Consider the following 60948-nt stretch of genomic DNA (forward strand, 5'->3'; position numbering starts at 1 on the left):
TCTTTTGAAATCACTGTACTAAAAATCCCCGTCTAGCATCTTTTAGGCCCTGCTTACGCATTAAGCGCTTGATCAACGTCTCAATTAATGTCTAGTCATTTAAAAATTAAGAAATGACGTCTAAACCTACTGAGGCGCCCGCCTAGATCGCCTAGTCACCCACCTAGCTCACCGAAACCCGGCTAGGTTGTGACTCACTTAGACATAAAGTAAACTTTTATTTTGCATTTTATTTTTTTAATAAATTGTAAGAGACTTGTTGAATATTTAAAAGAACATACATTATATACTTGTTCTCCATGTTTTCATTATATTTCAATATCTCATAATATATATGTTATTCCATTTTGTAGATAAAATTATATATATTTTAAGTATAAACAGATACTTATTTACACGAAATATAATAGATTTAATTAAATCCACCTAGTCTGTCTAGACGTCTGCGTAGACCACGCCTAACTGCCTAGGTGCTAGACCCCAGCCCGTCGTCTGCCTAGCGCCTAGCGTCTTTTAAATATAACAACTTTATATTACACACACATGTATATAGCTGACGTTAGAGCAACAATTATTGTTTTGAACCTACGACTTCATTTAAGAAAGTAAAAACTAACGTCACTAAATCGAGAGATTTGTTAGTGTATTCGAAACACGGGGTAGAACACCATGTGCCATTATAAATTAGAGAATATTTTTTTTATGTGTTTCTCCAATTATATATAATGGCATGTGGTATTTTCGCCTGCGTGTTTGGTGACACTGATAAATATCTCCAATAAACCAAATAATCGAGACAATTACAATTATGATTAAATACACGGAGTTTGGAAGACACAAAAGTGCCGTCTTAATTGAAAAATGTTGGTCCAACCTAGGTGGCCGGTGGTGAATATGAATATATGACAGCTCAAGTCAGCATCAATCCAGAGACAAAGAATTGAATTCTGGGTTCAAGAAAGGCTGTTAAGACGTTTAGTGATGGATACCCAGTGCTAACTTTGTGAAGATGGCAGGTTTTAATGCCAAATATAATGTTTGAATGGCTGGTCGGTTTAACAAGAATTATTATACACCAATTAGCCTTATAAGCTTATTGTGCTAGTCGGTTAATTTACTTCATGGTTTTTTTTTTTCTTGAACAAACAATATTATCTAGACTAAAGAGAATGAGATGAGCTTAGCCGCATAATAGATTAGTAATAATGTGATTCAGATTCACGATAATCAAATCTAAAACCTCTCACTTACAAGTAAAGAGAAATATCACTATATTATATTATTAAGTGGCAGTTACTTACATGGTTAGCCATTCACTAATAGCATTAGAAACTATTTAGAGCTCAGTACATAACACCACAAAACCCTTGCTACAAGCCTAAAACCGGCGCCAAACAAATCGATGTAAAAGGTCGCCATGAAACGGAGAGAGAGGGCTTGATTCCACTATTCATGAGTTCACCCTAATGAGACGATATCATTTACTATAAAATTTGCTCCTCGCATGACATACTTAAACATAGCTCAGCCGTTGAATTAGAAAACAATCAACTTTTCCTTTTGGTAATAATAATTGAATAGATTACAAATATCGAAAAGGGAATAGTTTTTTTTTTTTTTTTTTAACAAACAATATTATCTACACTAAAAGAAGGGGATGTGATTAGCATCACAATGAGTTAGCAATAATGTGGTTCAAATTCGCCTTTGGCGAGAATCGAATCTAAGACTTTCACTTATAAATGAAGAAGAATACCACTAAACTGTAGTACTTAGTGACCGAAAAGAAAATAGTTTGATCCTCTATTTGAAGTTCATTCCATATTAACCTCAATTGCTAACCTTTTTTTTTTTTGTTTTTTTTTGTTGAAAACTATTGCTAACTTTTCTTGTATTACCCTCAATTGTTAACTTTTCAACACTTCACCTACAATCATTTTGAATTAATAGCACATAATAAAGCTACTTTAATTTAATTTAAATTTTTAAAACTATTGCTAACTTTTTTTGTATTACCGTCAATTGTTAACTTTTCAACGCTACACCTACAATTTTTGAATTAATAGCACATAATAAAGCTACTTTAATTTTCTTCTTTGGGATTTACTTTAATGATGCAGGCATCCTTGGTATTTTCTTCTCTGGGATTACTTTAATTATGCAGGCATCCTTGGTTGCATTGTCTTAAAAATGCATGCAATCCCGGACGCGTAACAAAGTTGCTCACTTTGATGAGCAATTTTCCCTAAAAAAAAAATTGAGTGCATCACAGTCAGAGATCATGGCCCAGAAATTATAAAATAGTTACGAAAAACTACAAAAGTAAGTGCCCCCACAGCGACATCCCACATGTGCATGCATGTCAGCTAGAAAGAAATTTGATCATCCTTCAACCTCAACTCTCAGCGGCTGGGGGCCATACCTTTCCCAATAAACAACAAAAGTTTTCTGGAAACTATGTCATCACCTTCATATCTGCAGAAAGCAGCCAACTTAGGTGATAAGTGCGGTTCCTGATATGTTCAACACAATAAACAAACACAATTTTCTCATGGCACCCCAACCCATCGATTGTCAGTCCCTGTGGATTTCAGTTACATGCATTACATAACATGCCACTGTGTGCTACTGCTACCTAGTTAACATATATACCTATTTGTTTCTGTAAAGCAAGATTCGTATATGTATGAAATTAAAAAACATGTGGTTCTTATCCTACAATTCCTATTTCCTTTCTCTTAGTTATGAATTCCTCATTTCTAAGTATGTAAATATGCTATATATTGTGGTATGGTTACTTGTATGGAATGAGCAGTGGAAATTTATTCCGGTTCTTGATTTTCATCATTTTCTAAAATATATATGGGAGTCGTTTAAACTATGGACTCTGTCTATATTTAGAAACACATATAAAATAAAGTAAGGTGTGAATTCAGATTTTTTTTTTTTAAATTTGTAATTTAGGGATGGTTTGGTATTACTGTGCTTTGAAAAAAAAACAGCTTCTGCTGTGCTGTGAGAATAAGCAGCAGAGCGTTTAGTAAACTTTTTTGTAAAAGTTCTTTTGAAAAGAAAAAAAAGCAGTATTATAGTGTTTGATAAACTATTATGTAAAATAGATGTGAAAAAAGCTGGTTTTTCAAAGCTGGATTTTGCAGTTTTGTGTTTTTGGCTTTTTTTCACCCAAAACTGTGAAAAAAACCTGAAGCTGAATGTTTACTAAACATAAAAAAGCTCCCAGCTTCTTTTTATAGCTATTTTTTTTTCAGAATCACCTCAGTACTAAACTAAGGCTTAATATAACTGAAAAAATCATGAATCAGATCAACTAAAATTTGGGACGATTAAAGAATATTTGGGATGGTCAAAGCCTCAAACAGAAAGTAGTTAATCTTAAAATAAATATTTGAATATGCGCATGTTTAAAGAATATAACTGAAAAAAAATTCATGAATAAGATCAACTAAAGTTTCTCGCTCCATGACTTCTCATACTTAATATGTCACCAATGAAGGTGACGGAGCAGACGATCAAAGAATATTTGGGAGGCTCAAATCTTCAAATTGAAAATAGTTAATCTAAAATAAATATTTGAAATAGGCGCATGTTTAAGGAATATTTGGGGTGCTCAATGCAAAGCTTCAAACTCAAAGTAGTAGTGAATCTTAGAATAAATATTGGATATTATTAAATACCCAGAAATTATCATCATGGCATATTAATAAATATTGGGATAAAGAATATTTGGGATGTTGAAACCCTCAAACTTAAGACTGTATTTTTACTCAATATCCTTAGTTGATGGTAATGTTCATCATCCTATTTTATCACTTGATGAGTTTAAATTTTGAGATTTAGATCTACCAACTACATTGATTTAAGAAATTTAAACTCATACAATAGTGATAAATAAAATAGTGAGCAACACCATCATCTAAGGGTGGTAAGCAAAAATATTTCCCGAACTGAAAGCAGTAAATCTTATAATGAATGTTTGAATAGGTGCACGATTAAAGAATATTTGGAGTGCTGAAAGCAAAAGCCTCAACTCAAAGTAGTAGTGAAGAAGATATTGGGGATATTAATAAAAACCCAAAAATATTATCATCATGGCATATTAATAAGGTGGAATGCTAATGAGACTCTCTTAAAATAAGATTCTTCATAGATTTTCTGTCACGTCATATTTTAACATCAATTTCAGTACCAACATTATAAAATATTGTACAAAAAACATAAAATGATAGAAAGCCCAAATAAAATCTCACTTTCGAGAAAATTTCCGTTAATAAATATTGGGCTAAAGAATATTTGGGATGCTCAAAGCCTAATACTAAAAGTAGTAAATCTTATTTGAATAGGTCCATGATTGATGAACATTAAACATTTGGGTGGTGAAAGCAAAGCCTTAAATTCAAAGTAGCAGTGGATCTTAGAATAAATAATGGGATATTACTAAAATCCCAGAAACATTATCATGATGGCATCAGAGTCACATTCAATATTCTGATCAGAAATCCGGTAATCTCTCACTATATGAAGTGCAAACAAACAAATCTCTCTCTCTCTCTCTCTCTCTCTCTCTCTCTCTCTCTCTCTCACACACACACACACACACAATTAACAAATGGAATGTCTATTCATAATCTAACGTTTCCTTGCCTGATGAGATCCCCATCATGATATCATCAATAACCACAAAACCATGTCAATAATAATGATAATAATATTCTTTTTATCAACAAACATATTCTTTATCTCAAATCACACACACATGACTCCACAAAACATGTACATTATTTCATATACAAATAATATAGTTTGAAAAACTAATATATATATATATATATATATATATATATAAATGGAGCGCACCAAAATAATGAAGCTTTCAATATCCCAAAGTATCCTTCCTTAATTAGAATTATTTTAATTCTAAAAAAAAAAATCCAAACTAAAAGAAAATAAATATTATAAATAAATATTAAAAAATACGAGTAAAAGATCAATTGTCACACGTATGAACGTATTGCAAGAAACAAATAATAAATAAAGCATTGCACAAATTTTTTTTTTCGTCAAAGCATAAGCATTACACAAGATGGATTTTGTCTAATTGGCTAGAATAATGTGTATTCTTCTTCACTCAAGTTTAAATTATTTTTATAATTGAAATGGATTTAAAAAGTAAATTATCGCTTCTATTAAAAAATAAACTAAATAAACACATTTTCTGTTGCCATTTAGTACCACGGTCTAGTAACATTCATCTTTATATATAATTGAGAGATATTAAGTTCAATTCTTGTTAAAAATGAATTTAAACCATATTATTATTAGCCCAATTTGAAACTTAGACCACTCCATAAATAATATTGTGCGCCCAAAAAAAAAAAAAAAAACACATTTTCTGTTTTCATAAAGGAGAAAGTACACACTTAAATTTGGTTATTTTTTTGCCCGACACTTCCTCATTTAATTTGGCAGCAATATAAAGTAATTTCTCTCATTTTGGTCCCCCACTCCCATCCTTCTCCTTCTCCGTCCAGCTTTCTCAGTCGACAGTATATAAAGACCATCTCCCTTGCTAAGTTGGCATGTAGTGTTTAAAAAACTATATAATATAAAAGAGACGAAAACAAAACCCTTTACGAAGACTCTTTTTCTTCTCTCTCGACTCCTACGCGTTAAAACCCTCAGCTTTCTCTCAATTCTCATCGCCATTAACGTCTTCTCTCTGAATTTCAGTGTAAAATCTTTGTGGGTCTTGTCCAATTTTGCGTTTAGAGAGAGAGAGAGAGAGAGAGAGAGAGAGAGAGGCGGAGCTTGTTGGGCGACCTCCATAACAGGCTTGCCTCAGCACAAACCTTCATCGGTTCACGCCATTAAATCAAAATTTTCAGGCAAGTTTTCATTTTTTTTTTTTTGGTATTTTCCCATTGAAAGTTTTCGATTTTTTGTGCATCGTCTTTGTCCCCTTGTGTCTTTTTCTCTCTCTTTTCGAATTCTGTGTTGATAAAAATCTGTATCTGTTTGTTTCCACGTGCAATGTGTCTCTGCAGAAGTTTTATTTGAAAACCCAGATGGTGAAATGCCCTTCTCTGTCAAACGAATCCATCTCTTCTCCTCCTCTCACTTAGCAGCTCACCATCGACTCACTCTTTTCAATCGAATCCTGCACAGTTCTGCTACATCCAATTATGGGTCCCACTATCCTCCTCCATGGAGGCATCCCTTCGTCTTCTCCAGCAGCTCAGCAATCCTCAATTACCCTTTTGACAGCTCTGCAGGGTTTGCCTGTTTTGGAGCTCGCTTCAATTCTCATCAATTTGGTACTCTTTGTTGGGTTCCTCTGCATCCTCTTAGCTCGCCGAGTGTTTGGTTGTCTGAGTCGGATTAGAATCCTCAAGGATGATTCGGATTCGAATTTGAGCTCAATTCAGCGTAATAGTGCTGTGGATGGAGGAACTCAGGAGGTTAGAGTTGGCAGAGACTTTAAATTTTCGGTCTTTTGTTGCTTCTATGTGTTGTTTGTGCAAGTTTTGGTGTTGGGTTTTGATGGGGTTGGTCTGATAAGGGAGAGAAGTAATGGAAATGTTGTGGATTGGTCTGTGATGGTCTTGCCTGCTGCACAAGCTTTGGCTTGGTTCGTGCTGAGCTTTTCGGCTCTGCATTGTAAGTTCAAGGGATGTGAGAAATTCCCACTGCTTTTGAGGGTCTGGTGGTCTGTGTCATTTCTGATTTGCTTGTGCACTTTATATGTTGATGGGAGAGCTTTTGCAATCGAAGGATCGAAACACATGAGTTCTCATGTTGTGGCAAATCTCGCTGTGACACCGGCCCTAGCGTTTCTTTGTTTCGTTGCATGTAGGGGTGTTACTGGTATTCAAGTTTCTGGACAATCTGATCTTCAAGAGCCATTGCTTGAAGAAGAAGCAGGGTGTCTTAAGGTTAGCCCTTATCATGATGCTGGGCTTTTCAGCTTAGCCACACTGTCTTGGATGAACCCGCTTCTTTCAATTGGGGCAAAGAGACCGCTTGAGATCAAGGACATTCCCCTTCTTGCACCACAAGATCGAGCCAAAACTAATTATAAGATCTTGAATTCAAATTGGGAGAAAGTGAAGGCTGAAAACCGTTCAGGACAGCCTTCTTTAGCCTGGGCAATTCTCCGGTCCTTTTGGAAGGAGGCAGCTTGTAATGCTGTATTTGCTGGATTAAATACTCTTGTTTCATATGTGGGTCCGTTTATGATTAGCTATTTTGTTGATTATTTGGGGGGGATAGAGACTTTCCCTCATGAAGGGTATATCCTTGCCGGTACTTTCTTTGCAGCAAAGCTTGTTGAGACCTTAACAACCCGGCAGTGGTATCTTGGGGTAGACATTTTGGGTATGCATGTAAGATCAGCTCTAACGGCAATGGTATACCGAAAGGGACTCAGACTTTCCAGCTCGGCCAAGCAAAGTCACACTAGTGGAGAGATTGTTAACTACATGGCTGTTGATGTGCAAAGGATAGGGGACTACTCTTGGTATCTCCAGGACATGTGGATGCTTCCTATGCAAATTATTCTCGCCCTTGCAATTTTGTACAAGAATGTTGGAATCGCTTCTGTTGCGACATTGATTGCCACCATTATCTCCATTGTTCTTACTGTTCCGGTGGCAAAGATACAAGAAGAATATCAAGACAAGTTGATGACTGCCAAGGATGAAAGAATGAGGAAGACTTCAGAGTGCCTGCGAAACATGAGGATTCTCAAGTTGCAAGCTTGGGAGGACCGGTACCGATTGCAGTTAGAGGAGATGCGTGGTGTGGAGTTCAAGTGGCTACGCAAAGCTCTCTACTCTCAAGCTTTTATTACATTCATGTTCTGGAGCTCACCTATATTTGTTTCAGCCGTAACTTTTGGCACCTCTATATTCTTGGGTCACCAGCTGACTGCGGGTGGTGTTCTTTCTGCTCTAGCGACTTTCAGGATACTCCAAGAACCACTCAGGAATTTCCCTGACCTTGTATCAATGATGGCACAGACAAAAGTTTCCCTTGATCGAATTTCTGGATTCCTGCAGGAGGAAGAGTTGCAGGAGGACGCAACAATTGTCCTGCCACGAGGCATCTCAACCACGTCAATAGAAATTGAAGATGGTGTCTTTTGCTGGGACCCTTCCTCTCCCAGGCCAACATTATCAGGAATAAAGATGAAAGTGGAAAGAGGGATGCGTGTGGCTGTTTGTGGAATGGTTGGTGCTGGCAAGTCAAGCTTTCTCTCTTGCATCCTTGGTGAGATCCCAAAAATCTCCGGTGAAGTAAGTTGGTATTTTAGAACTTCGTTCTGTTTTATATCTCACGTTTCCTTTCCTTTCAAGGTTGTTTTTTTTCCTATGATGATTATTAAGTGATAATATTCCCAATACTTGTTTTTTGCCATATCATTTCAGGTAAGGCTATGTGGTACTGCTGCTTATGTTCCTCAGTCAGCATGGATACAGTCTGGAAATATTGAAGAAAATATTCTTTTTGGTAGCCCAATGGATAAACCAAAGTACAAGAAGGTTATCCATGCTTGTTCACTGAAAAAGGATTTGGAGCTTTTCTCACATGGAGACCAGACCATAATCGGTGATAGGGGTATAAATCTGAGTGGTGGCCAGAAGCAACGTGTGCAGCTCGCAAGGGCACTGTATCAAGATGCTGACATTTATTTACTTGATGACCCCTTTAGTGCAGTTGATGCACACACTGGGTCAGAGTTGTTTAAGGTTAGTATTGCTGATAGTATCACTGATATCACAATTCAATTGAAGTGATACATATATTTTATTTTTGGTTGATGGCTAAGTATATTTTATGGGGGTGATGCAGGAATACATATTGACAGCATTAGAAGATAAAACTGTGGTCTTTGTGACCCATCAAGTTGAATTTCTGCCCGCTGCTGATTTGATACTGGTACAGTCTTTAAAAAAAACCTTTAATATATTATTTCTGAGATGAAAGGTCCATATTGGCATCTATAGTCTGTAGCTTATGTGTATAAGCCGAGTCACACATTAGCAGTTGCACCGTGACTGTTGGTCTTGGAGAATCTTTACTTATGTTGTTTCTTTCGTTTATTTCAACACTTCGTATTTTCTTTTACCTTCTCTTTTCCGCACTTTCTACTTCCCTTTCCATTTATTCCAATTTAGTTTGCTATATTTGACTTTGTATGTTCTATTTTGTGTGCTTTTGAGAAGAAGTCTGTAACCTTCATTTTCTGTATCTGTAGGTTCTTAAAGGAGGGCGCATCATACAGGCAGGAAAATATGATGATCTTTTACAGGCAGGAACTGATTTCAAATCACTAGTCTCAGCTCACCATGAAGCAATTGAAGCTATGGATATTCCCAGTAACTCATCGGGAGATTCAGATCAAAGCTTGTGTCTGGATACTGGGCTCCGAAAAAATTGTGATAAACCTAGCAGTAGTGTTGACTGTTTGGCAAAGGAAGTGCAAGAAGGTGTGTCAGCTTCAGAGCAGAAAGCAATTAAAGAGAAAAAGAAAGCAAAGCGCTCAAGAAAAAAGCAGCTTGTCCAAGAAGAGGAAAGGGTAAGAGGAAGGGTCAGCATGAAAGTCTACTTTTCGTATATGGCTGCAGCGTATAAAGGATTGCTGATTCCACCCATAATCATTGCACAAACAGTATTTCAGTTTCTTCAAATTGCTAGTAGTTGGTGGATGGCTTGGGCAAATCCCCAAACAGAAGTAGACCAACCGAAAGTGAGTTCGATGGTCCTTCTTTGTGTTTACATGGCCCTTGCATTCGGAAGCTCTTGGTTTATATTTGTTAGGGCTGTTTTGGTAGCTACGTTTGGTCTAGCGGCTGCTCAGAAATTGTTTGTGAAAATGCTTAGAAGTGTGTTCCGGGCACCAATGTGTTTCTTTGACTCTACTCCTGCTGGACGGATCTTGAATCGTGTAAGTCTCTCATTTCCGGAATTCAAGTGATTTTTTGTTTGTGAAAAATACCTAATTCACTACCTTCCGTTTGCATATATAATTATTGAATTGTTTGTTTTCTATAGGTATCAATTGATCAAAGTGTGGTGGATCTTGATATTCCTTTTAGACTTGGTGGGTTCGCTTCAACGACAATACAACTTATTGGTATTGTTGGTGTGATGACAACAGTTACCTGGCAAGTTTTGCTGCTTGTTATTCCTATGGCCATTGCTTGTTTGTGGATGCAGGTACTTAAATTTTTTGCTCTGAATTTGTTGTTTTAATAATTTAGAAAACTGAAGATAAAAATATAAAGGATGTTGCTCACTGTTAATTTCGCATACGATTACATATATATTTTTGTTTCAAATTCTGTAATATTTATATAACTATACATTAGCTGAGTACTATTTTCCATCTTTAAGTTGCTACTGGAAAAGCGTTTAAATCGTGGTGATCAATTTCATCACTTTGAGAAACCTTATTGTTTGTCTTTTTGTCACGTTGTGTATATACATCTTTGAGCTAATTACTTTATGATATTAAACCTACTTTATTGTACCTGAATGTGAGCATTCTTTGATACAGAAATACTACATGGCTTCATCAAGGGAACTGGTCCGAATTGTTAGCATCCAGAAGTCTCCAATTATCCATCTTTTTGGCGAGTCAATTGCTGGAGCTGCCACTATAAGAGGATTTGGACAAGAAAAAAGGTTCATGAAGAGGAACCTTTATCTTCTTGATTGTTTTGCTCGCCCTTTCTTCTGCAGTATTGCAGCTATTGAATGGCTCTGTCTGCGCATGGAATTACTCTCAACTTTTGTATTCGCTTTCTGCATGATTCTACTTGTGAGCTTTCCACATGGGAGTATTGATCCAAGTAAGTTCGTGTCCTATACTATTATCTGTATGTTGTCATGAAATCTGAGTCCTGTTAAAACATGACTTGAATATGAAATAGCATTGCCATTCTTAAGGCAAGTCGTATATTTGCTTGGTCTGAATGATTGCTTCCATTTTGAAGCGTACAAAATATTTGAAAATTCTTTGACTTGGTTTATGTGGGAGTGGGAGTATCTATGACATGGTATCTCTTACATGTTAACCTGATTGAATCTCTGAGCTCATAATTTTCAACCATCATATGTTATACGATTTATTTTGGTTTCGCATTTAGCAGTGTGCTTTGATGTGCATAAAGCATTGTAATTTAAAAAAAAAAAGAAAAGAAAAAAGTTCCCTTTCTGCTAGCTTAAGAACATTAAGCAGGTCTGAGAACTGGATTAGTGTTGATGTAGTCTAAATTTTAGTCGCACAACATAATTTGGATGATTAAATGGCTTGATGGGACAATGACAAAGGAGTAGAATTTTCAGATTATGACAAAATGCCACATCTAATTGTAATTCGTTTTTCCATGTAGGCATGGCTGGCCTTGCTGTCACATATGGTCTGAATTTAAATGCACGCCTATCACGATGGATACTTAGCTTTTGCAAGCTTGAAAACAAAATTATTTCTATTGAAAGGATATATCAGTACAGTCAAATCCCAAGTGAAGCTCCATCCGTTATTGAGGATTCTCAACCTCCATCTACATGGCCAGAGAATGGAGCAATTGACATAATTGATTTAAAGGTATGCTGCCTGCAGTTCACAGGTTTTATTATGCTTATGCTTAATTTTGTGAACAATGTGCAAGTTCAATAAAAATCAAGTATTGCAATTGAATTACGCAATGATAACAGTTTTGCTTCCTCCTTGTTTCCTTTGAAGGTTCGCTACAAGGAAAATCTTCCTGTTGTCCTTCATGGGGTTACTTGTAGTTTTCCCGGTGGAAAGAATATTGGAATTGTTGGGCGTACTGGAAGTGGTAAATCTACTTTGATCCAGGCATTATTTCGACTAATTGAACCATCAGCTGGGAGGATCCTTATAGACAATGTTGATATTTCGACAATTGGTCTTCATGATCTCCGAAGTCGTCTCAGTATCATTCCCCAGGATCCTACCTTATTTGAAGGGACCATTAGGCTCAATCTTGATCCCCTTGAAGAGCATTTGGATCATGAAATTTGGCAGGTTTGATTACGGTTGCATATCCTATCTTTTTCATTTTGGAATATGACTACATCCTCTGGGACTCAAACAATTTTTTTATTACCTAAGCCAGCGTTTTTCAAGAATTTGTACATGCGTGTATTATACACATAGTTCGTAACTAGGGTTACTTTATTTGGTACAGGCACTTGACAAGTCTCAGCTTGGAGACATAATCCGTGAAAAGGAGAAAAAGCTTGATGCACCAGGTATGAGTTAAATCTCTTACACATCCGACCCTCTAAACAAAGAAAACTAGAATGTCTTGGTTTGGGTATGGCTACCAATGAGTCGGATTTTTGTGTTAAAATTGCAGTACTGGAAAATGGAGATAATTGGAGTGTGGGTCAGCGGCAACTGGTATCTCTCGGAAGAGCATTGCTTAAGCAGGCAAAAATATTGGTGCTTGATGAAGCGACAGCATCGGTTGATACAGCTACAGACAATCTTATCCAGAAAATTATTCGAACAGAGTTTAAGAACTGTACTGTGTGCACGATTGCACATCGTATCCCAACCGTCATTGATAGTGATCTAGTGCTGGTACTCAGTGATGGTAAGTAAAATGATTCGTTATGAATTCCATACACACCTATTCATCAATAGAAGAAAAATGTTCGAGTTTTCATATGGTCCTTTGCATGTAACTGCATTGAACTAGATATTATGTGACATGATTCTGCTTTTCTTTTGGGAAAGGTTATGTTTGGTGCTTTTGGGAGGTTTTATGAGGACCCATAGAATGCTTATTAACCTAGATATTTGATGTTTTTGCAGGTCGAGTGGCAGAGTTTGATACTCCGATACGACTATTAGAAGATAAGTCATCCATGTTTCTAAAATTGGTAACAGAGTATTCATCTAGGTCGAGTGGCATACCAGAATTTTGATTCAGATGTCATGGCTGAGAACCTTTGATTCAAAGGCAGCAGCAGCAAGAGCAGATGATACAAAACAAGACAGTTGATGCCGCGTTCCTTGCTGGTGCTGCTGCATTCAGAAAGTTTAAAGATAAATGGGAAAGGACAAAGGTGCGTGCCATTTTTATCAATCCAAACCCCCATTTGAGGAAAGCTGTTTCTGATTCATCCCCAAGCCAAATCGGGGAATTCTTTCACGGTCGTCAGACAAATAAGTTGGGTTGATGAGAGCTGTAATAAAATACGCGGAAGAGGCAACGACACGAGTAGATTTGTGCTTAATCATGTTCAATAATGTAGTTAGGGAATAGGTGCAGCTGGGTTAGTCAATGTTTTTGGTCTCAAGGGAAGATGGGTCAATGTTTGTTCCACAATTTTTGATGTCAAAAGAGCAATCCTAATGCTAGAAACTTAATCCCACATTTTTGTTCTTGTTTCTTCACATACTACTCTGTTTTGATACATGACACTGTGACTATGGATCATGAAGATTACATGTTCAAATTAAATAAATTGTTGACATTATCAACTTGGTATGTTATGTTAAACTACCGTATGCTCCACCGGAAATTAAATCGCTTATTCAAATTAACAGTTTGACAATATAACATGTTAAACCACTTACACGTGTACTTCCTTATGCTTTTTGAGTTGAAAATGCCAATTCTTAAATAGTCAAAGTAATGATGGAGTACATAGGTTCATAGCACCAATATGTATGATCCTAACCATGTACCATTACCAGTAGAAAACTGATGCTGTGTTAAAATATAAACACAATTGAGCGAAAATTAAATTAGTTATTTAAATTAACAGTCTGACAACATAATATGTTAAAATTTTTACAAGAGAAATTCTATCGTGAAGTGATCGTGATTCCATGTTCAAACTGATGGATGTTTAACATTATCAAGTTGGTATGTTATGCAAAACTATTGTACACAGTAGTGAAAATTAAATCACTTGTCTAGATTAACAGTCTGACAACATAACATGTTTAAACTATTTGACAAACAAAGTCCATTCGATTCAGTTATTCAAATTGACATCTTGACAACATATAATGGTAACGTGGGTGTATTTTCTTATGCTTTCGAGATTAAACCCGCTTCTATAGAATTCAAAGTATAATGTCACTTTTTTAATTTAATTCAGAAAAACAAAATTTAAAAAAAAGAAAAAAGAAGAAGAAGAAGAAGAAGAAGTGGGCCATATGTAGAGAGCCCAAAGTTTATCATGGCCCAAACCAAAGTAAGCATATGCCCGACTCCCAACCGATCCTACCCATCTTCTTCATCCAACAGGTCTCTCTCTCTCTCCTTTCTCTCTCTAGCTCTCTCTGAAGAACCTGCAGCTGAGAGCACGATGCAGGCCGTCTCGAAGCGCGTTGGGCGCCAGTATCTGACCCAATCATCTTCCATCTCGTCGCTCAAGTCAATCTATCCCCTTTCCGATCACTGTAAAAATCCTCATTTCTCTCCATTTCTAGGGTTTGATTTTCAAATTCCCCCTAATTTGGTGGTCTCAATTTGTCAATTTTGTAGATTATGGAGCTGATCGTCCAAAATACGGATCTACCCTCGCCACCAAGGGAGTGGGGCACCTTGTGCGCAAGGGCACAGGTGGAAGATCATCTGTTAGGTAGCCCTCCAATTTTTCATTTCTCGTTACGCGTCAATCAGTCTGGAAAGTTGAAGCGTTTTGTTGTTACTCCATTTGTTTTCTTAGAAAATGTAGGAAAAGTTAGAACATTTTGTCGAAATTGATTTTACTGCATTGAATATTATTGAAAGAGTTAGAATGTTTAATTGTTGTTGTTACGTTAGTTTTCGGGGAAAATGTAGGAAAAGTAAACCTTTTGTTGAAGTTATTTCTTTTATCGAATGTATGAACTATATGAGCCCATTAGGGTAGGATAGATTTCTTATATTTTTCTCAGTAAGTAAAGTTGTCATTGGAGATGGAATGCAACTTTTAAGAAGCTAATAACCAGCTGAATTCTTGAGAAAACAAAAATGTTTTATGAATGTGCCGCGTGAAGAGTGAAGGTAATGTGCTAATAATGCTTTAACTATACGGATAGAGAAAACCCAGCAAACATAGATATCGAAACTCGGTTGTACGTGTTTCACATGAATGTGTTGTTTATGTTATTTGGAAAATAATCTGTCTTTTTTCAGTGGCATTGTTGCTGCAGTCTTTGGATCTACAGGGTTCCTTGGGCGTTATCTTGTGCAACAACTTGGTGAGCCAACTGTCAAAAAATGCTTTTAATTGGAATTCCATTGAATTGCGTGTATGCATTGTTTCAGACTGTGATTGTTATGATTGAGAACATTTCTAGTAGGTGATTGTTGGACTGAACTTGATCTGGGGAAGTGTGATTTTGTATTTTATACTTGAAAAAATGACAGAAGTATAATGGGTTGTTTGGCATTTACCTTGAGGATAATTTATAGTTTTCAAAAATCGGATTCAAGAAGAATACCAAACATCCCTTAAGTGTTTATAGTATGTGTCATGCATGCTTGTGCTGATTCTTTACTTCTCTTCCAGCCAAAATGGGAAGTCAGGTGTTAGTTCCTTTCCGTGGTTCTGAAGACTCCCATCGTCACCTCAAGTTAATGGGGGATTTGGGACAGGTAGGGTAATCTTTGCTGTTTCTTAGTTACTGTTCCTTCTTGACTGGGGAAGTAATTTTTCTCCATTCTTCAATTATTATGTTTCTGATGTTCTCACGCTTCACTTACTCAGATTGTACCAATGAAATACAATCCGCGAGATGAAGATTCAATTAAGGCAGTCATGGCAAAAGCAAACGTGGTTATCAATCTCATAGGTATGCATTCTTGACTCGTGACTTTATATATTAAAGATACTTTAATCTTTGGATTCAATGAAGGAACACTTTGTAGCTTGGCAGGGAGGGATTATGAGACAAGAAACTTTAGCTTTGAGGAAGTGAATCATTCCATGGCGCAACAACTGGCAACGGTAGGTATCCTGCATTGACATTCATGACATTATTTTCAGTTCCTGTGCTGCTTCTGATCCTACTGCCATCTACTTCTCTTAAAAGTTGGCTCCCAAAGCATCATCCTTAACAAAAATAGTACCCTTAACAAAAATAGTAAAAAAGTGTTTATCAAGATTATTTTGCCACAGTTACGATAGTTTGTTGTGTATAATACACTTCTACACACAAGTTGCAGTCTACGATGCAGCTATTTAGCCTGCTTGCAATTGGACTTTTCTTTCAGCATAGATAGAAGTGTCTTTCGGGATCTGAAATTCTGTTCAATATCCAGTTAGTGGAGATATAAAAGTTGGATGTCATTTATTCAGGTTTTGTTGTTAGACACATATCAGTCTTCTTTTTAATCTCTATATTTCCGCTAGATTTCCAAAGAACATGGGGGTATCATGAGATTTATTCAAGTTTCTTGCTTGGGGGCATCTTCCTCGTCTCCCTCCAGATTCCTAAGGACTAAAGCTGCTGCAGAGGAAGCTGTTTTAAGTGAATTGCCTGAGGTAGAGTTATTTCCTTTCCTTCTTGTATGTTGGCATGCTTATTTAAGGAGCAGTGTCTAACATTCACTTTCATCAATAGGCCACCATTTTGAGACCTGCTGTGATGGTTGGTACTGAGGATCGGATTTTGAATCGCTGGGCCTTTTTTGCAAAAAAATATGGCTTTCTTCCACTTGTTGGGGATGGATCTACTAAGTATGTTTTCAATCTATCAATTGAATGCCAATTTATTTTAATTTTTCAAATTTTGTAATTTAACAACGTTGCTCATGCGCATATCTTTTTCTTAACCTTCATTGGATGTTTTGTTTGCAATAACTTCCACGCAGATTCCAACCCGTGTATGTTGTTGATGTTGCTGGGGCAATCGTGGCAGCCTTGAAAGATGATGGTACCAGCATGGGAAAAATTTATGAACTTGGTGGGCCTGAGGTCTTTACAATGCATCAATTGGTAATTTCCCATCTGTAAGTTGTTTTGCATTGACATGAAATTTCTTTTACTAAGCACCCAAGGACTGCAGGCAGAGCTTATGTTTGATACAATCCGTGAATGGCCTCGCTACGTGAAGGTTCCTCTCCCAATTGCAAAGGTAAACAGTTAATCTTGATAATGCAAGTGTGTTTGGTTGCCAAGAGTAATCAGTAATTGGTCGTAAGAGCCCAGCCCAACCCCTCCCCCCACACCAAAATAAATGTGATGGAGTTACTTCATATTGTTTAATGATCATTTTTTGTGTATATGTTTATAACCACGTCAGTTGCCTGGTCCCAATATCCTAGGTGCATGCCTCTGTATGCCTTTATTATTTTATCAACTTGACCTCCAATGTTTATGATTTGATCGTTCCAGGCAATAGGTAGCTCCACGAGAAATATTGCTTAACAAAGTTCCGTTTCCATTACCTAATCCTGAAATCTTCAACCGAGATCAAATCCTTGCCCAAGCTACAGATACACTCGTGTCAGAAAATGGTAAGTTCAATAAATTTTAGGATGTGGTAGTTCCTTCTTCCCCTTTTTTTTGACCTATGATTGGTAAGTTTTCTCATTTTCTCAATTTCGCAATTTTGTGGTGCGCCTTGTAGCTTTGACATTCAGTGATCTTGGACTTGTGCCCCATAAGCTGAAGGGTTACCCTATTGAGTTTCTTATTCAATTTCGCAAGGGTGGCCCAAATTACGGTTCTACAGTCAGTGAAAGAGTGTCTCCAGATGCTTGGCCATGAGTCTCTCAGGCTTTCTAATTTCCAAATGCTTTTCAAGTCCGCAGTGCAACCCACTTGCAAACTTGTAATCAGGTTAGGGTTGCAGGACGTATGCTTCATCTTTCTTTCTGTTTTTTCTCTCTTTCCCGATCCAAACTTCTGTTTCCTTTCGTTGTGGTATTCCAGTATAATTGTATTAATAGTACGATTGTCAACGATTTGTATGACAGGTTTTCAGAGTGGGTTGCTTCTTAGAGAAATAGTAGGAAGAAATAAAAGATATGGAGAGTTATTCTTTTCTAGCTTCGTATCTGTCACCATCGACCGAATTTCAACCATTTGTAATTCCAGCACATCTGGCATCATTTTGTTGTGCTTGTTCATAAGCCCTGAGCCATGAAGGGAATTTGATGCATCTTTTTATCTGTTTTCGTCTGACATGCGTCCTCAAGTAGTGGGATGGGGAAAATGATGAGAGTTTTGTTGTCTTTAAATATTACCCTTCATAATTTAAAATTTATAGATTCTGTTTCATAGTTTTCTTTGCATCTCAATTAATTAAATAAAACAATCGATGCATAATAAAACATGAGAAAATTATATAAAAATGAACTATGATGAAAGTATGCGGAATGCTTTATAATCTAATTTCGCAGAATTAGCGGTATTTTTGTGATCTATAACACTTTCTAATGAAAATTTGGGTTGTGGTTAGTTGGTCAGGTTCGTGTGCTTGCTCTCTTGCACTAAATACCAGATCTCGATTGAAATAAATATTGCATTGTAAAAGAAAATAGCACTATTTAGTGTGAAATGAAAGGCAATTCGCTTCTTAAAATTCTAGTTAGGCTTAAAGTCGTTCAACAAGGAATAATTGGCTTTTCTTGGAAAGTCTATATACCAAACTCATAATGCAAGCAAAGGAAGCAAGAGCCAAGGAGCAGGATTTGGAATTATATAGTCTGGAAAATAGCTTGACGGAGCCACAAAACACGTTATGGAACCAAATGCAGACCGTGGCTTCTTCGAACGCATCAACTTAGAAGGGAAGAACACCGGCGCATCATTTTCCATACGTCCGGGCATCGGAGCTGAATCGCACTCGAGTGACTGTTGCTGCATCAACATTTATATAAACAACAATGTTCAGGGAGCCAACAGTTCAGTTTTGCACGGGAGTTGTGTGAAAATGAAGGATCCGGGAGTTTACTTGTTCTTTGGTGACGTCAAGTTCTCTAAGTCGTTTCTATTAAGAACAAACAAGGCGAAGAGAAAGCGAAAGAAGAAGAGAAAGGAAACCCTATCTGGTTCAAAGCAGCTAGGGTTTTGGCCCACGTTTTTATTTGTATTTATTCCATTCCTCTATTTCTTTCATTGTTTTGTCCATAACTGTTTGAGATTTTAGTGCTAATTCTTTTGTTTGTGGGAATTTAATCTTTTGCCGACATACAAATAATACGTCCAAAATTTAAAAGGCAAGAAAAAATATGCTGTAGTTCTCAAGTTGTGAAGGATACAGAAGGAAGAACTCGATAACTCAGTGATTGGTGCTCACTGAAGACTCCAGGATATTGCATGTAAAGTTCTACGTTAGTCGGCAAGCTAATATTATAAAGTACTCCTGCAGATCGTACTTTTACTTGATTGTTTATTTGTGTGGTTGGAGCATGTGGATTCCTTTTTCCTCTTCACCGACGATTTTTTCGATTACTTTCACTCGGGTAAGTTTTTTATGTTTTTTAAGAAATCCTCCTCTATGGACACTTAAATTTAATTCACATTGTAGACTTACATGTTTATATATCTGTTGAAATGTCATTTTCCTCGTCCAGATCATTCGATATTTTATTACAAAAGTCAAAATGTTAGACATCTGGAAACATTTGAGCTCAGAATATCTCCCTTGTCCAGATCATTAGATCCATCGAGAATATAACAATCGATCAGTACACGGATACTAAGTCATAAAATGAATAAGAGCTTCCTTACATGCTGGGATGCAATTGCATATAGCTTTAGCCAGCTGCTTGAATAAACAATGCACCTCAACACTTACATATATAATAAAGGATATGAAGCATATTTCCCCAACAGTCCTTTTTTTTTTCCTGGTGAGAAAAATATGCAGTGAGTACTAGTCAATTTGCTTGATTAGTCCTTGTAGTTCTAGAATTGTCGAGCCCTCTTATTCATTGGAGGAAACAATAAGTTATCAAACCTAACAAAATATATCATGTTCATGTAAGGAAATATCATGTGTGGTTTATAAATTAAAGAATGGACCACCATGCTTCATAGCATTCACATTGTTATGAGATTAAATTCGGATTGGATTCGGATAAATGAAGTTCCTCACAGATAAGCTTCTCAAAATGAATGCTAAAAAAATACTTCCAAGAGCCGTTTCGATTTAAAAAAAAAAAAAAAAAAAAAAACTTTGGAATTAACTTTTTTATCACTGTTACTGCATTATAAGGATGAGCGAATTTACATAGAGATTTGGATGGTCCTGGAACCCTTCAAAAGTCGAAAAAATGCATGTAAAGGTCCTTCAAATGTTTGATACGAGACTTTTTGTGCCTATCAAGTATTTGATACACTGCATTCTATAATTCAGTAGCATTTGGCAAGACATGACGATAACAGTACTCGACATGAGGTCTTGACATTACTCACATATTGCTTTGGCATTTGTTGATATAAACACGGATGACAATAGGTCCATCAAATAATTGATAAACCCTAAATGTTTTACAGTCATCCCCAAAATTAAATTCTTGAATTCGTCACTGGCTATAAACAATGAATATCATGTTGTTTGATTTAGAGTATTTCTCACTAATATAATAAGTTTTCTTATGGTGACTAAACTAATTAAATAACAAATTAAAGGGGTTTCCTCAATAATCAAAAAAGGTATATTGCTAAAGGCACATTAGTGTAGGTAATCACCTATTTTATTGTTTTAATAGAATAAAAGGGCTTCTGAGTAAATTATTATCCTTTCCTTGCTCCCATCAATTGTGCAACACTAAAGCTAAATTAATTAATTAAATATTGATTGCGTTTACTATCGTCATTGCACCATACATGTGATGAGCATCTGAAAATCATTAAAAGAAAGATAATATTTGTATATTTTTACGAGGAATGTACATGTTCTACTCTTTTGCTAATAACATATTTTCAGTTGTATAAATTCAACAATAGAATCGTTCAAGTTCTTAATTACTCTTTGCAAATAACATATTTTCATTGTATAAATTCTACAATTAGAACTGTTCAAGTTTTTAATATCCATTTAAAGATCATCCTTACATAAAAATTTCAATTTTTTTTTGTCAAACATAAGATCCATTGATGAAAGGAAATGTTACAAGTGATAAACTTAAATAAACGCTGCTAGTAGGCCTAGGGAAGAAAAAGTCCTACGCAAAGCACATGAAGGCCTAATAAGACTTCGCTATTGATGCAAGTAGTCATCACCACAACCACCATGTACATCACCAATTCACCATTCGGATCAGCTGATACACGGTTAGCACTAACAAAACACAAGGGACCAAAATACTAAAAAATGCACAATGAAAACATAAATTTGCCTCTAAAAAGCTTAACAAAAGATAAAATCAGTCAAAGCCAAAAAAGCAAGAAGACTATTCACCATCAAAACCATAGAAAGAGGTGGCGCAGAGACCAAATAAGCTACAAAGCGGTTTTGCACACCTTCATCTGAGTGAGCGACTACTCGCTCTCGAGGTGGGTAGCAGCACTGTGGCCAGTATAGGTTTCTCAACCGAAAATAAGCGTACTCGTAAAGCCGATTGCGTATTTTTTTATGCATTCACGATCTTCGATTTAGATAATTTTTTTCCAAAGAAAATTGAACGATTCTAACAATAAAATTTATATGATGAAGATACATTATTCGTAAGTGAGTGAGAAATGCAATTCCATCCTTAATAAATAATGTACTACATAAACTCACTGTTTGGAAATGTGTCAAATTACCATGCATGATTCTTTTCTTTGATTGGGCAGTAGAGTGTGGAGCCAGCCATGATTTAATTTTGATAATCCAAAATTAAGCTTCCTGATTAGATGGATCCTGCCCCTCTCACATGCACATGCACATGCAGGATAGAAGCTTTGGGGTACAACCATATAAGATTTCAGTTCGATCCAACCTCGATTTAGACGGTGCCATCTCCTCCATATATACACCACTCTTTATTCAGATTTCTGTATTGATATAATATTAGAATTACATTGTTAAATCAGTTTGAATATGTTATGTTAAAACATTGTAGACGTTTTAACGAAGCTGTGGGATAATTTAAATGATTATAATAATAATACACATGTAAATTCAAGCAATTAGAATTAGATAATACCCAAATGCATTGAACACATGTATCCATAAATAAAGCAATAAATAAAAAAAGTGAAGATTAATCTGGCCTATGATATCAAGAGAAGCGTGCGGTCATTGTCCTAAAGCCGTAGATGCGCGCCTCTCTACGTGTAGCTTATAACGGCTACCTACAACTCCAAGATACAACTCTTGAATCTCAAAGAGTGTCTAATCCATATGCACGATTACGATAGACAGGATGCCAAGACATTGATGATGGAGATAAGTAGGAGGATAATAGGGAATGTAGAAAAATATGGTAGGAAGTGAAAGGAAATATTTGGACGTATATGTTCTGTTTTAGGAGTTCTCTATCTATAAAACTCTATATACTTGATCTTAACCAAAAGGCCGAGAAAGATTAAAACTCTCTATACTCTTTAGTAAAAGACATGACCTATCCCTTTTTTTCTTTTTAAGAGACGATATTATCTACACTAAGGAGGTGGAGAAGGGAGACAAGCCTCATAATGGGCTAGCAATAATGTGGTTTAAGTTGGCATTTGGCAAGAATCGAACCTAAGGTCTTTCATTTACATGTGAAGAAGAATACCACAAAACCGTAATACTAAGTGACATGACTTACCCTATTAAACATGGCTTTTCCTATTTATTAGAATAAATAGGCACGTTTAATTAATGTTATTCTATTCTTAATGGAAATCACCTATATTTAGCAAATGAAATGGTTGATAGTTCTCATGATCCCCACTTTTCTTAGTTCTTTATGGGGTAAACGTTCAAAAATCAAATTGATTTTTGATGAAGTCTAAGATATCAAATTTGGAAACAATGATTTATGCTAAAATTTGCTCATATTCATTAATGTTAAAAAAAAAAAAAAAAAAAAAAAACAAGAACCTTTGACAAATCTGATCACAATGACAAAAAGAGAAAACCTTTTTTATTATTTTCCTTAAAAATAGTAGGGAGCCATTGGTTGTTTGGGTTTTTATCACCTTTGGATTAAGTCCCTATTTTGACATCATACAATTAACTCTAATTTGCAGATTTGGTTACAATATTTACATATATTTAAAGCAAACACGATCTCTGCAGTCAAATAGTAATTGCGTTAGATACATATTATTCACATGAATTATATCTGGGTAAGCCAAAATAAAGAATAACTCTAATTTTAACCCCATGTTTTGGGATATACCTAGCTCACAATGTTACCCACTCACTGATTCCATGTGTGCCCCTTAACATTATTCTCTTTTTGTAAGTGGCCTTCTACTACAATAGTGGAGACGAGTGTTGTCCTTTCATTACGATGTGGGTTCGAACCCTGTCGGCTTCTTAATATAACATCTAATCTAATAAATCCATTGTCTGACAAAAAAAAAATTCTCTTTTTTCCTTTATCAAATCTAAACATCTTCATAGACACGTGGTCAAATTTGCTGAAACTGTATACTCTCTCAAGGTTTTAGAATGACACTTCAATAAAAGAGAAACCCTAAACTCCAAATCAACGAGAACATTTCTCACTCACAAATAAAATGTACATACTGAAATGCATTATATCGAATTAATGTACATAGATGTTTGTATCGATGGATATATTGAAATATTCAAATATATTAATGTACCTAAATGAAGAACATATAAAATTGTTGTCGGAATATATATATATATATATTATAAAAAAAAATTAGTTGCCTAAATGTAGACATTAAAATATATTATGATGAATGAAATAAAAATTAAATTTAAATGTAATTTTATACATTAAAATAAAAATAAAATGATAACTAAAATATCAAAATATAACTAATAGATGAGATGATTAAATATATTAGGAACTAAAATTAGATTTTAATCTTACACAAAGTTATAATCTAAAACTCATATTTTTTAAAAATTAAAATGAAATTTTCTAAAAAAAATTCTTCTAAAGTGTAGTATTAAATGATACTCACAAATACTAGTTGGACTATGAACAAAAAGAGAGTGGGATTTTGTTTGGAGAGAAAATAGTGGGAATTTTTTAATTTATTTTTTGGTCACAAAAGGAAATGAGTGGGATTTTCAACTTCCATGCAACGTAATTTAAGGGAGTGGGGTGACATCACGCTCCTCAACAAGGCACGTCCTCCCATCATTCCACGCGGCAAGATCATACCGGCTACCGACACGAAACAACCGCCGGCTCACGTTGCTAACGTGCGCCCCCTTTCGCCTCCGACGCGCGCGAGCTCAGAGTCATATTATATTCACTTTCATTTCTCTTTCCTCTCTCTCTAAATCTCGGCACAAAATATAAAAATTCTCGAACTTTCTCGGCAAATCGAAACCTCTGTAAGTCTCTCTGTCTTCCTTCTTTCGATTCGTTCCTTGGTTTTAAAGTTTGCTAATTTTCTGTATTTTTAGCTGTTAACAGACTGTAAATTTCTGTATTTTTTATGTTCAGCTCCGAAGCAGGCGCAACTGGCGGAACCAACTCAGTCATTTCTTCTGAATCGTTGACTGGAGAACTGGTTTGTCCTAGATTTTTTCGATTTCACTTTGTTAAGGTTGCATCTGTTTACTGTATTCTTGTTCCTCAAACCCTCTATCTTTCAGCTGAAAAAAAGTTCTCCGCTTTGCATTTTGTAGCTCAAAATATAAGCTTTAGAGTTACTTGTGTTGAAATTAGGGTTAGGGTTTTTGTTTTGCTATATTGTTTGTTGGTGTGAGTATTGAGATTTGAGATTTGGGTTTTTGTGGGAAATTGGTGATTGATTGAGTTGATTTGGGATTTGGGTTTTTGTGGGAATTTGGTGATTGAGTTGATTTGGGATTTTTGGGGTTTTGTGGGAAATTGGTGATTGATGGGGGGGATTTGGGGATTTGGGATTGTGTGAATTTGGTGAATGGTTATGGGTGCGGGGTTTTCGGTTCGGATAGGAAGGTTGCTTGATTGAGTGGATTATGAATCCAATGAGACGCCGCTCTCCGACGAGTGTACCTGTGGAGCCAATGGAGAAGGGGACAGGAAAGAATCAGAATACAAGGATTTGTTTCTTGGCCTCTTTGTCTGTGTTCTTCTGGATGTTGTTGTTTTACTTCCATTTCGTTGTGCTGGGAGGTAGTACCGTGAATGAATCTTTCAATTTACAAGCTGGTCGTGTTTACTCCAAAGTGAAGCCTACCCTTGTAACTAATGATCTTCAGAGGGACAGCCAGAGCACTGAATCAACACCTATCCCTGTAGCCCCTGCGAAAAACAACCAGATCAATGAAGCAGAGAAGTATCCATTCATGAGAGCATTGAGAACTGTCGAAAACAAGAGTGATCCATGTGGTGGGAAGTATATTTATGTGCATGATCTTCCCTCAAGGTTTAACGAGGATATGTTAAAGGAATGTAGGAGTTTAAGCCGTTGGACAAATATGTGCAAATTCACAACTAATGCTGGGCTTGGGCCTCCACTTGAGAATGCAGAGGGTGTGTTTGGGGATACGGGTTGGTATGCCACGAATCAGTTCGCTGTGGATGTCATATTTAACAATCGGATGAAGCAATATGAGTGTTTGACAAATGATTCGTCTCTTGCTGCTGCTATTTTTGTTCCCTTTTATGCTGGGTTTGACATTGCCCGGTACCTTTGGGGTTTCAACATATCAAGGAGGGATGCGGCTTCACTTGATCTGGTTGATTGGCTTATGAAGAGGCCAGAATGGAGCATTATGGGTGGCAAAGACCACTTTCTTGTTGCAGGAAGGATAACTTGGGATTTCAGGAGACTTTCAGAAGAAGAATCGGATTGGGGTAACAAGCTTCTCTTTCTGCCAGCTGCTAAGAATATGTCTATGCTTGTGGTAGAATCAAGCCCGTGGAATGCTAATGATTTTGGTATTCCATATCCCACGTATTTCCATCCAGCAAAAGATGCCGATGTGTTCATTTGGCAGGAACGAATGAGAAGATTAAAGCGTGAGTTCCTTTTCTCTTTTGCTGGTGCGCCCCGTCCTGACAATCCCAAGTCAATCAGGGGGCAGATCATTGATCAGTGCCGGAGTTCAAAGGTTGGTAAGCTGTTGGAATGTGATTTTGGGGAAAGCAAGTGTCATTCTCCAAGCAGTATAATGCATATGTTTCAGAGATCTCTTTTCTGCCTGCAACCACAAGGCGATTCATACACACGAAGATCTGCTTTTGATTCAATGTTGGCTGGTTGCATACCTGTCTTCTTCCATCCTGGGTCAGCATACACGCAATATACTTGGCATTTACCAAAAGATTATACAAGGTATTCAGTGTTCATCCCAGAGGATGATATTCGCAAGAGGAACGTTAGCATAGAGGAAACACTTGGTCGAATTACTCCCGAGCAGGTGAAGAAAATGAGGGAGGAGGTCATAAGCCTTATTCCAAGTCTGATATACGCCGATCCCCGTTCTAAGTTGGGGATTTTTAGAGATGCCTTTGATGTTTCTGTACAGGCCGTCATTGACAAAGTTACAAAGTTGAGGAAGGACATAATCGAGGGTCATACAGATGATAACTTCATCGAAGAAAACAGTTGGAAGTATGCTTTGTTGGAGGAGGGACAACGTGAGGTAGGAGCTCACGAATGGGATCCTTTCTTCTCGAAGCCAAAGGATGGTAATGGTGATTCTGTTGATACATCTGCCGAAGCTGCGAAAAATTCGTGGCATAATGAACAACGACATCAATCATCGGTCAAATAACAGCACAGCAATAAGGATTTCACCAGTAGCTAATGCATGAAGACAACGATGGGCGGATGAGCCTTCCTGCATTGAGTTGCGGCAGGTATTGTCACGAACGCTCATCACAGAACTCACCTTGAAAATATCCAGGCTCAAATCCAAAACATAGACCCATATGTTCTGCTTGTAGTGCATGTTATGCATGTTTTTCGAAAAGTTTTTGTTTCTGCATTATGTAATTTTGTCCAGTAATTCTTTGTCATGTAAGTTAGCTGAGTTTTTGGTGTTCTTATTTACTTACAGGAAATAAAAATGAGTAAATGATTAGTCCTCTACCATACAGACGCCCGTGTGCGATGTTGCATACATACAATTTCCAGGAGCTATAGCTTCTGCTTCAGCACAAAATTAGCTTTTACTTCTTTTGTTTTGTTGGCCGTGAATTTAGGGGTGTAATCAATTTGGATTTCAGAGGTTTTTAATAGACATTTTTTAAGTGACAGATTTTAAAGGATTCTATGTGGATTTTGATAGATTTATATAGATTTTCAGTATAGATTTGTATGGACCTTCTTTCATAGACTTCTTAGGATTTTACTCTTACAATATATGAAGTGAATTTCTTTCCTAGTACGAAAGAAACATAAAAACTTAGCAGATGGAATCTTGGTGTAGAAATTGTAATTTCCAACGTAAGAGAATTTCTTGTCGGGGTTTTCTCACCAAATATCAATATGCTAAAAAGTGCATTTCAAAGAAGAGACCTGATTGGAGTAAAGCTCCAACCTTTAATCACCAATCAAAAGTTTCACAATGCCACCTTACTCTTGAAACCAATATACACCACAAAGACCACACCGTGCATAAACTTCCAAAAGCCTAATCACTAGTGAGAGGAACTGACGTATATGTGAGATAATATTACTTTCGCGTAATTACTAGTTAAAGAAAGAGAGATTTATATATAGTGCCAAATGCATGAAATAATTAATATGCCTTTCTGAGGGATGATTAGTAGGCCTGCCCTTAATCATAGACCGGGAGACATCTAATCTAAATAGGATTGCTATCTGGTAGTTCATTTTCATAACAAAGTATAAGAAGGTCACGCACTAATCTAGAAATACTAATTGACGAGTCTACTGCTTACAAAGTGCAAGGTCACGCACTAATCTCGAATCAAATAACAATGAAACACAAATTCATTTGAGAAAAGAACGAAAAACACTGATATAGAAACCTAAGAAAAAGTGGAGTGTTCCACGAACACTACAATCAAGTAGAGTTCGGCTTTCCTCAATTGGGGGAAGCCGAGCAGCCTTTTCCTCCAACAACAACCAAAATTCAACAGAGCTAAATCCTACATTCTCACATAATATCGTTAATTAAATTAAACACATCATTCATTAAAAATAATCCAACATAATCCAGTTAAAAAAAGTATGAATAAGCCAATTAAACATAATCCAAAATAAAACGAACAAATAAAAACTAATGTATCATAAGTCAAATCACATACCATTTCAAATTATAGCATATCCAATTTGATTGCTCTTCCGGTAACATCTTCATAAATGCATCCTTTTTTGTTTTAGTACCGAGCATATCATTTCAAATTATAGCATATCCAAATTCATCCAAATTTGGGGTTTCCTTGATGGCATCCCATATAGAATTTTGTCTCTCTATCCTTATCCATTTTCTCCAATAGACTATGGACTCCTCGGAAGTCGGTGGCAATTGAATCGAGAGTAAGTGAAATATTTTCCATAATTCTAGCTTGATTAGTGGTCTCAGATGATCTAGTATTCATCTAGTATTCCCTTGGTATTGGGTTCTATTTCGTTGCCTATGGTTGGTGATTGGTGGGGGAATCTCTGAGCTAGTGGCTTGAGTGGGTAAGAATGGGGATGATTGATTGAATGATGAAGTTTGGTTTTGATTGAGTACATTTTCCTCATCGTAAAACAAGTTCTCTATTCCAACTTGTTCATCTTCCTCTATTCCACCTTGTCTATCTTTCACTACAAAAGTTCTAGCATCAGTTTCCTCACCCAATCCCAATGAGTGTTTTCCAATAGCAGTTGCATCCCCAAGTACGATTTGCAAATCTTCTAAGTCATCACAAGATTTTTTACGAATGCTTCTTTGGCCTGGGTGAGCCTACAAAATAAACAAGAAAATCATAATTGTTCAATAAACTATAAGTATACACTCAAATTACATAAACTATTTTAAATAAAAGCCAAAAAGCTCACCCTAAAGTATTCTTCTCAAACTTCGTCATCAGCAACAAATCTCTTTGTATTTGCATCCCACCCAAAGCCAGAGTTGCTTCCCATAAACTGACTATACTTTCCATATTCTTTCTTAAAATATATCATTCGACTTGTGTAATGCTTACAAATTTTATTACTCTTTAGTCTTTCATTAAGTGCCGGAAGTATTCTTGTCGTCACAATATCTTTGGTTAGCAAGCCATTAGCATCACGCCATCCACACAATGTAGCTTCAATGAACAATTGTAACAACACTTTGCTCTCTTCCAAAGTCCAAGCGCTATCATCACTCTTGGCCTTCACTTTTCCAATTTCTTGTTGTTTGTCTCCCATTTCTTATTACTAGTATGATGGAAGCAGTAGCAGTAACAAAATCAATCCAGAACATATTTAACAAAAGCCATTCGAATCATATAATATGCAATGCATTAATAAAGCAACAAAGTGCCTTAATTAACCAAACAATGACAATGGAGAACTGAACAAAAATTAAGAACTAAACCCAAATATCCTTCTAATAAAAAAGAACAATTCTTGAATTCTCACAGACCACATATATTGAAGAAATAATAAAAACCCATCAAATTTATCCAATCCCCTTTCAATTATTTGGAGCAAAATATCCAAAGTTCCTCTCAGCTGGTTAAAAAAGCATGCATATTAGCTAATCTATTGCATGTAGGTTTTCTCTTTTCATTGCATCAAATGTATGGGTTTTTCAGCTATCAAACAGAAAAACAATACAACTGAAAAATGATCAACACAAAAAGCATGAATTCGGAGAAGCTAGGGATATGTGGTATTATACGTATAGATACATATGTATGAGAAGGAAATACGGGAGTAATTGATAAGTACAAATGTAGCAATAATCTGTGAAACAAATCAACCATACAAGAATTATACAAGTTAGGAAGAGAAAAGCAATACCTTGAGGGGATAGATGAAGACGTGTGAGTGGAAGACTGTTCCACTTCTGTGATGAACGTGAAAAGAAATCACATGAGGAAGCGTTGGATTCTTGATGGAACTGTGTATTTATACCACCCACTCTCAAATTCCTCAAAATCCTTCAGCCATTAAAATCCTAATAAATCTTTGACATTCTCACTATGCCTAGATTTGAATGTATTCTTTAAACTCTTAATCGACTACCCCTTGATTTGGGTGTATTCTTCAAAATCCTCTTAAATCCTAATTTGACTACACCATGATTTCATAATCTTTTAAAATTCTCTTTTTAACTAAACTCTAATCGACTACATCCGTATTTTAAAGTCTATTAAAATCCTATCAAATCCTAATTTGACTATACCCCCTTATAGTAATGATCTTTCTACAATAATTTGGCCAGTTTATCGGGTCACAGGTTTTACCAAGTCTGAAGCAAATGTTGAATTTGACCAAAAAAAGAAAACAAGTGTCAAAAGAAGTAAGAACTGATACTTAGTACTACGATCTAGTGATATTCTTTTTCACTTAAAATGGAGAGGTCTTAGGTTTAATTCTCATCAAAGGAGAATTTGAACCACATTATTACTAGCCCATTGTGAGGTTTAGCTCACTCATCCACCCTCTTACTGTTGATAATATCGTTTGAAGAAAAAAAAAAGTTAAGAACTGCGAAGAATGAAAAGAATGTGGGACAGAAGATGAGCAATTGCACTTTGCACACCATTTAAAAAAATTGTCCCTCTTTGTGCATCGCATTTGCAGGCTCTCTTTCTCGCTAAAGTCCACGCGTTAAGTTTCTTCAATTTGGGCTGAGCTGGGAGTTATATCTCTTGTCGCTTAACTTAGCGGGATTCTTGGCTGTCTCCGGATATATCCTCTTCTCTCTCTAAAGCAGAAGAAGAAGAAGAAGAATGAGGGGATACATTTCTGGTAGGTCAAGTGGTGTGAGATAAAAGAGGATATATTATTTCCGTTGGTTTCCAATGGACACCAACCTGTAAGTAGAGCTTTAGATGGTTAAATAAGCAAATGCTAAATACACAAAATTCTACTATATTCCTGTGTATGGCATGCATCGAACAATGGATGTTTAGGTGTGGCTTAAAAGGTCCAATGAATAAGGTTTCAGCAGCCAAGAATCTCCAAGGCACATAAACAAACAAATAAACTAACTAACTCCTGTTGTTTAGTCTCTAATTCTACCTGACGATCTAAAACGAGATGCTTATCGCCTTGATTTATTTTAATCATTTGCTCTATTATTCTTGCTTCTCATTCGTTTTGGTACTTTGAATATCCATGCTACACTTCTTTCTCCTTTGGTTCTTCGTGTGTTCTCTTATAAAGTTGAAGTTTCTTTGCTTGCAATCCAAGTCACTTTGACTTTGCTTGCAAGCAACCCAACTAGCCCTATTTGGATTTCTTTCCCTGCAAGAAACTTTAATTGATTTCCCTTTTCCTTTTTTAACTTCAAACTAGCAATTTTCCCGTGAAAATTTATCAATGAGCGAATATAAATTAAAATCAATAATGTAATTAATAAGCGTATAACCGTTATAATAATTATAATAAAATATATAATATATTTCCTAAAAAATCAACGGCAAGGTTTTCTCCTCAAAAATCAACGGCTGGATTTTCTCTCAATGTCCTCGTAGGATTAGGAATACATCCCTAAACCGCCAAACCCTACCTAGAATCTCGACCTATAAATGCATGCTTTGCAGTTCAATAGAAAACCCTAGAAAAAGAGAGCCCTCAATTTCCGATACCTCGTCTCCCTCAATTCGGTAGAGAAATGATGTCGGCTTCAGAGCTTGCTTGCACCTACGCCACTCTGATCCTCCATGATGAAGGCATCCCCGTCACTGCCGAGAAGATTGCAACCTTGGTGAAAGCCGCTAACGTCCCTGTCGAGTCTTACTGGCCCAGCCTCTTCGCCAAACTTGCCGAGAAGAGAAACGTTGAAGATCTTGTCCTGAATGCTGGCTCTGGCGGTGCAGTTTCTGTCGCTGCCCCAGGTGTCGCCTGAAGCTGCCGCCCCTGCTGCTGCTCCTCCACCAGAGGATAAGAAGAAGAAGGAAGAACCCGAGGAACAGAGTGACGACGACTGTCCAATTTTCGATTTGTTCAATTAGGATCTCCTTTGAAACAAGACATTGACGTCCAATTTTCAATTAGTTTGCTGGTTTTTACTACTTAGTTTGAGATTAGTTACCTAATGAATATTGTAGTAGGGCTTTCATAATTTCCTTTTTGCTTATGATACGTATTGCTATGTGGACAAATTGTTGTTCTTTTTTGGTCAATATAAATATATAACGAAGAACTAAATAAGTGGCGTGATAAATTAAAAAAAAATCTTGTTAGGAATTATATAATTTGCATTGATGAGAGAAGATAATGGGATGATTTCATGTCATGAGCATAAATATGAAAGGTAATCAAGGTTAATCCTTAAATTTTGCTCATCATCCGATTAATGACGGGTTTGCATCTCTAGATTTCGCCTACGTACTTTTACCCTTACCTGAGTCAACTGAAATTGATTCAACAAATCTTTGTTATTAATTGACTGTTTATTCGATGCGCATTTCTTCGCTTGTTGTTACGTTTCCTTCTTCTATTCCAGTTTATTGGAATTTTTCAATGTCTGGACGGATTTAGGTAATTAAACATATATGGTTCATGTCTAATGGTCGAGCGGGTTTTGAGGGGATGTTTCATACAACTGCGGCACAAGTCCTTGGTGTTTTTGCTTCTATTAGAGTTTGTGACTTGGTGTCTGCAAAAAGTCTAGCTTTTATTGAGGCGGTTCGTGTAGCTTGGGTCCGCGATGGGAACACATTTGGATTGAAAATAACCAATTCCACTTTGGTTGTTCACCATTTATACAAAGCTGGTGCTAAATAATTAGAATAATTCTTGATGATTTGAGGGGGTTAATCCTTCAAGAAGATTAAAATTTAATAAAATCTTGGTGTTAGATTGAATATTGATTTTAGTCCCTTAATGTGTACTTAATTCAAATTCATGTTATATTTTTGTTTTTTTATCTAATAGATAACTTATTTAAAGTTATTACATTAAATTTTAAATTTATTATTATACACAGTTTAATTCACTCGTCCGTATCATAATATATTTTACTAAATTAGTGTACCGAAATGCCTGTACCTAAATATATTATAGTGAATTAGTGACACATAAGAAAATATGTAAAAACATAAGTATACGAAAAATTTCGTACCTAACTATATGATACTAAACTAGTGTACCGAAATGTCCATACCTAAACATATTATACTAACCTAGTGTACCAAAATGTTCGTACCTAAATATATTGTAATGAATTAGTGACAGATAAGAAAATATGCAAAAACATAAGTGTACTGAAAAATCTCTACGAAAGTATTTTCTTATATAATTAAGATGCTTACCATAATGAGAATTAAAATTTATAATATTTTTATAAAATTTAAATTCATAAAATTATAAATAAAAAAGAGAGACATTGAATACATATGCTAGCATTAAATAGAGTCTAGGGACTAAAATCAAATTTTAATCTTGTATAAGACATTTTCTAAACTTCATCTTATATAGGGATTAAAATCTAGTTTTCTAATGATTTTATTCGAGTATTATCAATTCTAACCAAAATTTACCATCTAAATTCACAAATATCAGTTTTTACAAATTCTTTCAAATATAGCCAAAAATCTGATTGAATTGACCTAAATACCCATAAAATTAAAACTTGTGTTATTGGGATGCTCCTTCGCCATCCCTTCTCCATCTTTTTCCTACGTGCAATAAACAAAGTCTTCAAGCCGAGCCCTATTTCTACAACTTTAAACATACACACCAAAACCTAATTCGGTTTCTTCCTAATTTGCAGGTAGCCTAATGGGAACTTCCATCCTTTGGGGTTAAACAATTTTACAAAATAATAATAATACTTTATTATAATGTAGATCCTAAGGCCAAACAACCACAATGATTCCCTTACCAAAAATTGAAATTCAATAACGAAATAGCAATAAAAGAAAATAAATTAGAACATAAAACGAAGGAAACCAAGCTGAAATATAACAATCGAATTGAAAAGATGATTTTTAACTCAAAAAAAAGACGTATTATATCTTAAACGTTAAAAACTAATTGCAAGAAACTGACGCCAATATATTATGGAACCAAAAAAAAAATTATATGGAACTGAAAAAATTATAGACGTTAATCCTCTATTAATTTCTATCCAATTAACTCAAGTAATTACCGGCGGAACTTGTAGAGGCGGAGCCTCTGCAGTCTCTGTCTATTTTCATTTTGTTTGACTCCAGTCTCCATCTTTGAACAAATGCAGAAGATCAAACAGGTTTTAACTTTTGTAAATTGGTTTTATTATAAGGGTATTTAGTTCAAGCTGGTTTTCTGCTATATTTGAAAGATATTATAAAAATTGATATTTTTAAAAGTAGAGACTAAATTTTGGCTATACCATCAAAACTCATTTTATTCGCACACGTATATGTAAAGAAGGTAGCCGGGTTTGGGATTTGTTAGTGGTCTACGGACCTAGTATTTGGGGCTTCTACTGATGGTCGAGATTTGTCTTTTTAACTTAGTTCGCCGACTGTCTTTAAATAAAATTTGGTAAAGAAGGGAGAGCAGGTGTTTCTGGTGGAATGATCCCTTCCTTCGGAGTTTCGGATCAATGCCCCGAACACAAAGAGCTATCCTCCTCTATCAAAAATAGATAATTTTTTGACTGGTTGAAACAGCTTAAAGAAAAACGTAAACCAAATTTTTTGACTAGGGAGACCAAATGATACAAATTTTTTGAGGCGTATCAAGGACTTTGATAAAAAATTAAAAACCAATAAGGTTCCAATAAAAAAAACATTGGAGGCTTATTGGTTTTTAATTAGTATGATTCGAGCAGTGTTAATGGTATGTATCAAGATGGGTTGTGATGTGGTGGATATTGAGTCTAATTCTCAGGTGATAATTAGTATGATTAATGGGGTTATGCTACTTTGGAGTGTTTTATCCATGATATTGGTCACTTGGCGTCTCAATTAGGAGGGGTGAGGTTTGTGTTTGCCAAGTGTAATGAAAATGCCGCTGCTCATGTTGTAGTCTCATATGTTGCCTCGCATAGAGATACTTTCCGTTGGGATACTCTTGTTTTGAAGTTTTTATTTAATATTCTTGCTGAAGACGGTTACATTAAAATTTAATAAAAGTTATCCTTTGACAAAAAAAACAAAAAACAAACAAACAAACAAACAAACTTGTTCCGTGACTAACAGATTGCACAAATAATGGGTATCCCTACAGACTTGGTAACAAATAACGAAGTCCCATAAGAAAAGGACAACAATTTATTCAACAATTAATAATCAGCAAAGTAAATAACGGCAACCTTTAACAATGTTTAACAATAAAAAAAAAAATCCCTAAACCTTCAAAGCTTTGATCTCCATCTATAACTACATGCATTTGCAGTTCAATAGAGATTTAGCGTGACAACCGTAGAAGAGACCCCTCAATCTCAGATATCTCTTCTCCCTCATTTCAGTAAAAACCGATGTCGGCTTCAGAGCTTGCTTGCAGTTACGCCACTCTAATCCTCCATGACGAAGGCATCCCAGTCACTGCTGAGAAGACTGCAACATTAGCAAAAGCTGCCAATGTCTCTGTTGAGTCTTACTGGCCTGGCTTGTTCGCCAAGCTTGCTGAGAAGAAGAGACATTGACGATCTTATCCTGAATGTTGGCGTTGGTGGCGGCGCCAGTGCAGTAGCCGCTGCTGCCCCAGGTGTCAGCGCGGCTGCCGCCCCAGCTGCTGCTGCTCCTCCACCAGAGGAGAAGAAGGAAGAACCTAAGGAAGAAAGTGATGACGAGGGACTTTTCAATTTGTTCGATTAGGAGCTCCATTCAAACATGACATTTACTAATTAGTCCATCTTTGCTGGTTTTTAGTACTTTGAGATTAGGTACCTTATCAATATTGTAGAAGGGCTTTGTTTATTTATTTTTGGCTTATGATATGTAGATTCCAGGTTTGATGTTGAGCGTCTAATTTTGAAGATCTTTTGTTTGGAGAAAGGCTCATGTGTAACAAGTTTATATATGCTGGAAAACTAATAACAATATTAAATTTAGAGTTTGATATTTAATTCAATTTTATTAAATGAATGGAAATTAATTAGAGGAAATCAGTTTTCTTGCAAAGGGCTTTATGGAACCGAGTTTATGTTGGAAAATTAATTTACGAGGCATATTGATTCATTCATGCAAAAGCACGACAATGCCTATATAAAGAACTTCATAATAGAGTTTGGTTTCATACTTAGAAATTAGAATATCTACTGAGAGGGTTCTAAGCACAATTTGGTTCTGTTGTACTTTGTGGATCAAAGTACTTTCGTAAAGTAAAAGACGTTGTTTCTTCCGCGAGACATTTGCCAAAGCAAATTTTGAGGCACCGGTGAGTGACAATCTTGTCTAAAGGACATAATATCAATTACTAGACTCAATCTCAAGTTTCAGGTGTTCCTAACCCATCCTCATGATTTAGTAATTAATGTGTTTGTTTAGATCATGGCCACCATACTCTAACCAAATTAATAATGATTTATTTAATATTTTAGTCCCAACATTTACAGATTATACTGTAAGGAATTTCTATTGGAGACAATATTGGACTCGAATATTCTCTTAAAGTTCTTAAATGAGTCCTCAAAAGCGATGGTTAAGAACTCCCGTTGAAGATGGTCTTAGTATCTATCATTATGCTCTTTATTTTATTTTTCTTTATTTTATTTATGACTGACCCAAAAGAACACTAAACCCAAAACGTAAACATGTGTTTCAAATTCAAGGCGACAGAGTTCTTCAGAAATTGAACCATCCATATAAGATTTTTTGGGTTTCTGGAGTCTAGATTCAAGCTAGAAAACACAAGTTTCGCCAAAACGAGAAAAGAAAATATCTGAGAAGCAGATGAGCAACACATGATTAGGAAAACAATAAACACACATTTTCATTATTATTTTTGTTTGATTTATTCAATCTGATTACCAAAAGTGTAAAAAAAAACAGTGTGTGAAAAGCTAAAGAAAATCATCTCCACTACAAATAACTACAAGTTATGCTTTAAAAAAAAAAAAAAAAAAAAAAAAAAAAAAAAAACAGAAACAAAATAGAAACCAGTTATTACACACAAATAGTAACTTCTAATGTAAGGCTTACGTTACATATCTTTTCTGACACTACTGCAAAACCAAGGTTCCATACAATTAAAAATTAGTAAGCACTAAGCAGATGACCTTTGGTTTCGTTTAGCTGATCGGTACTGCATGCACCTGAACCGTGACGGTGCCACCTGCCTTTGTTTCTCCAGCTGCTTCCATTTAGCCTTACTCTTCCAAATTCTAACAAATAATAACTTCCATTCAACAATCACCTTTCCTCGTTGTCCTCGTCTTTTTTTCGCTGGACTCTCAACCCCCCTCTCAATCTCCTCATAATACTTATCCCTCCACAATAACTCATCAATAACATCATTAACCATATTTTTCATCCCCTTACAAACGCATGCTAGTTTGACAATGTCAACACCAGGCGGCGACTCCAAAACCTTCATTTTGAGCTCCGATGGAAGACCCATAATCCCAGTTGGAGACACCGACAGCGGCTTTTGCCCAAACTCAATCGGAAAAGGCAATACAATCGGAAAACCAGGATTTCTGCGTAGCTCAATCAGAAAAGGCAATACAATCTCATCATTGACAATCTTCCAGAACCCGAAGATCAAATTTTCCAGAGACCGATACAAACCCCTCCCTTGAAGACCCACATTCTTGTTTTCCCAAAAAAATTCAACCGCGCTACCAAACCTTTCCTCATGCAAACATAGATGGCGTTGAGGCCGGTAAGTGGCAGACCGGTGACCGATCAAACACCCGTAAACATTGAAGTAACCACCAACCCACCCCCCCCCCCCCCCCCAACAACCAAAAACTCTGAAACCTCAGCGCTATCCCTTTTACTGCTTGGATCACGTAAGAATTGTTAATACTTTCTCTTTTAATATCATGCAAAATATGAGGCAAAGTATAAGGCACCCACATCATCCGATGATCCAGCGCTGGCCATTTGTTCAAGAGATTGAAATCGATCACTCGACTGCGTTCCTGAAATCGGATTGAATACAACAAAACCGGCCTCTAAGAGCATCGCATGGACTGCAATAACCAAGCGCTCTCGATTGCTTCGATCATCTGCAAACTCCTCCGTCAGTACACTCCTCAACCTCAAGTAAAAGAGCTCGAAGTCGGAGTACTTGTTAGCCACCGGCTCACGAATTTCCTTACCTTCTCAATCAGAAAACTTTGGGGTTCTAGAATTCAAATCCGTAGTAGATCCTTCGAAAATAAGGGTTTTTATTTTACGAGGACGGAACTGATAAAAACAACCCTAAAAACAATTCTTTTTTTATATGACACATGCACGTTGAGCAAATTTTAACGCATATTAGTTTTGGCGGTCAAAACAAACAAACCAGTTTGGGCTTTGTATTTTTTCTTGTTAAAATGAGCTTTTGTTTTGTAAAAATGAGCTTTGGATCTCTTTATTTTAACTTTACGTGTATGTAGGGGGCTCTATTTCTTATGTCATGATTCATAATACTGTGGATACGCGTGTAGCGTACTCTCAATTGATAAGGCTAATTTAAAATCCTTTTTGTACCACTTTCGCCGGTTATCTCTTCAATAGTATAAACTTCCGTCTTGGTTACGTGTTGTAGTCAATAAGAGCAATTTGCAAGGAATAAGTTTACCCGAATGCTCTGTAAAGTTCTGTTTTAATATTGTTATATAATATGTAAGTTTGTCTCCAAACGCTATAACTTTTTTTTATTGGAACTCCACATGACAGTAAATCAATTTCATATAAGTCCTTCTCGCAATGAAGACATCATCATCCTAGTGGCACCATTAGTGCCCCTTAGGACCGGGGTTGGCCCTGAGAATTTGGGACCCTAGGCGAACCCTCGTTATGGAGCATTAGAGCTCTTTGACCCTCACCCCTTTGTACATTAATATGTATAAAAATGAATTCGCTAACTACATGAAAAAGTCTACATCAAAGATCATTAAAAATTAATATCAAAAGAAAAAAGATATACAAACATTACTTAAATATTACGCGTCTCGCGTTTTTAGACGCAAATGCACTAATTAAGTTTACATAATCTAGTTTTTCAACCAATTCCTTTTCAATTGATAAAATAGTTAACTCATTCAATCTTTCTTGTGACATAATTGATCGAAGATAAGATTTGATGAACTCTAATTTTGAAAATCTTCCTTTTGCAGAGGCAACTGTAACTGGTATGGTTAACAAAATTTTATAAGCAACTCATGTATTCGGGAAACAATCATCCATTTGTATTAGATATTTCAACACTTCCATTGCCTAATTTATTTCCTTCGGTAAAGTTTCTCTCAAAATTTTTAGCTCTAGAAAACAAGTATCTCCCATCATTATCAGAATGCTCACCATGTGAAGACCAAGAGAGAAGAGCGATAGTTTTTATGCAAAAAGAGAGTGAAAGTGAGTGGGGTTGTATCGAGAAAAAAAGAACTAGCATTTTGAATTTTGAATTTTAATACAGATGAAGGAGTAAAACTATAGTTACCTATAAGTGACGGGAAAAAAAAAGTAAAATTGTTTTTGTGGAAAGTAATAGTATTGCCTATGATTTTATTTTTTGAAACTTTTATTGAATTTAAATTGTAAAATTTATACACATATATATTTAAAAAATGGAGGCCCCTCCGAAGTGGGGGCCTAGCCCTAGGCAGGCACCTATTTTGACTACCCTTAGGGTTGGCCATGCTTAGGACCTATTATGAGATTATTGCAGTTTTGAAGGAGAAGTGCTTACAAGAAACGAGTTCATACAGCCACCTAAAATCCCCTATCCAATAATGCATGCAGCATGCAAGTTTTTTTTTTTCACATGACAATGTATTGGATCAAGATACCATGTGATGGTGAACACGTTTCATATAAGTTGCTCTTCTTTAAAATACCAGTAATGACTCTTTTGTATTTACTTTTGTGTCTTAGATCTTTTTGAATTTCGGACGTGTGGAAATCACTCATTGGATATGCTATGACAGAACTACTATGGTTTCTCACCCACCCCCCTCCATTTAGGATTTGTCACATCTCGATAAAATGATAAAAGTTTATGAGTTTGAAAAAACCACATTAATATGGATGGTTAAGAAACCTATGAGCTAGATTTACTGATTTGATCAGTGTTGTAGAGAAAGGATCGATGACGAGGGAGGAGAGAGGTTGGCGGAGAGAATTAATGGGGGCGGGCCCGTGAAGTCGACGGAGAAGCCATGCCCGATCTGCCATGGCATAGGAAAGAAGAGAGGAAAATAATAGGTGTTGACATACACAAGTGGTTATGGATTCAAAGAGAGAGATTGGTGTTTGGTTAGCAAGAGTTTGGGAGATAATTTAAATTGGCAATGTTATGATTTTAGGGGCTTTAATGAAAATTTTTCCACACAACGAAAAGCACTAAATGAATTTTTATTAATAATAAGAATAAAAACATGGAAGCACTAGCACAATTGTAAACATATTGAATTTTGTGGTAATGACAGTATCGTAATTAAATTGAAGTTTGATGTGCTGACAGTATCATAAATAAGTTGATTTTTTATGGCACAGGCAAATATTTCTCCATAAAATCGGCAATTGTAATTTTTGAACTTTCAAACCCAGGACAAAGGGATATGTTTTTCACACAGCCGCTAGGCTCCAAAGGAACAATTAGTAGATTATTATTGTTACATACATTACGACATCCAAATCGATCTTTGGTAATACATTCATATTTTCGTATTTTTTACTGTGATGCTCGAGTTTCTAATCTAATGGTACTTCTCTTTCCAATATCCCGAAGTTCAAATTTCCGCCCTTGTTCAAACTAGTAGCAATGCACAAGCTGCATGTGGGGACGGAGGCAGGGAGACCAATGTAGAGGATAGAGAGCGTGTTGGTAAATGCAGAGCAGCATGAAGGGAGATCAGCATTAAATGACCAACTTCTATATTCTATGAAATCCAAACGCCAAATTGAGAAACAAAGATTCACAGAATTCTTTTACATTACTGCCTTCCATGGTAATAAATGAAATAAATCTTAAACCATTACATCCCGTGAAAGGCTTTTAGCTCAAGCTCTTCACTCTTGACCACTACTATGGATCCTCGTGATGCAGAGCTCTTATATTTCACGAGTTTCGTATTTCAACTCAGAGCTCTCTTTTTTTTATGAAGCTCCCCCAAACTCCTTCAAATACCCCCTCAGTTCTTCCACCAAATCATGCACATTCAGCAGCCTACGCTCCATTGTGTTCTTAACCTTCAACAATGGAACTCGTAACACTCAAAACCCGTCTTTTCATTTCCATTCTCTTCGTTGTCTTGGTTTCGGTTTGTGCAAACACTCTCCAGACTTACATTGTTCAGCTCAACCCGCAGGGTGTGACCAGCTCTTCTTTTGCTTCTAAGCCGAGTTGGCATCTCTCGTTTCTTGAACAAACAATGTCTTCCGAAGAAGACGCTTCTTCGAGACTTCTTTACTCTTACCATTCTGCCATGGAAGGGTTTGCCGCTCAGCTATCTGAGTTGGAGCTCGAGTCCTTGAAAATGCTGCCTGATGTCATTTCAATTAGGCCTGACCATAGGCTCCAAATTCACACTACTTATTCTTACAAATTCTTGGGACTCAGCCTCAGTGCTTCAAGGGAAGGTGCTTGGTACAAGTCTGCCTTTGGTAGAGGCACAATCATTGGGGTGCTCGATACTGGAGTTTGGCCCGAGAGTCCGAGCTTCAATGATCGTGGAATGCCAGCAGTTCCCAAGAAATGGAGAGGGATTTGTCAAGAAGGGCAGAACTTCAATTCTTCAAATTGCAACCGGAAACTCATTGGTGCTAGGTTCTTCACTAAGGGCCATCGCGTAGCTACATACACACCAGATGGTGGTCGTGAGTATGTGTCACCGCGTGATTCCCATGGGCATGGAACTCACACATCATCAACAGCAGGGGGCGCCACTGTCCCAATGGCAAGTGTTTTAGGCAATGCAGCTGGTGTGGCTCAAGGAATGGCTCCCGGGGCACATATAGCGGTGTACAAAGTGTGCTGGCTCAATGGATGTTATAGCTCTGATATCCTTGCAGCGATGGATGCTGCAATTAGAGATGGAGTAGACGTTCTCTCCCTCTCTCTAGGTGGCTTCCCCATTCCACTTTTCGATGACAACATTGCAATTGGCAGTTTTCGAGCAGTAGAGCATGGAATTTCAGTTGTGTGCGCAGCAGGCAACAATGGTCCCATCCAAAGCTCAGTTGCCAATGAAGCTCCTTGGATCACTACCATTGGTGCAAGTACACTAGACCGAAGATTTCCAGGAATAGTTCAAATGGGGAACGGAAAATATCTCTATGGGGAATCTTTGTACCCTGGAAACCATCTTAAGAGAGCAGGGAAAGAGCTTGAACTGGTTTACGTGACAAGTGAGAATAGTGGAAGTGAATATTGCTTCAAAGGGTCTCTTCCACGAGCAAAAGTCCGCGGAAAAATTGTGGTTTGTGACCGAGGTGTCAATGGAAGAGCAGAGAAAGGTGAAGTGGTGAAGGAAGCTGGGGGTGCTGCAATGATCTTGGCAAACACGGTGATAAACCAAGAGGAAAACTCAATTGATGTCCATGTCTTGCCTGCAACTCTTATTGGTTTCAAAGAATCAGTTCGCTTGAAAGCTTACATAAACTCTACAAGGAGACCGACAGCTAGAATTGTATTCGGAGGTACAGTTATAGGAAAATCCAGAGCACCAGCAGTAGCTCAGTTCTCTGCTAGAGGACCGAGTTATTCTAACCCTTCAATCCTCAAACCGGATGTGATTGCTCCCGGGGTCAACATAATTGCTGCTTGGCCTCAAAACTTAGGCCCCACCGGCCTTCCAGAAGATTCTAGAAGAGTGAATTTTACTATCATGTCGGGGACTTCAATGGCCTGTCCACATGGCAGTGGCATCGCTGCTCTGATACGCTCAGCTCATCCCAAATGGAGCCCTGCAGCCATTAAATCTGCCGTTATGACAACTGCTGAGGTAGTTGACCATTCAGGAAAACCGATAATGGATGGAGACAAACCAGCTGGTGTTTTTGCAATTGGTGCCGGACATGTCAACCCCGAAAGAGCCATTGATCCAGGGTTGATTTATGACATCAGGCCGGAGGATTATGTCACACATTTATGCACTCTTGGATACACAAAATCAGAAATTCTTACCATCACTCACAGGAATGTTAGCTGCCGCGAAGTTTTGAAGATGAACAGGGGTTTCAGCCTCAATTACCCTTCCATTTCAGTTATATTCAAACATGGTACAAGAAGTAAAATGATCAAAAGACGAGTAACAAACGTGGGGAGTCCTAATTCCATTTACAAGGTGGAAGTAATGGCACCTAAGGAAGTAAATGTGAGAGTTAAACCCCAAAGGTTAATCTTCACACACATCAATCAGAGTTTGAGTTATAAGGTATGGTTTATATCAAGGAAGAGAACAGAAAAAGGGAAGATGAGCTTTGCACAAGGGCAGCTGACATGGGTGAATTCTAACAATAGCTTCAATCGGGTTAAAAGCCCCTTCTCGGTGACTTGGAAGTAAAAGGGCTGATAACAATCACGGCATGAGAGTGGTCGTGGTAGTTCTACTCTAGAAATCAAAAAATCCATTGTTATTGACTCATTGGATTCACATTTATAACCATTAGAGGGCGAATACCTTATCCTAGCTTTTCGAGGGAGAAAATTTTAGATGTAAACTGTCTTTTTATCATCTGATAAAGGCAGATGCTTTTATTGTATTAACTATTGGTCTCTTATGGTGTTGGGAATATTGAATTTGCATATATAAATCTCGGTATCTAGTATAAGAATCCATGTCTTCTATCATCTATATCATCAATTGAGCAGATGTTATAATATTTTGAATTAAAATATGAAATCCAAGGGAGACATAGAAACAAACTTACATGGTTTATCAGTGCCTTAACAAGTCGTCTGCATTCTGCAACTACAAGATAAATGGTTGAACACATAGGCTGAATCGTTTAATTTGTCACCTTCATCGTATCATTTCTTCAAATTGCAAGAGCGTAGTTAAAAGAAGGCTTTGAAACATAAGCTTTCTCACCTCTATAACTCAAAATACAGAATACTGACATAATTCTCAATAAGAGCAGAAAAATTGGTTGAAGCGGAAGGACGATGCTGTACTTGCATTAAAATACATGTGTGGACTAATAAGATATTCAAGGAAGACAACAGATAACGATATACATTGCCTGATTTGCCTCATGTTTTGATGAAACTCAAGCCATTGTCATTTGCGTAGCGTTCCATGAATCTCATGAATCTGTCCCAATCTCTTGGAGTCCGCATTATGTACTTTGCTTCAATTCCTGCAGGCTTTCCGTTGACAAATTTGGCGTTAACATCAACTGACGAAAGGACCCCTTCTTCGTCAATCATGTAAAATCCAGTGATGTCACCAAACTCACCAGAGGAGTCAAACACAGAAGGTTGCTCAAACCTGAAAATAGCCACGCCATTTGTACCGTCTTTTGATTTGGTTAGCCTCACATCTGGTATTGTCTGTTCATCGGTTCCTTGGATGAACTGAATTTTCGGTTTGACCATCATTGTAATAGACCTAGACACTTGAGTACACCGTCTTAACGGCGCCCACTGGGGACGAGACACGCGCAAAGACTGCCCATTGAATGTGGATTCTGCAATTCTATGAACACCCCAACATAACAAGCCTACACAATCAGAACATAAATCATCATTTGCCAATTGCTAGTACCATGGCTATGCTCACAAGTCACAATCCATCACTTGGTCTTATCAATAATTATCATTAAGTACTAATTAGTTAAATTGATTGGTTCAGCAACATATAGTTACTTATAAAACCCAATTAACAAATTTAGTGTTTTAATTGATAGGCATCATGAGAAAATTATATCCGATCACATCAACTTGGAAACTGCTAAAACTGACACAAAGTTTGAAACTTTAACAAAACCCAACGAACAATTTCACCCCATTTGACCCTTCGCCTATAATTTCCCAAGAGCACAACACATAAACGTTAATGTACTGAGTTAAATTATGACCCCCAAGAAAATAAAAACATAAACCACAGTAAAGTTTACTGCTTGGAACCGAATTACAGAAAATGCAGTAAAAAGCCAAAAGAGCTACCTGAATGGAGGCGTGGTTGCTGCAGACACTGTGAGACTGGAGAGGAGAATGCAAGCGACTGCAGGGTTGCCATTACACAAGCAGAAAGAGAGAGAGAGTGTGTGTGTGAGTGTTAAAAGAGGAGAAAGGACTAAAAGGAGTTGTGGTTTGGGGATAGAGTGGTGAGTAACAAGGACATAGAGTGGCGTGTAACAAGCATAACCATTCACTCTGAGTACGTTCTTAGCTTTTCAAATGATTGGTGGATATACTGTGGAGAGAGAGAGAGAGATTAGCACTTTCAAGTTTCCAACTTGCCAGATTGAGTAGATTCTGGTATGTTGTGACTTTGCATCAGGGTCCTTGAATACGCGGCAAATCACTGCAATTGGACACGTCGCCTGCTATTCCGCTTTGGATCCAAGCCCAACAGCGGTTCACTCAAGTATTCATGGACCAAGATGCAAAGTCCAAGGTCAAACAGGCCAATATTGCTAGTCTTATACAATCCATCTCAATTAATTCGGCCCTAGTGACAATTTTTCAATGCAAATTAAAAACGCACAAGTTATACGTCTGAATAAGAGCGGTTAAATAATTTAATGATTCTGTTAGAAAAAGCCTTTAAACTTTAGAATATATACTGTTAACCAAACCTAGCATATTACCAATGATTTTTCCAAATTGTAACGAACTAAATAAGACCATTTTGGTTCAGTTCAGATAATCGAGCTTTTCAATTTGAATTGATGTTTGATTTTTTATGATATAGTTTCTCATAACTCTGTTTTGGTTTTATGTAGATCGACCTCATGACTAAAACAAAAACAAAAACAAAAACCAAAAAAAAAAAAAAAAAAAAAAAAAAAAACAACAACAACAACATCTCATATCTCAACAAGACAGTGATATGTGAGTAAGAAAATAAAGTATGTATTAAACTTTTGTTTTGGATCAGATTGGTACAAAATATAAAAGCAAATATAATGTGATTCATGCAGGACTTTTATGTGTTTTTCTATAATTTAAAATTAGCTAAACAAAAATAACCACGATAAAAATAAAAATAAAAGAAAAAAACATAGCAATCATCGTGTTCCTGACGTTGCCACCATGGGCATAGCAATCTTTCAGTCTTATTTTTAGCCACATTTCTGGAATTTTATTTTGATCTCACTTTACCCCATATAACTCAAAAATCATCACTTTGCTTCCTGAAACTCAAAATTCATTCCATTTTAATTTGTGAACTCTCTCTTTTCCTTGAAATTTATAGGTGGCTTCCGAAAACATTTGTGGGAGTCAACACCCAATAAGGTTGTCACATGTGCAATAAATTTGATTATAAATCTCTATTATATGTTAACATTCAACAATTAGAGAATATTAAGTTTAAAAGAAATTGAAGAGATGAAAAAAAATGATAAGCATGACACACCCAAATCAAACCCACATAAGAAATTAACAAATCTAAGGGTATTGTGGAGCAAATTTTGAGTTTTATAGAGACGACTTTCAAGTTTCAGGGGCAAAATGGAATCAATTTAAATTCCAGGGGGGAAATGGAGTGAACTTTGAGTTTCAGAGAGTAAAGTGATGATTTTTGAGTTACAAAGAGCAAAGTTAGATTAAAATCGAGTTCCAAGAAGCATAGTTAGCTAGAAATAAGTCATTATTTCGCTATGTCCTACACCTGATTTACTGGGCAATCTTCTTAAGTTGGACTTTCGAAAAGTTGCGCTAGCTCTAGCTTAAGGATATTGACTAAATGAGCCCTCGAAAAGTTGTGTTAGTTCTAGTCCCTAAACGATGACCGAGTTCTTGACAAGTTGTGTTAGCTTTGACATCATGACTTGACCAATTCTCAATGTGGAACATCGAGAATTAGTTTTCCTTGTGACCCCATGTGGGGTCACTCGTGAGGACGCGTGTTGAAGATTAGGATCCTACAACGGTCCTAGGTCGTGTGGCAATCCATTTCAATGTGTCAAGTTCTTTCATAAAAAAACTTGATTTGCTGCTATAATAAAATGGTTATTTTCCTCTTTTTCCACTAAGAGATCAATGAACTCCCCAAGAAAACAAAATATCCAATAGTAGAACAACGAATTACAGGACACTTAGCCCAATCCGAGTCACAATAAGCAACCAAGTTCAATTTATTGTTTGATGGAAAAAGCAAACCTTGGCCTAGAGTGGCCTTGAGATATCAAACAACCTGGAGAGCGACATCCATGTGAGGTAACCGCGACTCATGCATAAATTGACTAAGAATATGCCCTGAATATGTGATGTTCGTACGAGTGATAGTAAGGTAAATTAATAGGAAAACTAATGAAAAGGACTTGAAAATTTTGAGTTTTAACGATAATGACAAAATAAAGAGTAAGGTGAGTGAATAGTAGACCTGGCATTCGTGTCGTGTTTCTCGTGTTCGTGTCGTTTTCGTGTCATACCCGATAGCTTAACGGGTCGTGTCGTGTAATACCTGTTAAAGTAAACAGGTAATATGACCCGACCCGAAATCAACCCGTTAATATTATCAGGTAATATGACCCAACCCGTTACCCGTTAAGAAAATTATATTTTAAATCAATAAAAATGAAAAGAAAAACATAATTTGACCCAAAAAAATGTAAAACATAATACTAAATTAGTATATACATACTAAATTTCGGAGTTGACCCCTTAATGAACGTTGTAAAGTTTTTCATTACGTGTGATTACATTTCTCACACTTATTATTATTAATTTTTCACTCAAATAAATAACATTGTTCATGAGATTTTTAAAAATCTACACTTATTTATACTTTCATCAAGTATAACATAAGATTTTATGGTATTCACTAGTGTAAATATTTTAAATTGAAGATCAAATTCATTCATTGTATTCATATAGAGTCAATGAGTGTAGCTGTAAAAAATCATCAAAATCGGAGTTAAAATAACCATTAAATCGTAATTTTTCATTTATAACCGTCGAAAAGTTTTGTCTCATTACTTGATCTCTGAATGTTTGTGTTTTTTGCAATTTTTGGCGTATGCGATCTCGAAGCATATATAAACAAGTTTGACGGTTGGATCGTTGAAATTAGTTTCGTAGGATGCGTATCCCATCAAAACGATAGATTCACTAACACTTAAGAGTTTATTTATACTTTCATCAAGTATAACATAAGATTTTGTGGTATCCACTAGTGTAAATATTTTAAATTAAAGATCGAATTCATTCATTGTATTCATTTAGGGTCAAGGAGTGTAGCTGTAAAAAATCATCAAAATCGGAGTTACAATAACCGTTAAATCGTGATTTTTCGTTTATAACCATCGAAAAGTTTTGTCTCATTACTTGATCTCTGAATGTTTGTTTTTTGCAATTTTTGGCGTATGCGATCTCGAAGCATATATAAACAAGTTTGACGGTTGGATCGTTGAAATTAGTTTCGTAGGATGCATATCACATCAAAACGATAGATTCACTAACACTTAGAGTTTATTTATACTTTCATCAAGTATAATATAAGATTTTGTGGTATCCACTAGTGTAAATATTTTAAATTAAAGATCGAATTCATTCATTGTATTTGTTTAGGGTCAAGGAGTGTAGCTGTAAAAAATCATCAAAATCGGAGTTAAAATAACCGTTAAATCGTGATTTTTCGTTTATAACCATCGAAAAGTTTTGTCTCATTACTTGATCTCTGAATGTTTGTTTTTTGCAATTTTTGGCGTATGCGATCTCGAAGCATATATAAACAAGTTTGACGGTTGATCGTTGAAATTAGTTTCGTAGGATGCATATCACATCAAAACGATAGATTCACTAACACTTAAGAGTTTATTTATACTTTCATCAAGTATAACATAAGATTTTGTGGTATCCACTAGTGTAAATATTTTAAATTAAAGATCGAATTCATTCATTGTATTTGTTTAGGGTCAAGGAGTGTAGCTGTAAAAAATCATCAAAATCGGAGTTAAAATAACCGTTAAATCGTGATTTTTCGTTTATAACCATCGAAAAGTTTTGTCTCATTACTTGATCTCTGAATGTTTGTTTTTTTCAATTTTTGGCGTATGCGATCTCGAAGCATATATAAACAAGTTTGACGGTTGGATCATTGAAATTAGTTTCGTAGGATGCATATCACATCAAAACGATAGATTCACTAACACTTAAGAGTTTATTTATACTTTCATCAAGTATAACATAAGATTTTGTGGTATCCATTAGTGTAAATATTTTAAATTGAAGATCGAATTCATTCATTGTATTTGTTTAGGTTCAAGGAGTATAGTTGTAAAAAATCATCAAAATCGGAGTTAAAATAATCGTTAAATCGTGATTTTTTGTTTATAACCGTCGAAAACTTTTGTCTTATTACTTGATCTCTGAATGTTTGTTTTTTGCCATTTTTGGCGTATGCGATCTTGAAGCATATATAAACAAGTTTGACGGTTGGATCGTTGAAATTAGTTTCTAAGATGTGTATCCCATCAAAACAATAGATTCACTAACACTTAAGAGTTTATTTATACTTTCATCAAGTATAACATAAGATTTTGTGGTATCCACTAGTGTAAATATTTTAAATTGAAGATCGAATTCATTCATTCATTGTATTTATATAAGGTCAAGGAGTGTACCTGTAAAATATCATCAAAATCGGAGTTATAATAACCGTTAAATCGTGATTTTTCGTTTATAACCGTCGAAAAGTTTTGTCTCATTACTTGATCTCTGAATGTTTTTTTTTTGCAATTTTTTGTGTATGTGATCTCGAATCATGTATAAACAAATTTGACGGTTGGATCATTGAAATTAGTTTCATAGGATGCGTATCCCATCAAAACGATACATTAACTAACACTTAAGAGTTTATTTATACTTTCATTAAGTATAACATAAGATTTGTGGTATACATTAGTGTAAATATTTTAAATTGAAGATCGAATTCATTCATTGTATTCATATAAGGTCAAGGAGTGTAGCTGTAAAAAGTCATCAAAATCGGAGTTAAAATAACCGTTAAATCGTGATTTTTCGTTTATAACCGTTGAAAAGTTTTGTCTCATTACTTCATCTCTGAATGTTTGTTTTTTGAAATTTTTGGAGTATGCGATCTCGAAGCATGTATAAACAAGTTTGACGGTTTGTTGAAATTAGTTTTGGAGGATTATTATCCCGTCAAAACGATAAATTCACTAACACTTAAGAGTTTATTCATACTTTCATCATTTTGATGGGATACGCATTGATGTTATACTTAATGAAAGTATAAATAAACTTTAAGCGTTAGTGAATCTTATCGTTTTGATGACTTGGAATAAATATATTAATTATTTATATATTTTAAGTGTTAATTAGACTATGTTTCAATTAGTATGTGATGATATTTAATAATAAAATTACATTTATGTTTTTTTATTACGTATTTTATTTTTATTCAAGTTAAAATGTTATAAGAGATAAAAAAAAAAAAAAAAAAAAAAGCTGGTTACTTTTTTTCTTTGGGTTAAACATTAGGCGGGTAATGGATGGATATAGGTTGCAAAATTTCCCAAACATTAGGTGGGAAATGGATGAAACTCTTAAAATATTAGGCGGGAAATTAATTATTATAATTTTTTTATGTTTTTGGTATTTTTAAATTACTTGATATTTTTATTTTTAATGTGTTTTATGATTTTTATTCTCAATCTTTGCCTATAATATATTATAAAAATAAATAAATAAATAAAACTTAAATTTTAAAATTTATATAAAATAATAATAGAATAATAATTAATAAACAATATATACATATTCATCATATCTATTGCATTTTATAGTAAGTTTTTTTTAGTAGTTTAAAAAATTAAAATCATCAAAATAGCATTTTTCTTATCGTGTCGAAACAGGTTACCCGCGTGTCACTTTCGTGTAAACCTGTTAAGGACCCGTTATTAACGGGTTATTATCGTGTGACCCGATAATGACCCGATTAGTTATCGTGTTGACCCGAAACCCGTTATTTTCGTGTCGTTTACGTGTCGTGTTAACGGGTCGTGTAATAAATTGCCAGGTCTAGTGAATAGTATCAGTATTGATCTTTTAGTGTAAAAATGTGGTTTTTCATTAAAGTGAACAGTACCAGGAGCTTTTCGTTAAAGTTCTCTAAATTAATCAACCTAGCTACTAAATGCCGGCAATTGTGCTGGATCCTTGAGCAACTCATCTTTGTCGGAAAGTTTGGTTTCCTATATTAGGAATTCCACCGGCCTTGCACCAGGAAACCGTGGTCGTTGAGTATCTCAAGTGCATATTTCTTTTGCGAAATGTTGATACCTTGTCTTTTGAGCGTGAGACTTCATTTCCTAAAAAAAACTTCAAATTTCCCAAATCTTTAATGCGAAATGTTGAAATTGTAATGGCGGCCATGGCAAGTAAGTAGTGGGAGAGGTCGGGGAGGATATATGGGTTTGTTGCTAGGTCACTCTCTTTTTTCATTTTTTTTCTTAAAATTTTTATTTTTTTTTCTTAATTTTGTTTTACTTCAAATTATAGAAAAATGATGTAAAATTGACACATGGCATTTAAAAAATGGTATGATAGACAGATGTTGTGGCATATTTGATACATACAAGAACTCGTAGTGTTCTAGCCTATTTTTTAACTTCGTAACTGACATATAAATGTTACCTCAGTTAATAAATTTTATTTCATTAAATATCTGGTTAAACATATTACATATCAGATTATATGGTAATAAGATGTGGGATAGAAATATGTGATAGGCTAACTCAAATGAATGAATACTAAACCAAATAAAATCGTGAGTAACAAATTTCTTTAGCTCAAGCGCCGTCCCGTAAAAATGAAGATTTAGCTAAAGCAGCAACTTAAAGTCCACAAATCAACCATCATAATACTATCATTAGCTTAATGATTGAAATCCCATCTAATTAGTGTTGAGTTTTATATAATTTTGGATAAATGCGATATCATATCATCCTATATGATATCATCACCCAAATCATGATTTACATGCCTTGCCACTTGTTAAAGAGCTAATAGACGAATCATATATTTTGACAAAAAAAAAAAGATGAATCATATATTCTGACAAAAAAAAAGAAGATGAATCATATATTTTGACAAACAACAATAAGACGAATCATATATAGCCTAGCTTAATCATGATATATTGTGTGTCGTCTACGACTCTTTTTTCCAATCTCCCACGACTTTTGAATACTTTAGTTTCTGCAATAAGTGAAAACAAATTAAGGAAACTGAAAACGAAAGGACGTCTGTGGGGGTTTTCAACATGTAAATTGAGTCACGTTAATTTATATGTTTGTTGAACGTCTTGAACATGTACAGTGACAAAAGAATGTTCAGTTCCGTTCCAAATGGAGTGAACAATTTGGAATTCATATATTTGCAGCGTCAACAAAATGCAGAATACTAGAAGACTATGGGAAGGACCTCCAGAAAGGCCTAAACGCGTTTAACACATTGCCTTTTTTTCCAAAATGATAGGCCAATTTTAAGCCAAGTCCCGACAACATTATATTATTCATGTCATTATGCACCGTATACTCGTGTAGCAAGTTAGCAACTACTTCCTTTTTCCTTTGTCGTTTTGTTTTTTCAGGCTTAAATATTGCTGATGCCCTCATGAATTCAAACTTTAGTTTCATTTTACTCCTAAAACCTAAAATATTAAATATGTCACTTAATCCCTCAATCGTCTAACTTCATGTCTCAATTTGGTCCTTTTTTTTCCAAAAAATGTGTTAAAAAGTCTTTTGATGTGGCACAGGTGGGGTCACTTACAAACTATGAAAAAGGATATTGGAAAGGGTCGTGGAAGGAAGGATGGAAAAATTAAGGGCGCATTATGTGTTTATCAACAATAGAATGAATGATAAAGTAGGTGAGCCTCATTAGTTTTTGGTACGCGATACTTAAAAATTAAGGTATGATAACTGAGGACGGTAATTTATTCATACTCATTCATTTTTATCCTCACTGCTTCTCATATCAAAAAGGATTACTTTATCCTAAGGAGATCATGTATCTTGAAAGTGAAAATAAGGTTTCAAAAAATTCCTTCAATTTACGAGTTTTAGTTTTCATTTTGAATATCGTTCGATAGACATTTCTTACGTATCCCTTCCACCATTCTATATCAATACAAACTAAAAATTAAAAACCAAAGTTACCAAACAAAGTAAGTTGATGACATTTTCATTTCTCACAACCATGACCATATGTAGCCGACTCTTCCAAAGTCAAATACCAACCAAATGATCGAGTCCTTCGGCAATAAGCCATAGTGCTCCCTCCAACTGTTGAAATTTAATGAAAAGATCAATTTTGATTTGTTCATCATGTGATCATGAACCATAACTTACTAATAGTAATAGGGTCTCTCCCGGTCTCTAAATTAGTTGAGTCCATTCCCTTTTTGGACTAGTCAAAGTCAGGTGGCAACGAGGAATACCGCGTATAGCTAGCAAAAGCATGTATACTGATTTTGCTTTTGGGAGACGAAATCTCGGTGTAACGAGCAAAAAGGAACCCAGCGGCGGTGCACTCTGAACTACATTAAAAAGCAAAATCCACCAACATTATAAGTATAATATGCAGTTGAGTTGAAAGAAAATAATAAAGTATGCAGTTGGATTTGTTGTTGGATTGTCACCCCAACTTATGATCATGGAGAGCACTACTTCCTATACAAGTTGCAGACTTGTACAGTATTAATAGCCATATACAGTAACTTTAGGCTGCTTACGAAAAGCTTCACTATTACTGGTCGTACAAAATGGATAAATTATCTATGCCTATAATTTTTTTCTCTAGTGTATACTGAAGCAGTACCTTTCTTTTAAGTTGTGACGAGATAATTGGTAAAGTTATCGTCTGCATATGAAAAATTTAGACCGTCAATCGATCCATTGATAAAGGGCAACACTAGTTAAATTAAATCATTTGTTGATGACACATTCGTTACCAGACGAAATAAATGAAATATTACATGCATCATAACTTGTGATCCAATAAAAGGGAAGACAAAAAAATCAGTACGACAGTCTAATCACGTAGTTGATAAGCCATCTTCAAAAAAGTATAACATTTTATGTATTTTGGTCTCATCCAGAATTATTCTAATTAAACAGTCATGTTAAAGCTTTCCTCAAAACTTAAAAAGTGTGACTTTTGTAAGGGATAACGACAGAAAGATGTTAGAAGGGGTGAAATGTAACTAGGTAGGTGGGAAAAAGGATCATGACGCAAGGGATGAAGCCAAGAAGGTGCATGTTTGTTGCTAAGTTGACCCGGCGGCTAAGACTCTGCCCCTGCATAGCTTATGTCCCCCGCAATATTGGACTGACGATGGACCCTATAAATATTACTAATATATCCACAAGACAATCAAACTTCAACGATCGGACAACAATAACTCCAAAAATCCACCAAACCATTCTCTCTTTTTTTCTCCCTCCGTCTCTCTCCTTCGTCGTCTCTATTAATATTATTTGTTGCTCAGTCCAAATCGTACGTAGAAGAAGTCTTAGAAATATTGATCCCCTAACTCTCTATTGCCCTCGCTATTGCCGTTGGAGATTATGGCCGTGGACGAAGAAATAAGCCTAGCACGGCGTTTGTGGGCAAAGTTCAGAAAGGAATACTCCGTTTTCGCTTTGTACAGTCCTTTCTTTGTGCGGTTGGCCTCTTCTACTCTCCACTCTCCGACCACCTTCCGCCATTTCATCTCTCAAGACCTCCATTTTCTCAAAGCCTTCGCTCTCGCGTACGTCGGACATTCGATCAACCTCGATCATCGTCCTCCCTAATCTCTTTACACACATAGAAATATCATGCAGTGAATAATTGGTTTTTTGTTTTCTGTTTGTCAGGTATGAATTGGCGGAGGATTGTGCAGACGATGACGACGACAAAAATGGCATACGCGATTTGAGGAAACGTGTAATCCGCAGGCTTCAAACGCACGACACTTTTGTCCAAGTAAATATTCAAAGATTCCTTCCCCCTTTGTTTTTCTTTTTGTTAATTTACATGTCATCATGTAATGTGTATAATTATAATCCAGATAGTTTTCTTAAAATCTGTTTGGATTCCGAGAAAACTGTCCTAATGACGGATATTATGGAAAAAAATTGGGATGGATTATTAATTAAGACTCTGTTTTGTTTCCGTAATTAGTGGACAATTAGTCTCTTCAGCCTTAGTTCATCATATCAATTTTGATTTTTCATCAAATAGTTATCACACTGGTTGATTACTTGATTCCAGAAATGGATAAAAAAAAATTAAAATAAAAAGAATAATAATAATAAAAGGAAGACTTATTTTTAATATTATCCTGCAAATTGTGGCTGCGTGAATCATGATGTTCATCATTATATATTATCAGCTTAATCGATGGGAATAAATCAAGAGGGATAACTAATAGTAGTATTGCCTCCTTGCAATAATTAATCAAGAGGGATGACTCGAGTGCACGAGGTGCCCACTCCTATCCAACTAGCCTAACCCACGACTGCATCGTATTCATGTAAACAATCTCCATAGCATCATTTAATATTCTGTGTATAATTGTCTCTTGGCACCAGTATACAATGTCTGACCTCTTTGAATTAGCTTCAACTTGTATTCATGTTAGCAGCGGTGTGACAAACATGCTAAAAAATTTATGCGTGTTAATTCTGGTTTCAGTACTTAAAAAGTCTGAAATGAACATAATATGTAGGAATGTGGATTTGAGCTCGCGGACGAAGGCGCTTCTAACGACATTGCAATGAACAAATACACAGATTTCTTGCTTGCAACAGCATCAGGAAAAATTGAGGGAGAAAGATCGGCTCCGGGTAAAATTGCAACCCCTTTTGAAAAGACCAAAGTTGCTGCTTACACACTTGCTGCTCTGGCTCCTTGTATCAGACTCTATGCCTTCATTAGTACTGAGATTCAGGGATTTCTAAATTCTGATGATTATGAATCTCACATATACAGAACGTGGATAGACACCTATTCGTCTCAAATTCTCGAGGTTCGTCTTATTAAAATCAAATCTGTTTCTCATACCCTTTTGTTTTAAGTTTTTAATGACCAAGCTTTTATCTCAGGAAACAGCTTTGCAAAATGAAGACATGCTAGACAGACTTAGCATTTGCTTGACTAGTGAGGAGCTTGAAATTATAGAGAATCTCTATCACCAAGCAATGAAACTTCTAGTAGATAATGTTGTTAATCAACCAATTTCTGATCAGCAATCTGTAGTCCCTCTATCTCGGATGTATGAGTTCGACGAATGCCATCTTACGATCCTATGTGATTTTGATTTGGCATGCACTGCATTTGACTCTGCTGCCATACTGGCTGAGATTGCAATCATAACAGCACCAAAGGCTGATATTGATGGATCTGATCAAACGCAACTCGCTCGGATGTCTTCTGCAGACTTGAGGAGCACTTGGGATGTCCTATCCACCCAATATACTGAAGAATTTGAACAATCTGTCGAAAGCATTTTGGCCAGTAATAAAGGTTTGGTCTTAACTAATTATTTGGACTGCATTTTGATTTTATTCTCATCGTGAAATTTCGGTGTTCGTAAATTATTGTTTGAAAAAATAGCATGAAGTTAAACATTGTGTTCCTTAAATTTTGCAGTGGAAGAATTCGATTATGAAAGTCTATGTAACGCGCTTGAACAACTTGCGGAGTTTGAGAGAAAGGCAAACGAAAGGGTGGTTGAGTCCGGAGTACTGAAGGGTTTGAATGTGGAGGATATAAAAAGGGCTGGCCAGAGTCTCATTCAGGATGGTTGCAGAAGCTTCTTTCAAAAGATTGTGAAAAATGAAAATCTGAAAGCTGATGTTCATGTACTTTCATACTGCTGGTGCAATGACCTAATTGTATCAGCTTTTTCTTCAGGTATGTTACTTGGAATACATTGTATATTTCAAGTGTGTTAGGCCCCGTTTGCCAGGGCAATGCGTCCGCCAACCCTTACACCCAAGTTTAAGTTCCCTTCAACTTAAATTTGAGTAATTTAGAATAGAATATCATCTTGTCAAAAAAGTGTGTCTTGTCCAAAAGGTGTGTTAGGATTTACTAAATGTCGAAATTTTATTGTACAGGAGATCTAAATGTCTTGAATGTACATTCAAATGAGCTAGTCTATGAAGAATCTGTTACGACCGGCGAAATTGTGAAGAAGATGGAGTCTCCCACGGAAAAACTTCAAGCCTTCAACGACATCCTAATCGACCGAAAGAGTGAAGACAAGCACTTGACAGTTTACATTGGAGGCTCAGTGGGTGACTTGCTTTGCCTTCTTGAGGCAGATATAGGTATTGTGATTGGATCCAGTTCATCCTTGAGGAGACTAGGTGATCACTTTGGTGTTTCATTTGTCCCATTGTTTTCTGGCTTGGTGAAGAGGCAGAGAGAACTTGCTGAAGATTGTTCCTCTAATTGGAAACCAATGTCTGGAATTCTTTATACAGTGTCTAGTTGGGCTGAAATACAGGCCTTTATTTTAGGTACATAAGCACCACTCTTCAGAAAAATTTAGGTGTAACCGGAGATAGAAAGAGGAAAATATGTACCGGGTTACATTTAAGACCCTCCCTCTTACTCTTATGGGTAGTTTTAGAACAAACCCAAAGGAAGTTCATAATACACAGTAGACTATACCTATATATGTAGACAGTAATGGTGGCTAAGTTTTAGTTGATTGCCACAGCCAGCCCCATTTTATCTTTAGGGACTTGCCGAGTAAAAGAATAATCTCTTAATTCAACTATTTATCTGTGTTCTCCTTCAGCTTTTCTTTAGATTTTTGTCGTTCAGGTTCAACTAAATTGGTGTTGAGAAAGATTTCAGTGGCAACTTACTGGTTGGAGAAAGAAAAAAGAGGATGGAATGTTGATTTGTTTGTCTATAAAATTTGTATATCATATTGATGCATTCTTTTTAACCCTTTGTATTATTGGTTCATTGCTTCAGATCCTAGAGAAACGCTTTGGAAATATATATGAATTAAATTTTATAATCTTTTGTATTGGGTAAATGAATTGTTATTAGCACTCTAAAAATCTCATTCTATACGCCAAACTTTCTATATTTGGAAAGAAAAATACACTTGTGAGGAGTGTAGAATGAGATTTTTGGAGTGTCAATAACACTTTCCTTGGATAATAGTTTCTGATAAAATCTCATTTAAATAGTTTCTAATTATATCATTGGCATTACGGTTTATTGATATTTATCTTTGCTTAAAATTACAAAATCTCAAGTTTAAGGGCCTGTTTGGGATTGAGGTGCTTAAAAAAAAAGCTACTATGAAAAAAAGCTATGAAAATTTTTGATGTTTGGTAAACTTTGAAAAACAGCTTTGTTTCAAAGTTGAGGGTGAAAAAAAGCCCAAAAGCAAGAGATGACAAGAAGCTGCAATTTGCAGCTTCCAAAAGCAGCTTATTTTCACCCACACACGGGTGAACAGTGTCCACGTTTAATGAAATATACCATAACCCAAAACTGCCCTCGGCTTTCCCTTCACCGACGCTCTCGCCTTTCCCTTCTCCAGAACTCTCTCGCACGCTCTTCACCTCAGAGCTCTCTCGCATAACCCGAACCTCAGGCTCTCTCTCGTTCTCTCGTTCTCTCGTTCCATCATGAACTTCCACTCGGTATTGGACGGTTGCGCCTCGACCAAGCGCTGCAGGATCTTGAGCGCCTCGTCGTCCTCGCCGTTTTCGAGCTTCTGCTGCAGAAGCGATTTCAGGGCACCGATGGCTTCCGAATTCGAACCCAGGAAGTCGGACAATGTCGGCGTAGGTTCGGCTATGGCGAGCAAAGTCGATGATTTGGTGGTGAACACGGCGGCGGTGACTCCGATGAGAATGGCGGTTTTGGCGTAATGTTTAAGAGTTTGAAGAATCGGGCTTGGGTTGTTATGGGTGTTACCTGGGAGGAGGGGTCGGTGGTGGTGGGCGGCGGAGGAGGCTGTGACTTTAAGGGCAGGGACATTGTGGGAATTGTGGGAATGGGGAGGGTCAAAACGGAGAAGGGAAGGTTGGGTTGGTTTACTGGGAATGAGTTTGTATTGGAAGAGAGATGAGGATGTAGAGAAGGAGGAGGAAGCGAGAGTGGAGGAGGAGTTCATGGTTGAGCCGGCGGGTGCGGAGTGACGGAGATGACAAGGTTTGGGAGGTTTTGTTTGGGGTTTCTGTGGTAGGTGGGAGGTTTGGGAGGTTTTGTTTGGAGATGACAAAGTTTATAAATATTTTTCTTCTAAAAATAAAATATATTTAGTAATTCACTTTTATTTGTTAAGAAAATTAAATTAATAGCACATTTAATAATATACCCTTTTTGGTCATTTCACACAGTCACAGCTGTTTTACAAAAAAGTTTACCAAACACTATGATACTGCTTTTTGTTTCCAAAAGCACTTTTACAAAAAAGTTTACCAAACACTTTGCTGGCTTTATTTCACAGCCGCTTATTCTCACAGCACAGCCGCTTATTCTCACAGCAGCTTTTTTTCAAAGCACAGCAATACCAAACCAGCCCTAACTCTCATGAATGATGAGTTATTGTCGGATACCTAATTGCGATTAATCTAACAACTTCAAAATTGTCTTATAACCTTTTGGTTGTTTTATGGGTGTTGAATCAAATTTAAGTCTACGCTTTGTGTATGGGTTGCCAAATGTGAAAGGGCTTGTCACTGTTGTAAAATGGTCTTTAGGAATCGAAGTTTCTTTTCTTTTGGGCCGTAAATAAATGGAAATCTGGTATCCTCTGGGGAGCATCTCAACCATATTTTTTTGTCTTCCTGCATCAACAGTAATCAGTATTAAGAAGCATACTATAGGAAGATGTTAACACTTTTTTATTTTGAACATTCTCGTTCTACTTTTTCAATTGTTTTTATTAATTTTGCAATATTATTCAACGATTAAAATCATATATTTCTAAGCATGTCTTTAAATTTCAACTTTACAAAAATCAATCAACTTAGAAATAATTTAACGAGTCAACTAAACATAATTAAAATTTCAATCAATAAATGAGAAGATTGTTAACATAGGCAGACGCAAATAAGAGAATAAATGTGGGGGCACTATATGCACCAATTTATATTAATTAAACTCATGGGGAAATTTCAACACCTTTAATTAGCCAAATTAATTGGAAGAGTTTAGCATTGACTCCCAGAGGAGAAGTTTCCGTCACGACTGAATACCCAAACGTAGGGATGCCCACTATTATAATTTTAATTGCCTCACCAGACTTGTACTAATAGTGAATTGCAAGTTTTACCCAACAAAATTCAACAATTAATAGTTATTGAAACGAGTAGAAGTCATGCAACTAAGATCTAGGCTTCCTAAAAATTAATTTCAGGTATCCACACATCATTTTTTTTTACCTTTTACATATACTTTTTCATTTTCGACCATCCAATCGAATGAATTGAAAATGATCAGATAATATAA

General features: G+C 36.1%; 7 protein-coding genes and 3 pseudogenes across 9 annotated transcripts; 7 read left to right on the plus strand and 3 right to left on the minus strand.

Moving 5' to 3' along the window:
• Positions 1–6062: 6062 nt before the first annotated feature.
• On the plus strand, positions 6063–13540 carry LOC103959943 (ABC transporter C family member 5). Its single transcript, XM_018650565.2, has 11 exons — positions 6063–8312; positions 8445–8765; positions 8869–8955; positions 9275–9964; positions 10072–10236; positions 10577–10871; positions 11415–11629; positions 11768–12073; positions 12237–12300; positions 12408–12647; positions 12869–13540. Exons 1-11 carry the CDS (start codon positions 6201–6203, stop codon positions 12979–12981), a joined length of 4608 nt encoding a protein of 1535 aa, XP_018506081.2. The 5' UTR covers positions 6063–6200; the 3' UTR covers positions 12982–13540.
• A 747-nt stretch (positions 13541–14287) lies between these two features.
• Positions 14288–18282, plus strand: LOC103959929 (NADH dehydrogenase [ubiquinone] 1 alpha subcomplex subunit 9, mitochondrial). 2 transcript variants are annotated; one of them, XM_048567611.1, is made up of 13 exons: positions 14288–14470; positions 14556–14652; positions 15192–15256; positions 15568–15653; positions 15766–15850; positions 15935–16005; positions 16411–16542; positions 16622–16737; positions 16872–16995; positions 17066–17134; positions 17402–17516; positions 17630–17841; positions 17979–18282. In XM_048567611.1, the coding sequence occupies exons 1-12, from the start codon at positions 14377–14379 to the stop codon at positions 17767–17769; spliced, it is 1194 nt and encodes a 397-aa protein (XP_048423568.1). In that variant the 5' UTR covers positions 14288–14376; the 3' UTR covers positions 17770–17841; positions 17979–18282. The 2 variants fall into 2 exon arrangements, with proteins under 2 accessions (XP_048423568.1, XP_048423557.1); XM_048567600.1 differs by lacking the exon at positions 17979–18282 and having other exon boundaries at positions 14290–14470; positions 17395–17516; positions 17630–17795.
• A 6027-nt stretch (positions 18283–24309) lies between these two features.
• On the plus strand, positions 24310–27159 carry LOC103959921 (xyloglucan galactosyltransferase MUR3). 2 transcript variants are annotated; one of them, XR_001954214.2, is made up of 3 exons: positions 24310–24466; positions 24579–26927; positions 27128–27159. XR_001954214.2 is itself a non-coding variant. In XM_018650557.2 (2 exons), exon 2 carries the CDS (start codon positions 25079–25081, stop codon positions 26840–26842), a length of 1764 nt encoding a protein of 587 aa, XP_018506073.1. In that variant the 5' UTR covers positions 24310–24466; positions 24579–25078; the 3' UTR covers positions 26843–27159. The 2 variants fall into 2 exon arrangements, 1 of the variants encoding a protein (XP_018506073.1); XM_018650557.2 differs by having other exon boundaries at positions 24579–27159.
• A 1298-nt stretch (positions 27160–28457) lies between these two features.
• On the minus strand, positions 28458–29436 carry LOC103961348 (annotated as a pseudogene).
• Positions 29437–31727: 2291 nt separating this feature from the next.
• LOC103959900 lies at positions 31728–32345 on the plus strand (annotated as a pseudogene).
• Positions 32346–35650: 3305 nt separating this feature from the next.
• LOC103959892 lies at positions 35651–35990 on the plus strand (annotated as a pseudogene).
• A 4872-nt stretch (positions 35991–40862) lies between these two features.
• Positions 40863–44135, plus strand: LOC103959885 (subtilisin-like protease SBT1.2). The gene has a single exon (XM_018650549.2). It carries the CDS (start codon positions 41528–41530, stop codon positions 43832–43834), a length of 2307 nt encoding a protein of 768 aa, XP_018506065.1. The 5' UTR covers positions 40863–41527; the 3' UTR covers positions 43835–44135.
• A 136-nt stretch (positions 44136–44271) lies between these two features.
• Positions 44272–45703, minus strand: LOC103959875 (photosystem II reaction center Psb28 protein). Its single transcript, XM_009372248.3, has 2 exons — positions 45439–45703; positions 44272–44993 (listed from the first exon to the last, which is right to left on the minus strand). Exons 1-2 carry the CDS (start codon positions 45509–45511, stop codon positions 44524–44526), a joined length of 543 nt encoding a protein of 180 aa, XP_009370523.1. The 5' UTR covers positions 45512–45703; the 3' UTR covers positions 44272–44523.
• Positions 45704–55002: 9299 nt separating this feature from the next.
• Positions 55003–58266, plus strand: LOC103959866 (bifunctional TH2 protein, mitochondrial). Its single transcript, XM_009372239.3, has 6 exons — positions 55003–55225; positions 55332–55440; positions 56186–56485; positions 56562–56982; positions 57109–57372; positions 57579–58266. The coding sequence occupies exons 1-6, from the start codon at positions 55041–55043 to the stop codon at positions 57989–57991; spliced, it is 1692 nt and encodes a 563-aa protein (XP_009370514.1). The 5' UTR covers positions 55003–55040; the 3' UTR covers positions 57992–58266.
• Positions 58267–59047: 781 nt separating this feature from the next.
• LOC125480465 lies at positions 59048–59608 on the minus strand. The gene has a single exon (XM_048591349.1). It carries the CDS (start codon positions 59606–59608, stop codon positions 59048–59050), a length of 561 nt encoding a protein of 186 aa, XP_048447306.1.
• Between the last annotated feature and the right edge of the window lie 1340 nt (positions 59609–60948).

The sequence above is a fragment of a genome, unplaced genomic scaffold (genome assembly GCF_019419815.1).
Source record: "Pyrus x bretschneideri cultivar Hongxiangsu unplaced genomic scaffold, Pyrus_bretschneideri_v1 Contig10, whole genome shotgun sequence".
Classification (NCBI taxonomy): Eukaryota; Viridiplantae; Streptophyta; class Magnoliopsida; order Rosales; family Rosaceae; genus Pyrus; species Pyrus x bretschneideri.

Excerpts from the sequence above, each read along its gene's own strand:
- LOC103959921 (XM_018650557.2), top strand. The coding sequence starts at position 25,079 with ATGAATCCAATGAGACGCCGCTCTCCGACGAGTGTACCTGTGGAGCCA.
- LOC103959875 (XM_009372248.3), bottom strand. The coding sequence starts at position 45,511 with ATGGCAACCCTGCAGTCGCTTGCATTCTCCTCTCCAGTCTCACAGTGT. Across the intron at positions 44,994-45,438 it reads GCAACCACGCCTCCATTCAG|GCTTGTTATGTTGGGGTGTT; the intron begins GTAGCTCTTTTG and ends CTGATTGTGTAG.
- LOC103959929 (XM_048567611.1), top strand. The coding sequence starts at position 14,377 with ATGCAGGCCGTCTCGAAGCGCGTTGGGCGCCAGTATCTGACCCAATCA. Across the intron at positions 15,654-15,765 it reads TAATGGGGGATTTGGGACAG|ATTGTACCAATGAAATACAA; the intron begins GTAGGGTAATCT and ends TCACTTACTCAG. Across the intron at positions 17,135-17,401 it reads TTCCTCTCCCAATTGCAAAG|GTAGCTCCACGAGAAATATT; the intron begins GTAAACAGTTAA and ends TCCAGGCAATAG.
- LOC103959866 (XM_009372239.3), top strand. The coding sequence starts at position 55,041 with ATGGCCGTGGACGAAGAAATAAGCCTAGCACGGCGTTTGTGGGCAAAG. Across the intron at positions 56,983-57,108 it reads CATTTTGGCCAGTAATAAAG|TGGAAGAATTCGATTATGAA; the intron begins GTTTGGTCTTAA and ends TAAATTTTGCAG. Across the intron at positions 57,373-57,578 it reads TGTATCAGCTTTTTCTTCAG|GAGATCTAAATGTCTTGAAT; the intron begins GTATGTTACTTG and ends TTTATTGTACAG.
- LOC103959885 (XM_018650549.2), top strand. The coding sequence starts at position 41,528 with ATGGAACTCGTAACACTCAAAACCCGTCTTTTCATTTCCATTCTCTTC.
- LOC125480465 (XM_048591349.1), bottom strand. The coding sequence starts at position 59,608 with ATGAACTCCTCCTCCACTCTCGCTTCCTCCTCCTTCTCTACATCCTCA.
- LOC103959943 (XM_018650565.2), top strand. The coding sequence starts at position 6,201 with ATGGGTCCCACTATCCTCCTCCATGGAGGCATCCCTTCGTCTTCTCCA. Across the intron at positions 8,766-8,868 it reads CTGGGTCAGAGTTGTTTAAG|GAATACATATTGACAGCATT; the intron begins GTTAGTATTGCT and ends GGGGTGATGCAG. Across the intron at positions 8,956-9,274 it reads CCGCTGCTGATTTGATACTG|GTTCTTAAAGGAGGGCGCAT; the intron begins GTACAGTCTTTA and ends CTGTATCTGTAG.